This window comes from Beta vulgaris, chromosome 4, assembly GCF_026745355.1.
Source record: "Beta vulgaris subsp. vulgaris cultivar EL10 chromosome 4, EL10.2, whole genome shotgun sequence".
Lineage (NCBI taxonomy): Eukaryota > Viridiplantae > Streptophyta > Magnoliopsida > Caryophyllales > Amaranthaceae > Beta > Beta vulgaris.
In genome coordinates, this window is record NC_079205.1 from 18,302,744 (window position 1) to 18,374,832 (window position 72,089).

A 72,089-nucleotide genomic window follows, 5' to 3' on the forward strand; every position below is an offset into this window, starting at 1 on the left:
TCTGAGGTCGACTAACGGCAGAGAACCTGGTTTCAATCCCAAATCTCGAACAATAGTCGCGAGTAGGGCTGCTATTGAACTGTCTGCGTTGTCCGATATGAGTACTCGAGGACCCAAACCGTGATTAGGTGCTGCCAGATAAACTGTTGAACTTGCTTATCGGTGATGGAGGCCAAAGGTGCTGCCTCGACCCACTTAGTGAAATAATCAACAGCGCCAGCAAGAACCTACGCTGTCCGGAAACTGGAGGGAATGGCCCTAGGATGTCCATGCCCCACATGTCGAAGGGCAATGGGGCTTGGATAGTAGTCAGGGTGCTTGCAGCTTGATGGGGCAAGTTGGCGTGCATTTGAACACTCTTTGCATTTCCGGACATAGTCGAGGCATCCTCCCTCAAGGTGGGCCAGTAATACCCGACTCGAAGTGCCTTGGCGCAATGGTTCGTGCTCCTTGATGGCTCCCACACGACCCTCGATAGTTTCTCGAAGGACATAGTCCTCTTCTTGAGGGGTGAGACAACGGAGGAGGGGTGGGTGAATATTCTTATACAACTGCCCTTCGTGGTAGGCGAACCATCTGCCCGTCTTCAAATCGCTCAGCTTCAAGTTCATTTTCAGGAAGATTACCATCTTGAATTAACGCTATAATTTTGTCCATCCAAGTGGGACTTCTATCGAGTGGTTACTTCTCCGTTAATGCTGGAGCCCTCAGGACTTCCCACATTATAGGTCGAGGCGAGAGGTCTTCTGCTGAGCTAGCTAGCCTTGATAAGGTGTCTGCTTGCTGATTTTCTGATCGGGGATGTAGTTATGGAGAAGAGAGATAAGCTGGTGATTTCTTCCTTCACCTTCCTCGGATACATCCACATGTTGTCCTCCTTAGCCTCGAACTCCCTTGTTACTTGTCCTACGATTAATTGGGAGTCAGGGTTGGCTTTGAGCTCTCGGGCGCCGGCTGCCTTGCATAATTGAATGCCTAGGAGCAGTGCGTCGTACTCGGCTTCATTGTTCGAGACAGTAAAATCGAATTTGACTACATACTCAGTTCTGTTGGCCTGCGGATCGAGGATCAAGAGCCCAGCCCCACATCCTACTTTCGATGATGACCCATCGACGAAGAGGTTCCAGGGTCCCTCTTCGATGGCCTCATGCCGAGAGGTGCACTCTGCTATGAAATCAGCAAGGGCCTGAGCTTTGATGGCGCGCCGGGGTTCGAATTCTATACCAAAATTAGATATCTCGTTGGCCCAGTCCGTAACCCTACTCGACTAATCTTTCCCCTCTATTACCTTTCGTATGGGCTGGCTTGTAAGCACTTTGATATGGTGAGCTTGAAAGTAGGGTTTAAGGTTACGAGTTGCCAGGACTAAGGCGAAAATCATCTTCTCGATTGGGAGGTACTTGGATTCTGCGCCTCGGAAGGCGTGGCTCACAAAGTATACCGGATGCTGATTCTTCTCGCCTTCGGCCACGAGGACCGCACTGATAGCGTGTTCAGATACTGCGAGGTACCCGAAGAGCGTTTCTCCTGGTAAAGGTGAAACTAACTTGGAAAGACTTGCTAAGTGGTTCTTGAGTTGCTGGAATGCTTCTTCTGCTGAAGCATCCCATTCGAATGTTGATTGTTTTAGAGCTCAAAAGAAGTGAAGGCTCTTGTCGGCTGATCGAGAGAAGAAACGCCCCAAGGCCGCCATGTAGCCGGTTAGGCGCTGGACCTCTTTGACAGTCCGAGGGATCTTCATCTCGATGATGGCCTGGATCTTGTCGGGATTAGCCTCGATCCCCTTTTCGTCGACAAGAAAGCTCGGACACTTCCCTCCCCTTACGCCAAAGACAAAATTCTTCGGATTTAGCTTCATGTTGTGGCCGCGGAGAGTGGAAAGCGTCTCCCTTAGGTCGGAGACATGATCTTCTTCTTTCTTGCTCTTTACTATCATATCGTCGACATAAACCTCGATATTTCGCCCGATCTGCTTTTCAAACATCTTCTTTACAAAACGCTGGTAGGTGACCCCCTCCATTCTTGAGGCCAAAAGGCAAAACTTTGTAGCAATATACCCCTTAGCTTGTAGTAAAGGCATTGTGGACTTGATCCTCTTCAGCCATGGGAATTTGATGGTACCCCGCATTTGCATCCATGAAGCTAAAGAATGCGTGGCCGGCTGTCGAGTCGACGAGCCTATTGATCTTAGGAAGGGGGAAGTCATCCTTTGGACAAGCCTTGTTCAGGTCTGTGAAATCGACACACATTCTCCAGGCTCCGGTCGGCTTCCGGACCAATACCACGTTAGCCAACAACTCGGTAAATTGGCACACTCGAATAAATCCTACAGCTAGTAGTTTCCGCACTTTTTCGGAGGCTGTTGCACTCCTTTCGGCTCCTTGGTGCCTGAGCTTTTGCTTGATCGGCCTATACCCTTCTCGAATGTTGAGCCTATGGACCATGAGCTTAGGGTCGATTCCAGGCATCTCATCTACGGTATAAGCGAAGACATCTTGAAATTCTTTTATGACTTCCAAGATTTGGACCTTGGCCTCCTCAGGGACTTGCTTGCCTATCCGAACCGTGCGACCTCGTTCTTTATCAATGCATACCTCTTCATCCCGATCGGCAAGGCGAGGCCGCTCGTATCGTTTTGGGTTATCAGCCATGTAGAGTCCCATGACATGGAGGGATTCCTCTGGCTCGGGGCACTTTCTCTTTCTAGAGGTCTCCTCGGCATTGTTTTTCAGACTGTTGACGTAACATTCCCGAGCAGATTTCTGGTCGCCAAACAACCGAGCGACCTTCCCATCGTCCCCTTCGAACTGCAGAAGCAATTGGTATGTCGAGATAGCAGCTTTCACTTTGTTCAGAGTGGGACGCCCAATGATCACGTTATAAGGAAGGCTGGTGTCGACCACTAGGTAGTCGATGACGACATTTCGACCTGCCTTCTTTTCCCCCCTTCGCGTAGGCAGCTTAACCGAGCCAAGGGGATGAACCGATTGTCCCCCGAACCCTACCAGCGGCTGGTCAATAGGTGTGAGATATTTTTCTTCGTACTTCAGCTTTCTTAAGCAGTCCATAGTTATGATATCCGCAGAACTTCCGCTATCAATCAAGACTCGACCTACCCGAAGGTTGGCAATCTTCATTTCGATGACCAGAGGGTCATCGTGTAGGGTTTGTATTGGTCGATGGTTGTTTTTGAAGGTCATGGTTGGGCATATGGCGGAGGAGGTCGCATCGCTCCCGTGTTTCAGGGCGTAGAGGTGCTTCTTGTGAGAGCGACTGGTTAAGCCTCCCGAGGCGAACCCTCCTACAATGATGTTTACGTACCCTACAGTCTCATCACTTCGAGCCTGTTTTTCCTGGTGGGGCTCGCCTTTCTTTTCTTTCGGATCTTTTAAATATCGATTCAGTTTCCCCTCATTGGCCAGTTTATCTAGAGCCCTTTTCAGCTCTCGACATTCACGTGTGGTATGACCACAGTCGTGATGGAATTCACACCAGAGCCTTTTATCTCGTTAACTATCTGATGTTCCGATGGGGTTGGGCTTTGGTAAGGGATATTTTCCTTTGGTATCTAAGTACATTTCCCTTTGATTCAGGTTGTACCGGGGGTCGTTCCAATGGTTTTCCAACCGAGGTTTCTTGTCTTTTTCTTTTCGAGGGGCATCCCTGGGATTGTCAGCTCGAGGAGTGTATTCGTGTTTTCTCTTTCTGGAGCTAGGCTCCTCATGTGTTTTGTAGATATCGGAGGCCTGTATAAACTTCTAGGCTAGGTTCATAGCTTCCGAGAACGATGAGGCCTCGCTTTCCGCGAGTTTCAGCTTGAACCTACTCGACGGATATAGTCCAGACATGAGCGCGGTAAACGCCACGCTATCTTGTAGATCATAAACTTTGAGAGACTCTTCATTGAACCTCTTGATGTACTCGGCTAGGTCTTCCTCCCTCCGTTGTCTGATCGACATGAGATGGATACTGGTCTTCCAATGCCTCCTTCCTGCTATGAAGTTCTGTTTGAAAGTTTTTTTGAGGGCAGTGAAACTTGATATGCTTTCGAAGGGTAGCTCGGTAAACCAGGTTAAGGCCAAACCCTTTAGAGTGGTAGGGAAGAACTTGGACCATGCTGCCTCGCTGCTAGTTTGTACGCTCATTTGCGCTTTGAAGGCGGCTGGGTGATCGATGGGATCAGTTGTCCCATCGTAGTCGTCAATGGGTGGAACTTTAACCTTTCGCGGGGTAACAACCCTCATAATGTTTTCGTCGAAGGGTGTTTTGAACCCGAGGTTTCCCATCTGAATCCCCGACTCATGGCTGGACTCTGAACTCGATGACCGTTGCTTGTTACCCCACCGATGTCGGGGTTCTTGCTCTCTTCGAGGTTCCCTGTGCCCTTGGGGCTCCTTCTCCCTGCGTCCCCTCTCTCGAGGTTCCTTATCTTGAGGTTCCTTCTCGCGAGGTTCCCTCTCCCGGGGATCCCTCTCTCAAGGTTCCCTCTCTCGAGGGTCCCTCTCTCGAGGTCCCCTTTGTTCCCGGTTAGGGCTGGGAAGGACGTCCTTGGCCTTGGATTGTGCCCATCTTTCATTCAGGACTTCTCGGGCATCACGTTTGTCGTTTCTTAGGTAACGCTTATTGATCACGTGCCGCGCGTCCCCTTTGCCGGGGGCGGCCTGGGCTGCCCGTCGAGACACCCGCGATGAGCCCGGGGGGTCGAGGGCGATAACCTGTGGTTGATCTAGATTCTCCATTCGATCGCGGCCAACGGCCGGTCGAGGTATAGGAGGCAGGGTAGGCCTGTTCGAAGTCCCCTCCCCCCCTACTTGGAAGTTCAGCATCAGGGCTCGAAGGCCGCGTTCGAAATTATCGCTGAGACGGTCAGCAGCTGCTGGAGGTCTTGTTGAGTGACGGGGTTAGGACTAGTCTGCTCGAGGTGCGGAAGACCCCCTGGGGTTGGGGTGGCCCTATCTCGAGGCGCTCCAGGGTTAACCGCACTCGCCGCCTCTCGAGGGTTGATCTCCTCGAGGATGTGCTGGTTGCGGGCTGAGAGTATAAGAGCCTGGCGGGGGTTACCCGCAGTCTCGTCGGCCACCTCGGGGGATGGCGCTCTCGAGTGATTGGAGGGGGCGGGAGCCCTTTATCTCCTTTGGTTTCTCCGAGTGATGGCCATGGCTTTTAGCTCGATATCCCCACAGACGGCGCCAACCTATTTCGGGTAAAAGCTTGTATTTGGTGGGAGTGATCGAGATTAGGGTTGATGAAGGCCTGATGCTCGGAGACTGTCGGGAACCTGCACAGAACGAGAGTTAGACTATCCCGGGGGTGGATCCGGGATCGCCCCTCCGACGATCAAGTCAGTTGGAGTGTATTAATTAGTATTTGCCAAGTGGATTGTCTAGGATTGCTTACCTCAATAAATGGGGATCTGCCCAGTATTAATAGGCATTGAGAAGTGTGAAGGTTGTCCTTGCCATGCTAGCACGGAATTTAAGGCAGGTCGGTCCCACTGGGGACTTCCACGCTGGTAAGAGGACTTAGAGTCTTGGATAATCATGTGGCCCATCAGATAAGATTGGGCCCAAACAAGTTCAGTTCAATTTAGTTCAGTTCAACTCCATTCTTTTATAACCATTTTGTTAAATATTATTGTTATGTTGGTATAATTTATTTTACTAATTACTCTTATTATTATTATTTATTTTTATATCATTACTATTAAGTGTTATTATTATTATTATTATTATTATTATTATTATTATTATCATTATTATTATTATTATATACAAATAATATAAAATAATTATTATTAATTATAATTATTATCATTAATTATTATTATTATTTATATTAATTTATGATTATTAATATTATTTATTTATAAATATCATTTAAAAATATTCAAAATACTATTATTATTATTATTCATTATTATTACTTATCATTATAATTATTATTTAATATTCATATTATTATTGTTTAAGGGTCTGTTCTCTTCGGCATAAAACAACTGAACAGAACTGAACTGAACTGAACTTATTGGAGCTGAACTGAACTGAACTGAATTGAACTGAACTGAACTGAACTAAACTGAATTGAATTGAATTGAATTAACTTAAATTGAATTAAACTGAATGTAATAAATATATAATAAATAATATGAATATTAAATAAGAATTATAATGTTAAGTAATAATGAATAATAATAGTATTTTAGATATTTTTAAATGATAGTTATAAATAAATAATATTAATAATCATAAATTAATAATAATAATAATAATTAATGATAATAATGATAATTAATAATTATTATTTTATATTATTTGTATTAATATATTAATACTTGATGATGATATATAATAACAATAATATCTAAGAAGTAAATTAATATAACTATTTTAATAATTAGATTTAAAAATATAATAATATTTAGTAATAAAAATAATGATTGGGTTGGACCGCGAAAATTACATCATAAACCGTCTTGACGCGATTTGATTGGTTTATGGGCTAAAAAAAGTGGGTTTATTTGTGCTTTGACCTAAACCATGTTCCTGCTAATAATAATAGTAATAATAATGAGTAAAGCTATAATAAACAAAATAATATAGAAACAACAAGAATAATACTTAATAGTAATGATATATATTTAAATAATAATAATAATAATACTCATAATAATAATACTCATAATAATAATAATGATAATAATAATAATAAAATATTAATCATAATAAGAGTAATTAGTAAAATAGATTATACCAACATAATAATAATATTTAACAAAATGGTTATAAAAGAATGGAGCTGAACTGAACTGAACTGAACTGAACTGGACTGATTGGAGTTGAACTGAACTGAACTGAACTGAAAATAAGTTGGGAGAACAGGCCCTAAATATTATTTATATATTTATTACATTCAATTTAATTCAATTCAATTTAATTCAATTCAATTCAGTTCAGTTCAGTTCAGCTCCAATTAGTTCAGTTCAGTTCAGTTCAATTCAATTCAGCTGTTTTATACCGAAGAGAACAGACCATAAGTTTTTATATTGCCACGAGGCGTTAGCTGAAGGCCAATAAGAAAATAAATAATTTCCCAAGTATTTAGAAGAGATTATGTTGACCCACACATTATTTAGATCCATGATCAGGCGCCATAGTAACTTCATTTGTCATCACGTAAACAACCTTTAATCCAAGATCAATGTATAATTCAACTTATTAAATGTCCTACAATTACTTACCCCCTCCGTCCTATAATATAGTGCCTACTTCATTTTTGGTGGGTCAAACTTTAAAATATTTTACCAAATATTCTCATTTGTATATATAAAAAAACGTATTCATGTGGAATCTTGTTAGATTCGTCTCAATGTGTAATTTCATAACTAGTTATTAGTCCCGGGCTATGCCCCGGGTCAGAAAATTTTTATTTATTAATATTATACTTTGATAAGATAGCACTAAATACAACTTGGTCTAGTGGTTAAAATTTTAGTACATGAGCGTGAGGTCATGGGATCAAAACCTATACTATGCAATTTCTAATTTTTCTATTGTACATGGATTACATAAACTAAAACTCCCTAGGGAGAGCGCCACGTGGCACCGCTCCTGGTTTACGCACGCCTTTTAATATATTAGTATAGATATCAACTTTTTATATTTTTTATTAATACGGAATTAAAGATACTTAGGTCAAAGTTACGTCTTAAAGAGACCGTGTAAAAAAGAAACAAGCACTATATTATAGGACAGATCTTTTATAGCGTACTTGTATGAACGAACGAAGTCCTAGAATCACACCTCATGATTCCTCTATCGATATCTACCACACGATCACCTTGAAAGTGTTATGTTCATATTTAGGTCAGGGTTTTGATAAATAGATCTTGAGAAAAGTATGTGTAATAGCCTGATTATTAAGCACCTTTAATTAAAGATTAATGATACTTTAACATTCCAATAATAATCTATTTTCTAAAATCTTTTTTCATATAAATATTAAAGAATTATCAAAGCATTATCCCCGCGTGATAACGTATCCGACTTATTTAGAATTTTGCAGCAGAAATAGTAAAAACTTTGAAATGTAATAACTTAGTCAGCCATAAAGTCAACTCCAAACCAAACCAAACTAAAAGCCAAACCAACTTAAAAGTCAACTATTCAAACCATAACTAAATTCAAATTATAAAAGTATTAAATAACTAAACACAAGCTCTCCACAAACCCAAACTCATGATGCATCATCTTCAGTCATGAAATGGTCGATGCTAATTGATCCTGAGAGACTGCTCACCAATTGGATAATCACAGGATCAATAAGACACGTCCATTATCGACATACAGAAAAGCTCGTAATCAGCAAAGCTGAGTACTACATAATAAATAAAATATAAAACCCAACATGATACTAATAATAGCACGTCTTGCATGTGCCGGTTACACGCGAAATTATAGGGGTATCCGCGTACGAGACACCCTGTCAACCAGTCAGCTTCTTTTCAAATGGTCATACCTCACTCGTTTTCTTATCGGAATCGAGCTTTTGATCAGGCATTGGAAAGACATCGAGCCAATTTTCATCTCCAACTTGAATCTTCCCAAAATATTAACTGTGATGTGGATATGACCATTTGAAGTTGACCCCTATGCATAAACTCTTATGAACAAATGAAGTTACTTTTATGAACAAATGGAGTTACTATTATGACCAAATGGAGTTACGTGTATGAGTATGTGGTTACTTTTAACAATAAAAGGGTGTCACTCCTATAAATAAGTGTGGTTACTCTTATAAGCAAAATGAGATTACTTATGTGAACAAAATAGGCACTCATATGATTAAATGAAATTATTAGTATGAATAAATGAGGTTACTTCTTATGAACGAATAAGGTTACTAGTATTAATAAGTGAAGGTAACTTGTATGAACAATTGAGGTTACTAATACGAATAAAATGGGGTTACTTATTTGAACAAAATGAGGTTACTCATATGATTAGATGAGGTTACTAGTATGAATAAATGGGGTTACTCCTTACGAACGAATGTGGTTACTCATATTAATAAGTGGAGGTTACTTGTAAGAACAATTGGGGTTATTAATGCAAATAAAATGGACTTACTTATGTGAACAAAATGAGGTTACTCATATGATTAAATGGGGATACTCCTTACGAACGAATGAGGTTACTCAGCTCGTATTAATAATTTATGGGGGTTACTTGTATGAACAATTGGGGTTACTGATGCAAATAAAATGGAGTTACTTATGTGAACAAAATGAGGTCACTCGTGATTAAATGAGGTTACTAATATGAATAAATAAGGTTACTCTTTATAAATGAACGAGGTTACTCATATTAATAAATAAGGGATTACTTATGTGAACAATTGGATTACTCGTATGATTAAATGAGGTTACATGTATAAATAAATGTGTTTACTAGTATGATTAAACGAGGTTACTCATAACTTTTATTTCTAAAGTTTATTTATTATGTCTTCCGCTGTAAAATTCTGAATAAGTCGATACGTTATCACACAGGCGATAATACTTTGATAATTCTCTAAGTTTTATATTGAAAAGGTATTTTGAGAAATAGAGAATTGTCGGGGTGTTACATTACTCATATAATAAGGTTACGCGTACCAATAGAAGGGGTTACTTGTATGATCAAATAGTTAAGCGAGGTTGTTTTATGAACGAATGAGCTGGTTACTTGTATGAATAAATGAGAGTTACTCGTACGGTTAAGTATCATCATCGTATGATTAAATGAGTTTACTCTTATGAACGAATGAGATTACTCATATTAATAATTGGGGTTACTCTTACGAAAGAATGGTGTTACTCTTACGAAAGAATGGTGTTACTCATTTGGATAGATGGATAAATGAGGTTACTAATTAATCAGTTTACACTTATGAATGAATGAGGTCACTCATTTGGATAAATGATGGTCGTTTTGTGAACATTTTGAGTTACTCGTATGAATAGATATGGATGCTCTTATTGATAAATGGAGGTTACTTTTGTAAATATTTGGGGTTACTTATATGAATAAATGAGGTTACTAGTATAAATAAATGAGGTTATTTCATATGATTAAACTAGATTATTCGTATGATTAAAATAAGTTACTCATAAAACTAAATAAGATTACTCCAAAAATTAAAGAAGTTACTGTAAAAAATAAATTAGGTTACTTATATAATATTTTAAGGTTACACGTAACAATAGAAGTAGTACTCTTACAAACAAAATGAAATTACTTATGTGAACAAAATGGGGTTACTCATATGATTAAATGGAGTTACTGGTATGAATAAATGGGGTTACTGGTATGAATAAATGAGGTTACTGATATGAAAAAATTAGGCTACTCATATGGTTAAACTAGTTTACTCATATGATTAAAATAGGTTACTCATATGATTAAAATAAGTTACTCATAGAATTAAATACTCCAAAAACTAAACGAGGCAACTGAAAAAAAAAATCGGGTTACTCATATAATAATTTAAAGTGGGTTACTCTCATCGACAAAATCAGGTACTTATGTAAATAAAATGGGTTACTCATATAAATACATAGGGTTACTCATTGTATTCTCAACTCTTCTCCCTTAATAATTAATCAACATTCAAATTTCAAGGCTTAACATACACCACTCACCACACTATCCATTAACCAACACTACTCTTTTACTCCAAGCTACTCTTTTTGAAGACCTATTCAACTCTTGCTCAGAGTTAGTTGCTGCAACAGTTTTACCATTTTCATCAATTTCAAGTATTTCGACATCACCACCACCACCATCATGTTTATCATCATCACCAACACCTAGGAATCTAATAATAGAATTACAGATTAATAAATTGTTCAGCATTTCACATTTCAAAACTCAAATCCCTCAAATATTTTGCAACTTTTCACACTTCACGTATACGGTCAAATTCCTCCATTATTTTTTTTCCTACACCCAACTTCTCTCTCATCAAATTAAATTCTCCCTCATCAAATTCTCTGTCAACAATGACGAAGTGCTCGAAAACATAGCGTTACCAGTAGATCTAGTTTTACAGCCAAAGATAATCTCTCTTATCACCAGAAAAAGCTGCGGCTACTCCTCTATAACGTCATATTAAACCTAAGCTTGCCGATGAGAGAGAAAGAGTGTTAAAAAAACCGAAAATTATATTTATCTGTTGAAGCGTGAACGAAGACCAGATTGTCGTGTCGTGGATAACCACTGTCCTAAAAGACGATTTCGCGCTACCCTGGTGCAGTAGAAACCAAGCGATCATCCTCCGGGATTAGCACGACTCCAAGATATGTGTGCACTCACACACCTCGGATGGAGATCAGAAGTAGCCCAAAACCAGAAGAAAATATTTTGTGGAGAAGTATTTTTTAGAGTAATTTTTTGTATATAGATTGAAAAGAAAACAGCCTTTTTACAAGGCTCCAAAGATAAAAAAAAACGGAAGGCTGGCGATAAGGAAAGGGAATCAATTAGGTTCCGGAAATCTTGCTATCAACGGTTCCAGAATTTGTCAAAGAAGGCAATCCGAGATTCGTGGCTGGGTGCCGGTGACCGCTGATTGGTGCGCGTACGGGGTACGTGAGGCCTCCTCCTGGGCCTTGCCACGTGGGAGGCCATTAGGGGGGAGCAATAAATGCCTTTCTGGGGACTTGTAGCTAGTGCCGCTTATAAGTACGGATAATTAGCCCCTGCAGACTTCATAACTTTACTTTCTCTTCTTCTCTCTCTAAACTTGATTTTCCCTTCTCTTCTAATCTTCGACTCACGATGTCTTCGCCCTTGATAACCGGCGAAGCCCTTCGAGCGGCTAAGCGTCGAAGGCTGGCGAAAGCTGGCCTGGGCTCATCTTCGTCCTCGAGGGCAGCCACGGGATTCCCCGTGGTGAAACTCGAGGCTGACCCTCCCGTCGAAGGGGGGGAAACAGCTCCCAGCTTCCCTGGCTCCTAAAACAAAGCCGAAAGAGATTAAGGGCGAGGAGCCGGCCTTAGTCAAGGTCGAAGACCCTCCTGCCCCTACAGCTCTTGCTACCTCGAGCACTGTCACAATTACGACGGCCTCGAAGAAGAAAATTCTGCTCGAAGAGGCCATGAGATTACCGTTCTCTGCCCTCTCGAGGGCCGAGATGGCTGCGCGCTTCGACAAGGCTTCGGAGCACTTGGTGACGGAGATGGATGAAAAAGTGTGTGTGTCGCCCGATGGCCAGGAGGTCGAAGCCGTTAAGGCGACCATGACTGAGGTATGATAATTTTCCTGGTTCATACATTGTCGTTTTAGCTTTTAATTTTCATTTTTGCTAACATTTTTCCTTTATCAGCTGTCGATCAGGGTGCTGGCCCTGGCTCGAAGATCTACCCCCGGAATAGCCTCCGGGACTGCTTCGGGGGAGATGTCTTGGGACGAGAGGCAGACTCTCGTCTCCCGCCTACGCCTGGCCGAGATGCGACTCTCGGAGACCGAGGATTCGATGGCCAAGTCACTTAAGGCCTTCGAGGAGAAGAAGGTGGAGCTGGAGCAGGCTCGCGATGTTGCCCTTAAGCAGAGGGATTCTGCCATTAAAAGGCACAGGGCTGCAGCTAAGGACTGCAAGAGGGCTGAGGAGAAAATCGAGAAGACTCGAAAGAGTGCTGAGGAGGCCATTGCTAAGTCTCAAGAGTGTCGGGAGGCCGTGGTCCTAGCCTGGAAAGAGTCCGATGAGGGGAGGACCTTCCTTGAGGATGCTTCCCTGCAAGCCTCTAAGATAGAACAGACCGAAGCTCTCCGCAAAGTGCGGTTGGTTCTCGAGAAGCTTGCCCCCAGCCTTCCTTGGAGCGAAGGTGAGGAGGGCGTCAAGGCGCTTTCCCAGGAGGAAGGTCCGAGCGAGGACCAAGCTCCTCCCCCGGCCAATCTCGAGGAGTGAGTCGCGGCTCTTCTTCTTTTCTTCACGGCCTCTGTAGCTCGAGATTTGTCGTGGCTCTTCTTCTTATCTTCCTGTCCTTCCTTTTTCCTTTTTTTCTCCGATCTTTTCCTATGTCTCCTACCAGGGTTAACATTTAGCCTTTAGGTTTTCTTATTTGATCTAAGTTTTTGCTTAAACTTGTATTGTAGCAACTTTGATAGCTTGTACTATGATTAATGGAATAAAACCCCTGTTTATTTGCTTCTCTTTATCAGTTTGTCCTTCAAGCTTTTTGTGCTTTTTGTTTGTCTTTGGAACTCATTGTTATGTCTGAGTAATCTCGAGACCCTTCTTTGTTATTTTTATTGCTCGATGGCTTAGTGAGCTTTGAAGTTTTATATAAACCAAGTATTTCATTAAAAGGCAACTTCGTTATAAAACATGCCTGAAAAGGCAATGCCCGAAAAGGCAATGCCCGAAAAGGCAATTTTATATCGATTGACACGTTTTTCAGTGCCTTACAAAGTAACTACGAGAGGACACGTTTTTCAGTGCCTTACAAAATGATTAGAAGTGCCCATATGGTATGCCCCCAAGCTCGAGGGACAAACCCATTTAGACATAGAATTTGCGAAGGTTGTCCGCGTTCCATGGTCGAGGCAGGGGATGTCCATCCTGGTCCTCGAGGCGATAAGTGCCTGGGCGGACTATCGAGGTCACGCGGTATGGCCCTTCCTAGTTGGGTTGTAACTTTCCCAAGCTAGGTTGTCGCCCCATGGATTCGAATTTTCGGAGTACCCAGTCATTGACCTGTAAAGGTCGCTGCTTGACTCGTCGGTTGAAAAGCGGGGTGAGTTTGAGTTTGTAAGAGATGGCCCTAAGGAGGGCTGTTCCTCGAGTCTTAGGGAGGAGATCGAGGGATAGCTTCTTCTCTTCGTCGTTGATTTCTTGGTCATAAAACGTGATGCGGGGCGATGGTATGCCCAACTCGACCGGTAAGACGGCCTCGCTCCCATATACCAGGTTGAAAGGTGAGTGACCCGTTGCTTCTCGAACAGTGGTTCTGGTAGACCAAAGTATCCCAGGTAGCTCATCGATCCACGAGCCTTTTGCTCCCTCGAGCATTGTTTTGAGCCCCTTCAGGAACACTTTGTTGGCCGCTTCAGCCTGCCCGTTAGTCTGAGGTCGACTAACGGCAGAGAACCTGGTTTCAATCCCAAATCTCGAACAATAGTCGCGAGTAGGGCTGCTATTGAACTGTCTGCCGTTGTCCGATATGAGTACTCGAGGGACTCCAAACCGTGTGATTAGGTGCTGCCAGATAAACTGTTGAACTTGCTTATCGGTGATGGAGGCCAAAGGTGCTGCCTCGACCCACTTAGTGAAATACTCAACAGCGCCAGCAAGAACCTACGCTGTCCGGAAACTGGAGGGAATGGCCCTAGGATGTCCATGCCCCACATGTCGAAGGGCAATGGGGCTTGGATAGTAGTCAGGGTGCTTGCAGCTTGATGGGGCAAGTTGGCGTGCATTTGACACTCTTTGCATTTCCGGACCATAGTCGAGGCATCCTCCCTCAAGGTGGGCCAGTAATACCCTACTCGAAGTGCCTTGGCGGCAATGGTTCGTGCTCCTTGATGGCTCCCACACGACCCTCGATGAGTTTCTCGAAGGACATAGTCCCCTTCTTGAGGGGTGAGACAACGGAGGAGGGGGTGGGTGAATAATTTCTTATACAACTGCCCTTCGTGGTAGGCGAACCATCGTGCCCGTCTTCAAATGCGCTCAGCTTCAAGTTCATTTTCAGGAAGATTACCATCTTGAATGAACGCTATAATTTTGTCCATCCAAGTGGGACTTCTATCGAGAGTGGTTACTTCTCCGTTAATGCTGGGAGCCCTCAGGACTTCCCACATTATAGGTCGAGGCGAGAGGTCTTCTGCTGAGCTAGCTAGCCTTGATAAGGTGTCTGCTTGCTGATTTTCTGATCGGGGGATGTGAGTTATGGAGAAGAGAGATAAGCTGGTGATTTCTTCCTTCACCTTCCTCGGATACATCCACATGTTGTCCTCCTTAGCCTCGAACTCCCTTGTTACTTGTCCTACGATTAATTGGGAGTCAGGGTGGGCTTTGAGCTCTCGGGCGCCGGCTGCCTTGCATAATTGAATGCCTAGGAGCAGTGCGTCGTACTCGGCTTCATTGTTCGAGACAGTAAAATCGAATTTGACTGCATACTCAGTTCTGTTGGCCTGCGGATCGAGGATCAAGAGCCCAGCCCCACATCCTACTTTCGATGATGACCCATCGACGAAGAGGTTCCAGGGTCCCTCTTTGTAACACCCCAAAACTTTGGTTATAAAACTTTATAAAATATTCACTTTTCATTAAAGTATCTGACCAAACCTTTAGGGTGTTACCGCCGCATCTATTGTTCAAAATAAATGCAAGGCTAATTACTAGAAATAAAAATTTTACTCACAAACCAAAGTATCAAAATAAACCAAACTAAGTTGTCTATTTTATACTAAAACAAAACTAAACAATCTCAAATGGCAGTACTGTAGTGTTATTAAACTAGGTGAACTTAAGAACTATAAATTCACTCATTCCTGCAACGTAGTCCCTTTCACCAACCTGCACAATATAAATAGGAAAAGAGCAAAGAAAAAAACAAAAACACAAAAATTAGCGAAAGCTAAGTAATTACAACTCCATCCCGTAAAATAATAATAATAATAATAGTTATATTTTAAAAATAATTTTTATAGCATACTACAGACAAATATAACGTAATACAGACAAGTATAACATAATACAGACAAGTATATAATATGATTAACCATTTCAGTTATCCAAGTTTATATGAGTCATACAAAACAATTTTATTTATTAGAAGGGAATTGAACGTCAGTAGGCCGGGACTAATCCCAGTAACCACCTACTTCAACATGGGTCGTCACCCAGATAATTAAGAGTAATGGCCAATATCGTTTTGCAGAACGTCCCTAGTGTGCACACCCCTCACTAATCTAATGGGTATCCGCAATGCGCACCAATAGTATTAGGAGGAAGACAATAAAGAGTTGTAACAGAATAAAATCAAGTACTGTTCATCACCTATGGAGGATCCAAATCCACAGGATAATTCCCTCAATTTCCACTTTACGTGATTAATAGATTTTTAAAAGTTGTGACACATCAAACATCACATTAACATTAGCAGGAACATTTTCAGTTCAATAAATACTTTTCACAACTTAACCACTTAATATAATTATGATAATAACGTCCATAATTCGTAGTAACCAATACATCCATCCATCATTAGAGCCTCAAAGAGTCACCATATCAACTTATACCGTTCGAAACATCATTAACTCACTAATTTTACCCATTAAGTTACATTACCAACGTTAATATAATTTCTTAAACATGGTGATTACATATGTACGCTACATTCCAAAAGTAATCATAAAACACTTGTAAATACATATGTATTATACGTAGGAATAATAAGTACTATAAATATAATAATAATAATTTTAGTCATAACACATACTAATACTATTTATGCCACATATATACATCTAATATAAACATGAAATCATATAATCACATGTATTACACATAGCACATACAATTCCTAACGGGATTCTAGTTGTTGATGGACATTGTGAATTACCTCAAATAACGCTCCCAAGTATAGCAATATCAACTAAAAGTCGCCTTCTACGAAGTTTCCGTCTACAACAAATAATATTACCTAAAGTTAGTCACTTAATATAATATCCCGAAAAAAGCATAATTAACCAAAATTACAAAATTAATAGTAACTGACGGTTAAATCACCAAAGTTGAAAAGAAGAAGAAAAGAAAAAAAAATAACACCCGTTAGATGGAAAAAAAAAATAAAAAAAAAACGTGACATCTCACTTTTTGAAAGAAATTTGTTTTTATTTTGAGATGTTTCATGTGACAGCAAATCACATATACCACGTGATCTTGCTGCACATCAACATATACCCTTTTCCCCTTTTTTTTTTTTCAAAAAAAATCAAAGGTTAATTCCACAAAACAAGAACTAAGTTCCTTCTACTGGGCACACGAACCAGAAGAAACTAGGAAAAGAAGAAAGAGAAAGAAGAAGAAGAAGAAAGAAGAAAAGAGAAGAAGAAACCGGCGCGGACTCCGGCAAGTCGTCGGAGTCTGTCGGTTTTAAAAATATTTTTTTTTTTTCGTTGAAACCTTCGAAAACAACAATGGTGATTCTAGATCTGAAATTTAGAACTTACCAAAAGATGAAGAAAGTGAATTACGTGAGAATTTTGGGTGTTTGGGGATATATATATGTATGTAAATCTAGGGTTTCACTAAAAGATAAGTATTTAAAAAAATTCAGAATTTTTTCTTCTCTCTATCTTCTTTTGAACGAAAAAAAATCTGATTTTAAAAAAAATTGTATTTCGAATTTTTTTTTTTTTTTAAAACATAAAAATCTGATTTAATAAATAAAAAAGTTTCATAAAAATCTGATTTATTATGATTTTACTTTATTTTTCAGAATATTTATATATAAAAAATCTTATTATAACAAAATAAATTTATAAAATAGTTACAAAAATTTGGGATATTACATCTACTCTCCCTTAAAAGAAAGTTCGTCCTCGAACTTTAACGTTATCGTTCGCTACTAATATGCAAACAAAAAGTTAGTATCACATTCTACCCCCTTAAAGAGTTTCGTCCCCGAAACTCAAGCGTACCTGCTGAAAAAGTTCGGGATATCGATTTTTCATATCATCTTCGGCTTCCCAAGTAGCCTCTTCAGAAGTTTGACTTGACCATAACACCTTGACTAGTTTTACCGCCTTGTTCCGGGTACTTCTCGTTTTGGTATCAAGGATCCTAACTGGGCGTTGCTCAAAGGATAAGGTCTCATCTAGTTCAATGGTTTCAGGTTGAATGATATGGGTAGGATCATGGACATATTTTCGAAGTTGAGACACATGAAAGACGTTATGGACATTAGCTAACTCCATTGGTAAGGCTAATCTATAGGCTACTTCCCCAATTCGCTCCAAGATCTCATATGGTCCAATGTAACGTGGACTCAACTTTCCTTTCCTACCAAATCTCATGACCCCTTTGTTGGTGACACTTTTAGCAAAGCCTTCTCCCCAACCTCAAATTCCATCTCCCTTCTATTCTGATCTGCATAAGCCTTTTGTCGATCTTGAGCTGCCCTCATGTGCTCCTGAATAAGCCTAACTTGTTTCGTTGTTTCTTCAATCATCTCAGGCCCTAAAGTCATCGTCTCACTTATGTCACTCCAACACAAAGGACTCCTACATTTTCGCCCATACAATGCTTCATACGGTGCCATCTTTATGCTTGAGTGATAACTGTTGTTATACGAAAACTCTATAGTTGGCAAATAATCATCCCAAGATCCTCCAAAGTCTATCACACATGCTCTCAACATATCCTCCAATGTTTGAATTGTTCTCTCTGTCTGTCCATCTGTTGCAGGGTGGAAAGCTGTACTAAATTTGAGCAATGTCCCAAAGGCTTGTTGTAACCTCTCCCAAAACTTGGACAAAAATCTCGAGTCTCTATCTGAAACGATATCCTTTGGTACTCCATGCAGTCTAACAACCTCTCGCACATATGCACTAGCCAACTGTTGCATACTCCATGTATCCTTCATTGCTATAAATCTGGCCGACTTTGTCAATCGATCCACTATAACCCATATGGCATTCTTAGCTGACTTAGTAAGTGGTAATCCCATCACAAAATCCATTGAAATAGACTCCCATTTCCAACTCGGCACTTCTAAAGGTTGCATCATTCCACCAGGTCTCATATGCTGAATCTTCACTTTCTGACACGTCAAACACTTTGCAACAAACTCTGCCACTTCACGTTTCATGTTTTTCCACCAAAAATGCTGCTTCAAATCCTTATAGAGTTTATCTCCTCCAGGATGCACAGAATATGGCGTATTATGAGCTTCTTCCAAAATCTTTCTTTTTAACTCCTCATCCTTAGGCACACACCATCTTCCCTTGTACTTCACAACACCATTTTCATCAATGTCAAACTCGATGACAACTCCATCTTCTTTCATTTTCTTTATCTTCACCATCCACTCATCACTACTTTGCTTCTCTCGAATCTCATCGAATAAGGTGGGTTGCACCATAGTGCATTCAATTGAGCTTCCACTTGCCCTTGCTCCATGACTTCTAAACTCATGCTCCTGAAATCTTCACACAATCTCTCAGATAACACCATCATGTTCATCGAATGACTAGTCTTCCTACTCAATGCATCAGCAACTTTATTCGCTTTACCCTCATGATACAATATCTCAAATCATAATCCTTAATAAGTTCAAGCCATCTCCTCTGTCTCATGTTCAACTCCTTCTGAGTAAATATATACTTCAGACTTTTATGATCAGTGAAAATCTTACATGACACACCATACAAATAATGTCTCCAAATCTTCAATGCGAATACTACAGCAGCTAACTCTAAATCATGAGTAGGGTAATTCTGTTCATAAGGCTTAAGTTGTCTCGAAGCATATGCTACCACCTTACCATGTTGCATCAATACACATCCTAACCCATTCTTAGAAGCGTCACTATACACCTCAAAACCTTCTAATCCAGATGGTAACGTCAAAACTGGTGCTGAAGTAAGTCTTTGCTTCAATTCCTGAAAAGCTTTCTCACACCTCTCATCCCACTGAAATCGAGTTGTTTTCTTCATCAAATTTGTCAAAGGTTGAGCTACTTTTGAGAAATCTTGCACAAACCTCCTATAGTAGCCAGCAAGTCCTAAGAAACTTCTAATCTCAGTCACATTACTAGGTCTCACCCATTCTGTTACTGCTTGTATCTTTGATGGATCTACAGCAACACCTTCCTTCGAAATCACATGACCTAAAAATGCAACTTTCTCAAGCCAAAACTCACATTTTGATAACTTAGCATACAACCTTTTCTCTCGAAGTATCTCCAAAACTTTCCTTAAATGACCTTCATGCTCTTCTTTGTCCTTCGAATACACCAATATATCATCTATGAACACCACCACAAATCTATCTAAATACGGCTGAAATGTTCTATTCATAAGATCCATAAATGCTGCAGGTGCATTAGTAAGTCCAAATGGCATCACTGTGAACTCATAATGCCCATACCTCGTACGAAACGCTGTTTTTGGTATATCTTCCTCCGAAATTCTCAATTGGTGATACCCAGACCTCAAATCAATCTTAGAGAAAATTCCAGCACCCTTAAGTTGATCAAATAAATCCTCAATCCTAGGCAATGGGTACTTATTCTTTATTGTGACATTATTCAACTCTCTGTAATCAATACACAACCTCAAGGTTCCATCCTTCTTTCGAACAAATAACACTGGTGCTCCCCAAGGTGAAACACTTGGCCTAATGTACCCTTTCTCCAATAATTCCTCCAATTGCACTTTCAACTCTTGCATCTCTGCAGGTGCCATCCTATATGGTGCCTTAGAAATAGCTCCAGTTCCAGGCACTAGGTCAATTTAAAAGTCCATTTCTCTCACTGGCGGCATCCCTGGAATTTCTTCTGGAAAAACATCTTGGAACTCACTCACCACAGGTATTTGAGATATCTCTCCATCCTCCACACTCACATCCTTCACATGGCACAAATATATGGGGTAGCCCTTCCTAATATAGGTTTTGAATGACATGGCTGACACAATACTGACTCCAGGTTTAGAAACAATTCCTTGATAGGATATTCTATTTCCCTTTGGCCCCCTAAGAGACACCTTTTGAGTATGACACTCTATCCTAGCTCTATACTTAGCAAGCCAATCCATTCCCAATATTACATCAAAGTCGGGTAAGTAACTGATAAGATCAGCAGGCAAATCAGATCCTAATATGGTAATGGGTATGTCTTGGTATAGAGAACTACAAGGAACTACTTCTCCTGAAGGTATTGTATAAAGTTTGACACAAGATTGAGGGTTTTAGACCTAACTTTTCAACAAATGAACTAGCTATGAAAGAATGAGACGCCCCAGAATCAAAAAGCAAGTAAGCAGGGTTAGAGTTTACGAGGAAAGTACCCGTCACAACATTGGCGTTGGTGTCTGCTTCATTTGGTTCATAACATAGATTCTTCCATTGTTGCCTCGAGCACCATTTCCATTGCCGTTCTGATTGTTGTTTCCTCCATTTGCTCGATTGTTATTCTGACCATTATGCTGAGTATTGTTCCCCCTTGAGCATTCGAAGTCTGACCCTGGGAGTTGTTGTTGTTGAGGGACGGTTATTGTTCTGGTTCTGATTAGGCCCATGACCATTCCTATTCCCCCATTGTTTCCATTTTGTCCATTATTCTGACGCTTGGGACACTGATTAGCCTTATGCCTTTCTCTCCACAAGCATAACAAGTTATTGGGTCTCCTTGACAGGTAAATCCTGGGTGGCTTTTGTTACACTTTCTACAAGTAGGGTTCTGGGTACGGGATCCTTGCTGGTTTGATCTCCCCTGACCTTGGTAGTTGCTACGATTCCCTTGATAATTACCACCACCATTAGTGTGATTATTGCCCCCATTATTATTGTTACCCCCATATCGAGGTTTCTTGTCATTTCCATGGTCATTTTGGTTGTTAGGTGGGTCTTTTCTCTTATTCCTCCCCATAACTTCCTCTTCACGCCTCAAAATCCTCTCAATATTAGAAGCCTTAGCATAAGCCTCCTGAAAAGTTGCAGAAGTTGCTCCCCCAAGTCTGGTCTGAATTCTAAATGCTAACCATCCTCAAACTTTTGAGCCTTAGCTCTCTCATCTGGCACAACATTAGGGCAAAATCTAGCTAACTCATTGAACTTTTGGGCATACTCTTGCACAGACATAGTACCTCCCTGGTTAAATCTAGTGAACTCATTGTATTTCTGCCTCCTAATATGTTCAGGGAAAAATCTATCCTTAATAGCAACCTTAAAAGCATTCCAATTAAAGTTTTCCTGAGCTCTAACAATAGGTCCTTGACTCTCCCACCAAGTGTCTGCATCCTCCCTCAAATAAAAGGTAGCTTGGTCTACTTTTTGAGCTTCAGGTGTCCCAGTAGCAGTGAATAACTTATCAAAGTCTCTTAGCCAGTTCTCTAAGAGTAAGGGGTCTTCCTTTCCTACAAAATTGGAGGTTTAAGGGTTGCTAACTTCTTTGCCATAGCAGCTTGTGGGTCCTCTCCACCATTATTCCCTAATTGGTTTTGTAACACTAAACCCATACGTTGCGAAAGTTGTTCAAGAGATCTCATCTCTCAAGAGTTGTTCAGGGGTTTCAGCCATTTGTTCAAAAGTCCTCCTACGAGATCTAGTGTATACTTGATAGGTTTGCATACAATTCCTGCACATTAGCATTGGTATTACTACATCTATTCACCCATACATGGTCTTGCACATCGTTTTATTTACTAATACAACTTTCATCATAAGAAAATTACATGCCTCAACAAATATATTTCATCATAACATTTCAAGACAACCTTTGCATGCTTCCATACATCAATTTGACAAGTAACAATTATAACAAGAACTTAAACTCTATTCAACTCAAATAGTCAAGTAATAAATTCCTAATAAAAACACTATATAGGAACTTAGAGAATTTCCAATACTACTAAAGAACTTAGTAACAGACCTTATTAAAATATAAATTTCTAAATCCTATGGTTAACGGTCAAACATTTTCTTGTAGTTACAACATCTAAACATACAAGAACGAAAAGAAACAATTAATAAGCACTGAAATAAGTGCTTTCACATTAAGGCACATAAACCCTTTTCGATCCACTCTCACAATTTATTTTAATGTTTTATTACTTATATTTAACCTTAGACTCGTAATTATTTAACAAATTTTATTAACTCCTAATTTATATTTATTATAACCTAAGCTCTGAATACCAATTTGTAACACCCCAAAACTTTGGTTCTAAAACTTTATAAAATATTCACTTTTCATTAAAATATCTGACCAAACCTTTAGGGTGTTACCGCCGCATCTATTGTTCAAAATAAATGCAAGGCTAATTATTAGAAATAAAAATTTTACTCACAAACCAAAGTATCAAAATAAACCAAACTAAGTTGTCTATTTATACCAAACAAAACTAAACAATCTCAAATGCAGTACTATGTTTATTAAACTAGGTGAACTTAAAAACTATAAATTCACTCATTCCTGCAACGTAGTCCCTTTCACCAACCTGCACAATATAAATAGGAAAAGAGCAAAGAAAAACAAAAACACAAAAATTAGCGAAAGCTAAGTAATTACAACTCCATCCCGTAAATAATAATAATAATAATAGTTATATTTTAAAAATAATTTTTATAGCATACTACAGACAAATATAACTATATCAGACAAGTATAACATAATACAGACAAGTATATAATATGATTAACCATTTCAATTATTCAAGTTTATATGAGTCATACACAACAATTTTATTTATTAGAAGGGAATTGAACGTCAGTAGGCCGGGACTAATCCCAGTAACCACCTACTTCAACATGGGTCGTCACCCAGATAATTAAGAGTAATGGCCAATATCGTTTTGCAGAACGTCCCTAGTGTGCACACCCCTCACTAATCTAATGGGTATCCGCAATGCGCACCAATAGTATTAGGAGGAAGACAATAAAGAGTTGTAACAGAATAAAATCAAGTACTGTTCATCACCTATGGAGGATCCAAATCCACAGGATAATTCCCTCAATTCCACTTTACGTGATTAATAGATTTTTAAAAGTTGTGACACATCAAACATCACATTAACATTAGCAGGAACATTTTCAGTTCAATAAATACTTTTCACAACTTAACCACTTAATATAATTATGATAATAACGTCCATAATTCGTAGTAACCAATACATCCATCCATCTTGTTGAGTGACGGGGTTAGGACTAGTCTGCTCGAGGTGCGGAAGACCCCCTGGGGTTGGGGTGGCCCTATCTCGAGGCGCTCCAGGGTTAACCGCACTCGCCGCCTCTCGAGGGTTGATCTCCTCGAGGATGTGCTGGTTGCGGGCTGAGAGTATAAGAGCCTGGCGGGGGTTACCCGCAGTCTCGTCGGCCACCTCGGGGGATGGCGCTCTCGAGTGATTGGAGGGGGCGGGAGCCCTTTATCCTTTGGTTTCTCCGAGTGATGGCCATGGCTTTTAGCTCGATATCCCCACAGACGGCGCCAACCTATTTCGGGTAAAAGCTTGTATTAGGTGGGAGTGATCGAGATTAGGGTTGATGAAGGCCTGATGCTCGGAGACTGTCGGGAGACCTGCACAGAACGAGAGTTAGACTATCCCGGGGGTGGATCCGGGATCGCCCCTCCGACGATCAAGTCAGTTGGAGTGTATTAATTAGTATTTGCCAAGTGGATTGTCTAGGATTGCTTACCTCAATAAATGGGGATCTGCCCAGTATTAATAGGCATTGAGAAGTGTGAAGGTTGTCCTTGCCATGCTAGCACGGAATTTAAGGCAGGTCGGTCCCACTGGGGACTTCCACGCTGGTAAGAGGACTTAGAGTCTTGGATAATCATGTGGCCCATCAGATAGATTGGGGCCCAAACAAGTTCAGTTCAATTTAGTTCAGTTCAACTCCATTCTTTTATAACCATTTTGTTAAATATTATTGTTATGTTGGTATAATTTATTTTACTAATTACTCTTATTATTATTATTTATTTTTATATCATTACTATTAAGTGTTATTATTATTATTATTATTATTATTATTATTATTATTATTATTATTATTATTATCATTATTATTATTATTATATACAAATAATATAAAATAATTATTATTAATTATAATTATTATCATTAATTATTATTATTTATATTAATTTATGATTATTAATATTATTTATTTATAAATATCATTTAAAAATATTCAAAATACTATTATTATTATTATTCATTATTATTACTTATCATTATAATTATTATTTAATATTCATATTATTATTGTTTAAGGGTCTGTTCTCTTCGGCATAAAACAACTGAACAGAACTGAACTGAACTGAACTTATTGGAGCTGAACTGAACTGAACTGAATTGAACTGAACTGAACTGAACTAAACTAAACTGAATTGAATTGAATTGAATTAACTTAAATTGAATTAAACTGAATGTAATAAATATATAATAAATAATATGAATATTAAATAAGAATTATAATGTTAAGTAATAATGAATAATAATAGTATTTTAGATATTTTTAAATGATAGTTATAAATAAATAATATTAATAATCATAAATTAATAATAATAATAATAATTAATGATAATAATGATAATTAATAATTATTATTTTATATTATTTGTATTAATATATTAATACTTGATGATGATATATAATAACAATAATATCTAAGAAGTAAATTAATATAACTATTTTAATAATTAGATTTAAAAATATAATAATATTTAGTAATAAAAATAATGATTGGGTTGGACCGCGAAAATTACATCATAAACCGTCTTGACGCGATTTGATTGGTTTATGGGCTAAAAAAAGTGGGTTTATTTGTGCTTTGACCTAAACCATGTTCCTGCTAATAATAATAGTAATAATAATGAGTAAAGCTATAATAAACAAAATAATATATAGAAACAACAAGAATAATACTTAATAGTAATGATATATATTTAAATAATAATAATAATAATACTCATAATAATAATACTCATAATAATAATAATGATGATAATAATAATAATAAAATATTAATCATAATAAGAGTAATTAGTAAAATAGTTTATACCAACATAATAATAATATTTAACAAAATGATTATAAAAGAATGGAGCTGAACTGAACTGAACTGAACTGAACTGGACTGATTGGAGTTGAACTGAACTGAAAATAAGTTGGGAGAACAGGCCCTAAATATTATTTATATATTTATTACATTCAATTTAATTCAATTCAATTTAATTCAATTCAATTCAGTTCAGTTCAGTTCAGCTCCAATTAGTTCAGTTCAGCTCAGTTCAGTTCAGTTCAATTCAATTCAGCTGTTTTATACCGAAGAGAACAGACCATAAGTTTTTATATTGCCACGAGGCGTTAGCTGAAGGCCAATAAGAAAATAAATCTTTTCCCAAGTATTTAGAAGAGATTATGTTGACCCACACATTATTTAGATCCATGATCAGGCGCCATAGTAACTTCATTTGTCATCACGTAAACAACCTTTAATCCAAGATCAATGTATAATTCAACTTATTAAATGTCGTACAATTAATTACCCCCTCCGTCCTATAATATAGTGCCTACTTCATTTTTGGTGGGTCAAACTTTAAAATATTTTACCAAATATTCTCATTTGTATATATAAAAAAACGTATTCATGTGGAATCTTGTTAGATTCGTCTCAATGTGTAATTTCATAACTAGTTATTAGTCCCGGGCTATGCCCCGGGTCAGAAAATTTTTATTTATTAATATTATACTTTGATAAGATAGCACTAAATACAACTTGGTCTAGTGGTTAAAATTTTAGTACATGAGCGTGAGGTCATGGGATCAAAACCTATACTATGCAATTTCTAATTTTTCTATTGTACATGGATTACATAAACTAAAACTCCCTAGGGAGAGCGCCACGTGGCACCGCTCCTGGTTTACGCACGCCATTTAATATATTAGTATAGATATCAGCTTTTTATATTTTTTATTAATACGGAATTGAAGATACTAAAGTCAAAGTTACGTCTTAAAGAGACCGTGTAAAAAAGAAACAAGCACTATATTATAGGACAGATCTTTTATAGCGTACTTGTATGAACGAACGAAGTCCTAGAATCACACCTCATGATTCCTCTATCGATATCTACCACACGATCACCTTGAAAGTGTTATGTTCATATTTAGGTCAGGGTTTTGATAAATAGATCTTGAGAAAAGTATGTGTAATAGCCTGATTATTAAGCACCTTTAATTAAAGATTAATGATACTTTAACATTCCAATAATAATCTATTTTCTAAAATACTTTTTTCATATAAATATTAAAGAATTATCAAAGCATTATCCCCCGCGTGATAACGTATCGACTTATTTAGAATTTTGCAGCAGAAATAGTAAAAAACTTTGAAATGTAATAACTTAGTCAGCCATAAAGTCAACTCCAAACCAAACCAAACTAAAAGCCAAACCAACTTAAAAGTCAACTATTCAAACCATAACTAAATTCAAATTATAAAAGTATTAAATAACTAAACACAAGCTCTCCACAAACCCAAACTCATGATGCATCATCTTCAGTCATGAAATGGTCGATGCTAATTGATCCTGAGAGACTGCTCACCAATTGGATAATCACAGGATCAATAAGACACGTCCATTATCGACATACAGAAAAGCTCGTAATCAGCAAAGCTGAGTACTACATAATAAATAAAATATAAAACCCAACATGATACTAATAATAGCACGTCTTGCATGTGCCGGTTACACGCGAAATTATAGGGGTATCCGCGTACGAGACACCCTGTCAACCAGTCAGCTTCTTTTCAAATGGTCATACCTCACTCGTTTTCTTATCGGAATCGAGCTTTTGATCAGGCACTCATATGATTAAATGAAATTATTAGTATGAATAAATGAGGTTACTTCTTATGAACGAATAAGGTTACTAGTATTAATAAGTGAAGGTAACTTGTATGAACAATTGATGTTACTAATACGAATAAAATGGGGTTACTTATTTGAACAAAATGAGGTTACTCATATGATTAGATGAGGTTACTAGTATGAATAAATGGGGTTACTCCTTGGGAACGAATGAGGTTACTCATATTAATAAGTGGAGGTTACTTGTAAGAACAATTGGGTTATTAATGCAAATAAAATGGACTTACTTATGTGAACAAAATGAGGTTACTCATATGATTAAATGGGGATACTCCTTACGAACGAATGAGGTTACTCAGCTCGTATTAATAATTTATGGGGGTTACTTGTATGAACAATTGGGGTTACTGATGCAAATAAAATGGAGTTACTTATGTGAACAAAATGAGGTCACTCGTGATTAAATGAGGTTACTAATATGAATAAATAAGGTTACTCTTTATAAATGAACGAGGTTACTCATATTAATAAATAAGGGATTACTTATGTGAACAATTGGATTACTCGTATGATTAAATGAGGTTACATGTATAAATAAATGTGTTTACTAGTATGATTAAACGAGGTTACTCATAACTTTTATTTCTAAAGTTTATTTATTATGTCTTCCGCTGTAAAATTCTGAATAAGTCGATACGTTATCACACAGGCGATAATACTTTGATAATTCTCTAAGTTTTATATTGAAAAGGTATTTTGAGAAATAGAGAATTGTCGGGGTGTTACATTACTCATATAATAAGGTTACGCGTACCAATAGAAGGGGTTACTTGTATGATCAAATAGTTAAGCGAGGTTGCTTTTATGAACGAATGAGCTGGTTACTTGTATGAATAAATGAGAGTTACTCGTACGGTTAAGTATCATCATCGTATGATTAAATGAGTTTACTCTTATGAACGAATGAGATTACTCATATTAATAATTGGGGTTACTCTTACGAAAGAATGGTGTTACTCTTACGAAAGAATGGTGTTACTCATTTGGATAGATGGATAAATGAGGTTACTAATTAATCAGTTTACACTTATCAATGAATGAGGTCACTCATTTGGATAAATGATGGTCGTTTTGTGAACATTTTGAGTTACTCGTATGAATAGATATGGATGCTCTTATTGATAAATGGAGGTTACTTTTGTAAATATTTGGGGTTACTTATATGAATAAATGAGGTTACTAGTATAAATAAATGAGGTTATTTCATATGATTAAACTAGATTATTCGTATGATTAAAATAAGTTACTCATAGGACTAAATAAGATTACTCCAAAAATTAAAGAAGTTACTGTAAAAAATAATTAGGTTACTTATATAATATTTTAAGGTTACACGTAACAATAGAAGTAGTACTCTTACAAACAAAATGAAATTACTTATGTGAACAAAATGGGGTTACTCATATGATTAAATGGAGTTACTGGTATGAATAAATGGGGTTACTGGTATGAATAAATGAGGTTACTGATATGAAAAAATTAGGCTACTCATATGGTTAAACTAGTTTACTCATATGATTAAAATAGGTTACTCATATGATTAAAATAAGTTACTCATAGAATTAAATACTCCAAAAACTAAACGAGGCAACTGAAAAAAAAAATCGGGTTACTCATATAATAATTTAAAGTGGGTTACTCTCATCGACAAAATCAGGTACTTATGTAAATAAAATGGGTTACTCATATAAATACATAGGGTTACTCATTGTATTCTCAACTCTTCTCCCTTAATAATTAATCAACATTCAAATTTCAAGGCTTAACATACACCACTCACCACACTATCCATTAACCAACACTACTCTTTTATCTCAAGCTACTTTTTGAAGACCTATTCAACTCTTGCTCAGAGTTAGTTGCTGCAACAGTTTTACCATTTTCATCAATTTCAAGTATTTCGACATCACCACCACCACCATCATGTTTATCATCATCACCAACACCTAGGAATCTAATAATAGAATTACATATTAATAAATTGTTCAGCATTTCACATTTCAAAACTCAAATCCCTCAAATATTTTGCAACTTTTCACACTTCACGTATACGGTCAAATTCCTCCATTATTTTTTTTCCTACACCCAGCTTCTCTCTCATCAAATTAAATTCTCCCTCATCAAATTCTCTGTCAACAATGACGAAGTGCTCGAAAACATAGTGTTACCAGTAGATCTAGTTTTACAGCCAAAGATAATCTCTCTTATCACCAGAAAAAGCTGCGGCTACTCCTCTATAACGTCATATTAAACCTAAGCTTGCCGATGAGAGAGAAAGAGTGTTAGAAATAAAACCGAAAATTATATTTATCTGTTGAAGCGTGAACGAAGACCAGATTGTCGTGTCGTGGATAACCACTGTCCTAAAAGACGATTTCGCGCTACCCTGGTGCAGTAGAAACCAAGCGATCATCCTCCGGGATTAGCACGACTCCAAGATATGTGTGCACTCACACACCTCGGATGGAGATCAGAAGTAGCCGAAAACCAGAAGAAAATATTTTGTGGAGAAGTATTTTTTAGAGTAATTTTTTGTATATAGATTGAAGAGAAAACAGCCTTTTTACAAGGCTCCAAAGATAAAAAAAACGGAAGGCTGGCGATAAGGAAAGGGAATCAATTAGGTTCCGGAAATCTTGCTATCAACGGTTCCAGAATTTGTCAAAGAAGGCAATCCGAGATTCTGGTGATTTACGACAAAATAAAAGAAGGAAATCTAAAACGGACCGCAGACCCACAGCCCACGCTGCGCTCGCTAACACTCTATCTAACAAGTAGTGCTAAGGAACTCCTATTAATAAACAAGGTGGAGCAAAGCTGTTTTTCCAATGTGGGACAAGAGCCTTTTACTTTGTTTTTCCACTCCTCACTTTGAGGTATTAATTGTTGAACTTCCAACAAAGAGTTTAGTTGCAGAAATTATTGAACTTAATTTCCTCTCAATCTGGTAATGTTTCTCCTCTATCTTGCTTTTCTTCCGTTTTGATGTCTTCTTGCTGGCGATTTCATTTGCGAAATTACTCCAGTTTTTGAGCTTGCTGATTTGGTGAGGTTAGAACAAGTGAAGTAGAGGAGAGAGGGAAAAGAAGGAGATTAGAAAAGAGAGGAAAAGAGGAACGCATAACGGTGAAAGGCGCATGCAAAGGGTTATGTTCTCTGCTTGGCCTTATATATGGGCCGGCCACACGAGAAATTATAGATGTAACCGGCCGTGTATAAGAATTTGTGATTAATAGTTATTATTAGTTAAGGAAATCTGTTAAATATATCACATACCATATCATCAGCAAGTCATTACTATTCCTTATCTACAAGAATAATAAAACAAAAAAAAGGAAATTATTCCTAAAAGTCAGTGGAAACAAGAAATTCAAACAAGCAGATTAGAGGATTTTAAAACAATGTCCATTTCTTTCCGATGGAGATGGTTTTGGTGGACGTTGGATTATAATTAGTGAACTGTTCTCTGTAGATAAGACTAACACTAACTAAATACTAGTCGTTACTTCAAGCCAACTATTTCCTGATGTTTTACCTTTACCAAAGAAACTTCTTACATACAGTTGCTCATATTATTCCGACTTTAATCAACATTATCAGGAAGCAGCTTTGATGTTGAGGGTGATTTTACACTGAACTCATCCTTGCTATGCATGGAAATTGAAGAATCTGTCCACGGACCATCTATCGACATGCTCCTCTGTACATGGCTTGACATCGAGCTACCTGAGACATGAGTTTGACTGTCTTGTGACAATCTCTCAAAAGCTCTGAACCTTAACTCATCGTTCATTCCGGTACGTTTGACAATGGGTGCTTGGACCGGGCTTTGGCCTTCAATCATACTCATGACTGAAGACATTGAAGGTCTAAGACTAGGAGATGGATTGGTACATAATAGTGCTATGTTTAGCAACCTCAATGCTTCTTCTTTTGAGTAACTTGAGCCTAGACTTGGATCCACAAGCTCTAGAAGATTTCCTTGTTCTTGTAAGACATAGGCCTTCAAAGTCGCAAACGAAAAACAAGGTGAATCTTAAATATGTATTAGGCCCCTATATTATTATTATTTTTTAAAGAACAATGAAAATAATTTAGTTGTTTAGATGACAAGTGAACAGTGAATTACCCAATCAAGAAGGTACACAAACTCTTCCTTTGGCCTATAACTCGTGTTGCTAGTCCCACTGACAATCTCAAGTACGACAACTCCAAAGCTATATACGTCTGCTTTATCCGTAAGATAACCTCTCATTGCATATTCAGGGGCCATATAACCTCTGGAGAATCAAAGATAAAAGCATTAATTCCTTTGTTAGAAAAGTCGATGTGTAATACTATTTCCTTTTTAACAAGAAGATATGAATGATCAAGCCTTAATACAGAATAATTAAATAATAACAACAAAAATCTATAATACGATAAAAAGGAAAAAAATTGCAAGTGTGCTAGAGGAGGTAAAAGATGATCGAACTTACATTGTTCCAGCAATTCTCGTACTGATATGAGTATTTTCATCTTCATCAAGTTTCGCCAGACCGAAGTCTGAAATTTTAGCGTTTAACTCCTTATCAAGTAGCACATTGGTTGCCTTAATGTCTCTGTGAACAATTTTGAGCCTTGACTCCTCATGTAGATATGCTAATCCTTTCGCAATGCCCAAGCAGATACTCATTCTTGTTTGCCAGTCCAATTGTAACTTCTGATTCTCTCTACCTAAAATGTTTGCATTTAAATACCAAAAACATTCAAGTACAAATAAGCTTGTTTCATGAAGTATGAGGATCTAAAAAAGGGACTTGCCAAACAATGCACGGGCCAGAGAGTTGTTTTCCATGTATTCATAAACAAGCAATAGTTCTTTTCCTTCAATACAACACCCATAAAGCTTCACTAGATTTGGGTGTTGTAAGGCAGAGATCATGCCTATCTCATTGACAAATTCACGATTTCCTTGCTTCGATTTGGAAGAAAGCTGCTTGACAGCAATCACTTTACTATCTGGTAGTACACCCTGAAATCACCAAATATAAATTTGAGAAAAGAAAAAACAAATAAAAGCTTGTCCAAACTCCAAACATGCTTCTGTTCTAAAACTGTAATTTCGATTTGTAAGTGTACTGAAGCGGCTGTCAAATGGCTTTTTTATGAAGAAAATGAAACATGTTTTACCTTGAACACGGGCCCAAAACCTCCTTCACCGATTTTGTTTCTGTGATCAAAGTCATCTGTTGCTGCTTTAATCTGCTTCAAGGTAAAATATCCCGTACCTAACTTTCGGAGTTCTGTCATAAAAATAATAATAAGGAATTTAGTTATACTAAGAGAATAAAATTGATGGTGGTTTTCTTGCTATAGAATGCCTGATGCAGGAAAAAAAAGTTTGATCTTTGAAAACTTACTGTTCGTTTTGACTCTCAAACATCACACCAAAAAAAAAGCATATATTTCATGAGTCAAAGAATCTGTCTTTTGGATGCAAAATAGTCCAATTTGTAGGCTAAAAAATCCCACATTAACATCAGAATGAATTAGATACGAATGATTGAATTTTCACTATATTATATATGCAGAAGTACCGTTATTCAGAACAACATTAAAGCCAACTCGCTCCTTTCTCTCAAAAAAAAAAAAAAAAAAGCCAACTCAAAACAGAACTGTACGCGGAGTTACCTTCATCTTCTTGGTCTTTTCCACATAAGTAACCTGTCAACCACAGAAATACGGGGACTGCTACAACAATGGCACATGAAGCAAGCACAATTCCAGCAATAGCTCCAGCAGACAATACTCCTTTTTTCTTAATTTTGAAGTCTGCAAGATAATAGATATATATCAAACAATGAAAATCATATACTATAAGCAAGAAATAGTGCTTCAAATAGACTATTGACTCACTAGGTGTCACTGAAATCCCAGATATAAGGGGTCCGTATGCTCCCCTATCAGGAGAACCTGTTGTTCCTCTTCCAGCCCAGTATAAGTAGATTTCAAGTGTGCTCCCGTTAACATAGACATCAAACTCCCTAGTTACTGGCTTGCCAGCACCTCCAGCTGCTGCCTCTATGTCGAAATCCTTGAGCTTTACATCCCCCTGTCAGAACCCCAAAAACCAAGCACATAAATAACTAAATTCATAGAAAAAGGAGAAAAAGAAATGGTGAACTCTTGAAGCACCTGAATTGCCACATCAAAGAAGCGCCTGCCATTGTTGTCAAAAGTCCCATCATCGGAAAACATTATCTCAGCAAAGTGAAGCTTCACTTTGTAACTTCCTTGTAGTAAGCAAAGGCCGTAATATTTGAGTGACAAAGGTGCCAAGCGAGCTGTTTGGTAAATGTCCGTCACATTGGGGTTGGATGTTTCCATTGCCAAGAAGTTAGCTTGTTCAGTATAAAGAAAAGCTCCTGTACTACTGTAAGCCCACTTTTCCCCGTTTGCAAAGAAAGTGGAAGGGCCTCCAGGAGAAGAGTCCTCTTCATATTCGTTCCTTTGAAAGTTCATCTTATTGCCACCACAATTGATGAACAAAGAATAATCTGCAGAAACGTGGAAGCATGACAAAGAACCTTAAACTTAGTTTTTTCTTCCTTTTTGCTACTACTAGTAAATAATAAGGTTATGCTTACAGCAAAGTTCTGTGTATCTATGGCCTATTTGGTGGAGCATAGTAAATGGCGGTACTGGTAATATATTTATATGTATATTTGCGAAGTCTAATCAAATATCAATGGTAGTGCTCGCTTATCTACGACCACCTACTTTTCTTCAAAAGATCTCGTTACCACCATATGAGAGGGTCCCTCCATGTGTATGGACTTGAGACTTTCTTTGCAAACTTACGTATATCTTGGTTATATTACCATAGTGGGCCATTAGATCACTAAGTGGTTAAGTGCAACAGTTCACAAATTTTGAAAAAACTCTTGTAACTTCTTACGTTGGGGTTTAGTGGAGCAAGGAAGGTCCCTCCTCAAGCACCAATTTACTCTGGATGATCAAAATTTGGTTCAGTAGAAACAAAGTTATTACACTGATGACTATTATCATTCAGCATATAAAGAAGAAGTAGTAGCAAGGAGAGCTTACACATTGCTCTTTGCAGACGAATAGCTGGCCACAAGGTTCCTGTTGCATAATAGAAAGGGAGAACGAGATTTATGGTGCTGAATAGAAGCTGAAGAGGGAGAGCTGGAAAACATCGCAGAAGATCTTACACATTTGATTGCTGGCAACTAGCTGGCGATGATCCGGTGAAATTGTTATAAGACACGTCGCTGCAGCAAGAAGATTGACATTATAAGATTTGCTTTGTTTGGAGAACTACAGTAATAATACATGACAACTGAAGAGATAAGAAGTCTGACAAGTACTGCTTGCTGTTCAATATCCAACTTGGTAATATTCCAGATAACGAGTTGTTTGTTAAGAACCTGCATCAATAATATGATTCGGCATCTAAAACAAGCATTTGCAAAATAAATAAGGACTGGAGCAATCAAAATGTGAGTATTTTGGCTTACAGGTAATTAAGTGGTAAGGGTTGCATTGATTCTGGTATTTGACCACTCAATCGATTGTAACTCAGGTCTCTATCAAAGAGATAAAATAATGTTACCATTTTTATAGACCAAAGAGATCGACAACACATTTTACAGTTTACTATATAGTGTATGTTAACATATACTTCGTCCATTTTCTTTTAGTTGCAGCACTCTCTATTTTTAGTTGTTTCAAATCAGTTAATGTTACCTATTTTATATAATATTTCTCTATGCCTCTCCTCATCACATGAGTATCCGTTGTATCTCTATCTCTCTCCTCACCTTAATTGATGTACCTATCCCCCATGTTACAACTCAATCTGAACAGAGAAAGTATAAGCTGTGGATCTAATCCATGGCGGATTGTATTAGAACTCACATGAGCTTCAAATTTGCCAAGTTTCCAACAAAGTTGGGAATCGGACCAGTAATTGAGCAGTTTCTGAGTACCCTGAACACATAAACACAAACGTTGAAATTAACTTGCTCAAATTTATGTCAAAATTAAAATCATGTAAATGAATACTCACAAATACGTCAAATTCTTCATATCTGTTAAGTTTGGGAAACTTATACTTCTTGTATTAAGATCTGAAATTCTCCTGAAAATCAAAGTAAATTTATCAAATTACTATTTGCTTGTTAGATTGTATAATTAGTTACTTTATACTTGTATTAGATTATGTGAGATTTAGCGGTTCACAGAAAGCTCCTCAATGTTTTGTTCTATTTCCAACATCTGGCTAATAGTCTTGAGCTATACAAGCAGATGAAGTATAATACTCACAAAATTTGCAAATTCGTCAAATTGGAAAAAGTAGATGGAATAGGCCCCTCCATTGAAGTGCCTTGAATATCACTATAAGGTATAAAAGATATAATCACCAATTAGCAACAATACGAAATAAATCTTAACTGTAGTTTCTAACTCTTAACGTTGTTGAAATCAAGACTAGTACACTCACAAAGATTGAAGGCTGGTCAAAATGGCGAGGAAATCAGGTATCTTTCCAGAAATAGCATTTCCACTGAGTCTTCTGCAAGTAGTACATAGTAATAAAAGTTAAGACTGATTAGGTAACAAAAGTTTAGACTGATTAAGTTTCCAAATTTACACTAGGAACTCACAATTCTGTGAGGTTCTTCAGCTTGACAAATGTATCAGGTATTGTTCCATTAAAAAAGTTTCCAGCGAGCACCCTGCAGAAAAAACACAAAGAGTTTGCAATTAGAACACAACAATATGATGATCAACTAAAAGTTGCAACCCAAAAGTTACGATGAATGTTTTGAAGTATGCATACTACAAAAGTACTAAACTGATTAGTAGCTTGTATCATCTTATGTTCAAGTACAATTAAAACTCAAGTATTATTCATAATATTGAAGTTTCAAGCTTTCAGCATACATAATAAAATCAAGGGGAAATTCTTGGATAATCGCTTAGATATATACAAAATGATGGATAATCGCTAAGTTATAGACTCAATATTCAATTTTTGCAATGCATATAATTTTGGTCTTTATTATAAAAGTGTCACTTGCTTTATTATTTTCGCTTATCCTTGGGATAACCTAAAAAACTTGTTTATGATGAAAAAGTTTCTCAAAAAAGGAAAACTGGACTTACAATCTTCTCAAGTTTTTCAAATTTCCAAGGCTCTTCGGCAAAGGTCCTCCTAGTTGGTTGTCTTCTAAGATCCTGGAAAAAACCATGTTAAGAAAAGAGCAACATCCAAACAAAAGATTACTGATTGCAGATCATATAATATACTATATGTCAAAGTGAAATAACACGACTTACAACTCCTCCAGGGTCGTAATTTGTCCAATATTTTCTGGGATAGGACCAGTATTATGGTTCCCCAGAAGTGATCTGCAACAAATATGGAATCATAATATGACCTTCAGAAACAATCATAAAAATCCTAAAGAATCTACACACTCAATTAAGTTGGAATGTTCAATCGATACTTACAAGGTGACAAGTGGGATCTTCGACAAACTTTTGGGGATGGGTCCACTAACATAGTTTCTGGAGAGGTCACTGCATTACATGCATCAGCATACTCAGTCCATATGTGATGATTGTGATCAGATAGCAAATAACAATGACAAAAATAACAAAAGAACAAGCAGTTAGCTGGTTCTTTTCACTACATTGCTTGAGAATTGGCAACTTACATTTCTTGCAGATGAGTAAGGTCTCCAAATTCTTCTGGAAGCAAACCAGTAAGATTCAGACCCTTCAACTGACTGCAAAAAGAATAAAAACAATCCATAGAAGGAAGAGGGAATGGATAAGAGAAATCAACCTCACAAGACAGATATTTTCAGTCCCACATTCATAGCAATAACATATAACCCTTGAGATTGAGTTTGAGCATATAAAATAGCCAGCAACCTATCATAGAAGTTCTGTCAGAATGCTATCAGAACTCACAGTTCCTGATATGTTACTAGACAACCATGTCACTTGGACTTGAATACCCATGTAGGACTCAGGTATGTGACTGTGTCTAGCTAGTTTATTTTATGAAAACTTCCATAATTTTGGACGAAAATAAATTGTTTAAGTAACCACACCCATGTTGATGTGTGAAAATTTTGACAACGGGTAGCTAAGGTAAATTGAAGAGTATAAATAACATATATGGAGAAGTAGAGCAAGCTCAGTGCCTTGTTTGATCATATAACAAAGTAATTCTAATTATATATCCAGCAATTTCAGCTGAATTCCAAATACTTAATATGCCTGTTTTGTTTATCTTGATGATAAAACTTAGACTTCTGTCTCACCACCTTTTAAGTCTCTTTTCTAAAAAAATTCCTAACACATTAGTACAAGCTGACGGTATGCTTGGAATTATAGTAAATTAATGAAGATAAATTCAGGTGGTGATAGGAGACATGATTTAGATCAAGGAAGGATAGATAATTCCCTGCTCTTACAGAATCACTTCCACATCCCATCTAGTATCTACCACCCCTTCATTCTCCATTAAGTTTTTTCTTTTGTTACCCCCTTAGGCCTTGTTTGGTTGAGCTTTTTTGGGGCTTGAAAACAGATTCAATAATATGAATCCATTACTACTTGTTTGGTTTGGATACTGGGTTAACCATTACCACTTGAGGGTAACCCAAACCCCCAAAATGTTACTTCCAAATTAGAGTAACAAAATTCTTTCCATTCCATCACAAGTGATTCCTTTCCATTCCCTTACAAGTAATTCCTTTCCATTATTGAACCAAACACCAAATAAAAGTATTCTTTCCAAAAAAAAACACCAAATAAAAGTAACAATTATCATTACCATTCCTCTCCTCTATTTGATTCCCTTCCCTTTCCATTCCTCTATTTGAATCAAACGCCCCCTTTCAGCATGTTTGGTTCATGATTTTTGGGCTCCAGGAAATGAAATCAATTACCGATTTCCTTTCTTTTTGTTTGGTACAAGCCCTCATCAAGCTATTACCATTACTTGGTGATAATGGACTCCCCAAATTGTTACCTTTCCCTCCCCCCTAAAGTAACAAAATGCATTATATGGTGGTAATGAATACCATTCCATTTCCATTTCATGACTTGAACCACATCTAATAAAGGTAACAATTATTATTACCATTCATCTCCTCTATTCGTTTCCATTTTCTTTCAATTCCATACTTTGAACCAAACGACCCTTTAATGTGTTATCCAACTCCAAACATATCCTAAACGGAGTTAGATTTAGTATTTATAACACATTGTTTGGTTGCAATTATGGAAGGAAAGGTAGGGGGAAGGAGAGGGGGGGTGGGTAGAAGAAGGTAAGGGAAAACTACATGAGGGAAAGCGAAGGAAGAGGAAGGAAAGGAAGGAGAAAGAAGAGCGAGCTGACAATTTTATGAGAAAATATTTCTAACATTGGACAGATTAGCTCAATTACTAGTATGAATAATACATACGAGAGCATTTAACAAATATGCCATGCATGCATTGTAGAGCAAGGGACTTGAGATCAAAAAGTATGAAAATTGAGATAAGTGAAGAACATACATATGTGTGACATGGCAAAGAGTACTGCTATTAAATGAACAATCACATGTGACGTTGCTAAGAATATTACGAGCGTAGGTTTTATTGAAGCTTCGACCCCCATCAGAGCAGGATTTTTGAGTGATCACCTTCCAATATGTATTCTCCAACTTCTCAGAAATTACTTTCAGGGTTGTCACTGTCAATCCAAAAGTGAGATAGTCAATCAAAATATTATATATACAAATGTCCAACTCCAACAAAAAGAGTATTTCTTTCGAATTTTTATTAATTGTATAATAATTTCTAAACAAATGTATTACTTTTATCTAGACGTGACAAAAAAACTAGCCAACCCAAAACGATCCAACAAAATCGCGTATTAAACACCAAACTAGTGGTGAATGTGCCGGGTGATGCCCTAGGTTGTTACTTTTTATAAAAAAAAATTCTAATGAGAAAAAATTGATATTGTGACAAGCAGGGCCGTCTTGAAGATTTTGAGGCCCCGGTTCTAATATGAAAATTGGGCCCCTAAATTTATACAAAATAAAGATGAAAGGTTAGAGTTCTAAAGATAGAAAGTTGAAAAGCTAAAGATAAATAGACAAATTTATTAAGGACGGAAAACAAGGGTGATTTCTTCAAATGTGAAGTAAAATTTTCAAAATAATATATTTTGGGCCTATATAATTTTGGGGGCCCTGTGCTGTTGGGCTCTTTGCACACCCTCATCTACCCCTCTGGTGACAAGATAAATAATTGCAGTGATATTTAAAAATAAACCTTAAAAGTTTAGGATGAAAGCAATAGCTTGAAATTCTACAACGAATTAAGGTAAGAGAATATGTCTTTAGTAATCTCTTGTTGTTACCATAAAAAGTGTTCATAGTTAGTTCTAAGTTAATAATTCTACCTACTTTCTAACACTTTTACAACTATTTTTTTACAGAAAAAAGATGTGTGGATTTTTTTTCCTACACTTATATGATATTCGTGTCTATAAAACTGGTCAGAAACTCTTTTGACCGTATCCCCATATCGGCCATACTTTTAGAGTAGAGTGTTGGATCCTCCGATCCCTACTTGGATACGACACCCATATTCGTGTCGAAGTAACATAGGTTCCAAACTTCCAACTACTTATGTAAATCTTTTAACGAGACACACACATATATATACACACATGTATATATATATTTTTTTTGGGTAAGAAGTGGCTCGGACCCCGCCATTCATGAGTTGCGGGACCGGTGCGGCTTGCCGGTGCCTAAACCAGCAGGCCAAGCCCGTGAACAGGCGCGACCCAACCTTGTGTCCAGGTCTATGTAAAAGCAACTGTCTTTTGAAAAACAAATGGAGGTAGTACAAGCTAAATGAGCCAAAAGTTTATCAATAAAACAAGTTTATGATTTTCAAAAGTTAGTTAAATTATGCAATTGTACAAAATTTATAGTTAGCTTAATTAATTTTCGTTAGGCTAAGTTATTTTCAACTTACTAAACTAAGTTTAATTTAATTGAGCAAAAATAAGTTTAACAAAATAAATTTAGCAAAGTTCAATTCAGAAAAAATAAGTTAAGTTTAGGTCAAGTGAATTGTGAAAAATATAGCCATAGAGATGAAAGAAAAAAAAAATACTTGAAATAATTGAAATTAGTAGTCCCAAATATGACAGGTTTACTATAAAAGGTCTAAACTTTTAGTTATCTTAAAATGGTCTGAACATTTGGGATTCCCTTTCCAATATAGTCCTTTAGCTCAATTAAATTGCTAAATAAGTTAATTGACACACATGACACTCCTCCAATAACCATTTTTTTGTTAATTGAAATCAATGATGAGTTTGATGTGACATATAATTAACCAATTTAGCATATTAATTGTGTTGAATAATCGTTTTAGGACCTTCAAAATTTGAGACCACTTTGAAATAAACAAAAGTTGGAACCTTTGACATTGAACCATCCATAATTAAAACTTGTAGCATCAATTATTCCATAATATTTTTCAAAGAGATATCTCGACAAAGAAGGGATAAAATTGACCCGAATACAAAATTGACCCCGTAATGACGGGACCTGACCTGTATGACCCATTTTCGCTCTTTGTCACCTCTAGATAAAAACAAAATGAAAAATAGCCTGCCGGTAGACAAATGGGGATACATTCATACATCTATAGACGAAAATGATGTGAATTTGGTACACATTTACATAGTAAAACGTTACTTGGTGCCATTATTGATCCACAGAGACAGGGATGGTCCACACTCCACACCCAAAAAAAACCAAAAACAAATATCAAGAGAACCTAAATTAAAATCTAAAACAAAGAGGAAACATACATATCAAAGGATATAAAATGACCAACACATGCTTAGATCAACTGGTAAGGGAGTTGTTCTAGCTTAATTAGAGGTCTCGAGTTCGAGCCTGGGAACGCAGCAGAGTGTGTTGGGAGAGCTTTCCCCCCAATTGGGGTCTGACCCGGCTCGAATCCGGATTAATCGGGATCCAAAATAGATTTCGGAAACCGGGTATGGTTCACCAAAAAAAAAAAAAGGATATAAAATGATTAATTTTTCCACCTATGCTCTATTTTTCAGAGGATATTATATGATAAATAAGTTTTTCTAACTATATAAGGTTTAGCTATTTATTTTTGGCTTTATTAAACAAAATTGATAGATATGACATACTCCCTCCGTTTCTTAAAGATCTTCCCTCTTTCCGTTTAAGTGCGTTTTCAAAAGATCTTCCCTCATTTACTTTATTTCTTATTTGGAATTTTTTTTCCCCTTTTTATCCTCTCATGTCCCTATCATATGGTCCACCATTACATTATTAATTCATTTTTACGTCCTTTCTCTCTCCTACTTTAATCCCTTTTTATTTGTTTATTTATCTTAACCTCTTTCTCTCTCCTACTTTATCCACCCCACACAAGTGGATCTTCCTTGGTATCTATAGAAATAGTAATAAGGACGATCTTTAGGAAACGGAGATAGTAGTTAATTAAAGATATTATTTCCAAATAGAAATTAGATATCAATAATATTATTAACTAACTATACTATATATCAATTTTACTAAAGAACTGTAGAAACAAATAGCTAAATCTATGCCTTTCAAAGGTTAGTAAAACTGATGATAAATTTGTACTTTTTTCCAATGTTTTAAATCATTAAAATGTGAGTTTCCCCACTAATTATATGCCACCTTGACCGGTTATTTAAAGCAAACAAAAATTGGCATGTATGTAAGATATTGTTTAATTTTGGGATTCATTTTGTTGTATGCTTTTATAACACAAACTTTAACATATACACCATCCATTTTTATATACTTGTAAGTTGTAACTCTCTACCTATTTTGGGTTGTTTTAATTTATTCTAACACTTATCATTTTGGATTTATTTTTGGGTTGTTTCTTTTTCTCTATTTCTATAGCACTCATCACACGGGTCATTTTTTTCTCTCTCCTCGCTTAAATTATTGTACCTTCCATTGTTGCAAGTAAATCACAATGGAGAAAGTATATACTAGTTGAAAATTATACCAGATAAAACTGAAAATTGAGTATTAACAAGTATAAAAATCAAACTGTAGCGATTAAAAGAACGAAGCACTTACTTCATTATTGACAAAGTTCCTAGATATTAATAAGATAGAGTGAAAATAATGCGAGTGTTGATAAATTTGTGATTTGCATAATAATATACAGTAAAGATGAGTAAGAGGGTAAATTTATTTACCTTCATCTTGAGGAATAAGTTGAGCGTTGGATCTAAGTTTTATAAAGAAAGTGATAGAAAGGCATGCTATTTGGAACAATAGCATAGATTTGGAGAGTGAAGCCGCCATTTTAGATGCTTCGACTTGATTTTAGTTTGCCATTCATTCAACAGACAACAGGGTGGAAGTTAAAGAGAGAGAAAGAAAGAAAGAGAGAGAGAGAGAGAGAGAAGAGAATTTGTAATGAAAGAGTGACAGACAAAAAGGAAGAGAAAAAAGGAGCAGTTTTTTGTAAAATTGTATTTAAGAAAAATGGATGAAAGGAGGTTGGGAAATGACGAATCTATTCAACGGGAGATAATTACATACCACTGTAGTTAGTTTGTTAATTTACTTTGGAGTATAATTTGACTCCATATATTATAGTAGTATTTATGATGATATTCAATTATTCATATACTGGGGGCGGCTGTCGTATTCGTGTTGCTGCCTAGAATTTTACGTTTGACTATTTTGATTTTTGAGTTGCAAACTTGCTATACGAGAGTTGAGAGTTTATGTTCGTGTATTTTCAGTGCAACATGTTCATCACAAAATTTTAGGTATACCTATTAGATCATAACTATTTTTAGGACTCGTGCATAATGCACGAGTGTATTTATTGCTTTATAACATAACTAGTTTTTGGACCCGTGCAAAAATGCACGGGAATTTTTTTATTTAATAAGCGTGTTTATATACCAATTATAGTAAAAGCATATAAAAGATTCTCTACGTCTACTCGATTTAATATACGCTTATGTACTACTCAAAACTCAAATGAGTTTAACCTCTATACTATATTTAATTAATAAACTTTGAACGACGTATTGAAATACAAAATTATCCTATACATATTTAACCAAAAACAAAGCATCAATGATGCACTTTACACAGAAAGACAAAAAATGCTCCTTTATTGTAATTATGAAGTTGTTTTGCAAATACATTACACTTAGGTTGTAGAAGACTTATTTATATATGTCATTAGCTGTAATATTAGACATATCATGTTCTTTCTCACAAATCAGTATTATTATACACTTTCTACCCGTGACTTTAGAAATGACCACATGAAATTGGCTATGGCTGAAAACCGAACTTGGAGATACAAACCCATATGTGATAGGGATATCTTTGACTTTTATGTATAGTCATTGCAAAACACAATTCAAGTGAAATTTTATTCCATTTGACAGAATGAATGTCATACGGGGTATACCATATTACTCCCCTTTTCTTGACATACTCAGGTCCCCTTTAAATGATTCTCTAGGAAATACCAAATATATGTTTTCTATTATATATAGTTGATACATGATCATTTCCCTTTCCCCGAGCTAAAAAAAGTAATGTGATTGATTTTCTTGTTGCTGGCTCCTTGAGCCACCCGTGTCTTGCCACCGCCTGATTGGTTGTTTTTCCATCTTTTTTTATTCTCATTTTAGTAGTATAGTCTCCTTTTATTTGGAGCCCCTTAGCTTGAACATGTCTATGACCTCGAAGATGAATGTTCGATTATCCATGTACCACAATTAACCAAATTTAGTAGAAGAAATACGCTACCCATTGGTAGAAAATATGATTTGTTTTTGTAGAAAATTAAACAATTCATAATTTACGTTTAATAAAAATGCACGGGATGAGATAGCCCGTGCAATAAAAAAAAAACTCAAACGGCATGAGATAAATACATCATTGATGTCATTATGTATAATCCATGTTATTTTAAAGTTTTAATTTTACTCAAAAAAAATTATGGTTTTGTTTGATAGAATTATAAGCGAATAACATAAAGAATTATGATTACCATAACTACCATAACTTACTAATAGAAAGTGGTCCTACTCGACCAAAATGCACACTAAATAACCACACCTCTATTATGCAACTTAGTAAAATCGGAATTTAGCATATATTATTTTTCATATTGTTTTGCCCTACTCAATGTAAACCAACCTTAAATATAAACCACCCTCATCCCTTTAATTTTATTCCCATAGCCACCCACTAATCATACAATTAACTTCAAATTGAACAAAAATATTGACTTCAATTTATACTTGACATTCACCTATCGCCGATCTCTAGAACAAAGGGGTATTATAGACATTCATTTAGTTCCACTATAAAATCATGATCTGAATATATAGGTGTTAAAGTAATTTAACACGCCAAGTTTGAATTTGTCAATATTTAAACTTATACTAGTATGATTAATACGATTCGATAAGTGTTTCAATAAAATAACCAACCCATTTCTTTACATTTGAAAATTTCATGTGATGAATAGATCTAGTTCGATCTTGGTTATGCATTAGTTCTAGGTGATTATGCTCCACTTATGATGAAACTAATTTTAATTATGTTATAATCTTACATATATTTATTGAGATATAAAGAGTTTCTAACTTTCTTCCTTCTTTAATATATCATAATTGCATAAATGAAATCTCCTAATCATCTACAAACTTTATTTAAGTTATCAAATAGTTACCTATTTTTCTTCTCATTGAGATCTAAAGAATTCCTTAAATCTGAACCATAATGTTATGATGTTATCAACTGAACTTTCCTTTGATCTTTTTTTTTTTTTGACTAAAATTATCTTCATAATCTTTTTTGTTCCTTCACCAAGTGATATCTACCATTTTGTTTGATGACTCAATTTTTTTAGCTTCATTGAAAAATTTTCTAACTTCATACCATGTGGCTTCAAGGATTTTGTTTTAGATATAGAGATATTATAATTAAAAAAAAAATTAAATATATACTTTATTTAATGGTTGCGTACAAATTTAATAAATTTCAATAGTCATTATTAACATCCATTTCAACCAAAAATCATGATTTTCAAAATTATGAGTAGATAAAGAAAATGTTAACACAATAATCTATTATAATTATAAATGTGATCAATTACAATGAAATTGAAAATAAGTTATCTATTTTCCACAGTTCCCCCCTCCCTATACAATCCAGATCTTCAATTTTTATTCAACAAAAAGTAACTCAGATTTCCACCTTAATTTTATTGAATCGCAAAATAGGAAACAATAAATTTAGAAAATTTAGTCCAAAAAAACACTCTTTTATGTTTTCTTTCGTCTTTTTAATATCCTTTAAGTTTCTAAGCTATTATGAATGTCGAGATTGTTCAAGGAATATTCAAGATTGTTGATGTCTCAATGAAGAAATTTTCACCTTAATTTTATTGAAATGTGTACAATGTTTACACCAAAAAAGGGTTTTGTCCTTAAAGAAGTAAATGCATAGACAAAATTTATATCATTCTTTCATAACAATGGTATGCAATTTTTTTAAGATTATTTTCATATACAAAGTTTGGAGTTGTTCTACCGTATGCTTGTATATGTTGAAAAATTTGGAGACATGAAGAATGTATTCACTAATACTTATGAATTATAAGATATTATTGAGTTCAAGATTATTTAGGATGTACATGAATCTCATTTGTGCTTGATAATCACATTAGATTTATTGGCTATTATGAAATTGCACTTTTTAATGTTTGTATTATCAACACAGTTGTTCTTTGGTGGTCTAATCAATATGATGATTCTAATAGAATATGGCTTTAATAACTTGTATTGTTTCTACCGAAATGTTATTCATAACTTTCTACTATGATATATTAAAATCAATTATCTTTTCATGATGTACAATTGTCATGAAATGAAACCACGCATTCATTCATAATACAAACTGCGCAATCCATGTTTTAAGAAAAATATAACGTAACAAAACTCTTTTAAAAGGAAAATTTTTAGTTAAAAGGCTAATAGTTTTCAATAAATGATTCAAAGGAAATATAAGGTATACTTTTATAGTATAGACTTTCGCTTTTCGTTTGCATACTATTGTGTATATCATCTCCCATCGTTTTATAGTTTTATTGTTTCACTTTAAAAAAATCTTTATATTTGAAAATAATTACACGAAAAACAGAAGAAATCAACATTTTCAAAATTTTGAAAAACTTGCAAAATTTCATACTTTCAATTGTGTATTTAAAATGAACATCAATAATATGTTGATAGCTTGATATGAACGAAAAAATGATTTTATACAACCAATTTCAATAACATTCCCTCAACGAAAAGATCATTATTGCCCACTAACAAATTCTATTGCACATATAAAAAAAATTCTTACGAATCATGGTTGTACTTTTCATTAAGGAGTAAGTAAGTAGCATATATTTAGGCACGCATAGAACATAAAATTTAAAACCAACCAATTAGTTATGTATACATCAAAAAATAAAAACTACATAAATGTGTTCAAAAATTGTATTTGTTTTTATATAACCTTAATATAAACTTATACAATAAGACAACAGACTTTATAAGCATGTTTATATATACCAATTATAGTAAAAGCATAAAGATTCTCTATATCTACTCGATTTAATATACGCTTATGTACTACTCGAAACTCAAATGAGTTTAACCTCTATACCATATTAAATTAATAAATTTTGAACGATGTATTGAAATACAGCATAATCCTATACATATTTAACCAAAAATAAAAGCATCAATGATGCACTTTTCACAGAAAGACAAAAAATGCTCCTTTATGTTAATTATGAAGTTGTTTTGCATATACATGACACTCTTAGGTTGTAGAAGACTTATTTATATATGTCATTAGCTGTAATATTAGACATATCATGTTCTTTCCACAAATCAGTATTATTATACACTTTCTACATGTGACTTTAGAAATGACCACATGAAATTGGCTATGGCTAAAAATCGAACTTGGGAGATACAAACCCATATGTGATAGGGATATCTTTGACTTTTATTTATAGTCATTGCAAAACACAATTCAAGGAAAATTTTGTTCCATTTGACAGAATGAGTGTCATACGGGGTATGAATACCATATTACTCCCCTTTCCTTGACATACTCAGGCCCCCTTTAAATGATTCTCTAGGAAATACCAAATATATATTTTCTACTATATATAGTTGATATAGGATCATTTCCTTTTCCCCAGCTAAAAAATTAACATGATTGATTTTCTCGTTGCTGGCTCCTTGAACCACCCCGTGTCCTTGCCACCGTCTGATTGGTTGTTTTTCCATCTTTTTTTTATTCTCATTTTAGTAGTGTAGTCTCCTTTTATTTGGAGCCCCTTAGCTTGAACATGTTTATGACCTTGAAGATGAATGTTCGATTATCCATGTACCACAATTAACCAAATTTAGTAGAAGAAATACGCTACCCATTGGTAGAAAATATGATTTGTTTTTGTAGAAAATTAAATAATTCATAATTTACGTTTAATAAAAATGCACGGGATGAGATAGCCCGTGCAATAAAAAAACTCAAACGCCATGAGATAAATACATTATGTTGATGTCATTATTTGTATAATCCATGTTATTTTAAAGTCATTAATTTTACTCAAACAAAATTATGATTTTTCTTTAAAGAATTATAAGCGAATAACATAAAGAAATATGATTACCATAATTATCATAACTTACTATTAAAAAGTGGTTCTACTCGACCAAAATGCACGCTAAACCACGCCTCTATTATGCAACTTAGTAAAATCAGAATTTAGCATATACTATTTTTCACATTGTTTTGCCCTGCTCAATGTAAACCAACCTTAAATATTTGTTCATAAATTTAAAATTTTATGATGTTTTTCGTAAATTATTGTATTAATAGTATCTTTGTTCTGATTTGAAGTTTTATAATCATGTATTAAAATACTTTGAAAGGCTTATGACGTGTGTGTTTATCAGTTGATGTAGTTAATATCATTGTGGATCACATGATATAATATTCTTCTTTTTTTTAAAAAAAAAAAAAGTTGATTGATATTTTTTTGCTTTGCCTACTACTTCATTTAGAGGATTATATATGAGATCACAATTTGACCACCTCTCATATTTAGCCATTGAGCCACTTTTGTTCCTGCTACCTACAGTCCGTCTCACCTCCCTATCTTGCTGCCTTGCACCACCATTACACTGGACACCATTGTTTGCAATAATCTTCATGTATGTACCTTTATTTCCATTCACTTTGCATACATTTTTCTATTGATTTTGTAATTTCTTGATGTATTTTTCCTATTGAGTTTTGATTGATAAAATTAGTAAAGTTTAGATGGGTGTGGTGAAAAACTTAAAGTTGTGTACCAAGGTGCCCAATGGCTCAAAATTAGCTAATCTTTAGTTTTATATTTGAAAACTCGTGTTTCGAGTATCTTGTATTAGTTCGTCTTTAATTTAGTTTTGATTTTAAATGAAAACACATTTTTTATGAATATGGTTTAAATATCGAAAAATATGATTGGAGTATTACTTCCAGAGTGAAACTTTTTATGAAGTTTTGAATTCATGCATTGATTATTGAGTGACATTTTGTTGTGGACGGTGGTGACTCACAACTGCAAAATTCTGGATCTGCCACTAAATGTGTTACTATTTTGACTTATGACTTATTTCAAATAATAAGTATAATACTCTCTCCATATTATTTTGTTGTTTATGTATTCCCCGTCGGGAACTTTCAATTTCCTATTCTAAATCTTTTCATACATAGTGTAATTGTGACTTAAATCTCCATTGATTTTAAACTCCAACAAATTTGTTCACACTAATGATAAATACTTAATCTTTTACCTCTCAAACTTTTGTGTTATTGGTTGCCTATCAGATTAACTCAAAGGCTTATATTCTTCATTTTAGTTCATTTTATTTTATTTAAAATAATGAAATCTTTCCCATTTTTAAAGTTATATTGGCTTTTTTCGATTACAAAATAGGAACGACAAAAGAAAATAGAGGGAGTAGTATTTTCACCAATATTATTTTTAAAGTTTGTTACTACTTTGTTGAAAAAATATATTCATTTTGAACATATTGCTATACGTACTCCCGTGTAGGTTGCACACAAAACTTTAATATTCTGATATGCTTGAGTATTATATTTATAGTATTTTACTATATACTTAATTACATCTAGTGTCTTTTTGTAGTTGGTGTTATATTCTACAAAGTTGTAGATATTATTTATATCACAATTTAAATTATTCTACTAAAAATCACACCCAAAGAAATCGCGTTTATTGTTACTTTCTATTAGAATTTGATTCTCCCTTCTACATTATGGCAAGCAATTACACTATATACACTAATATGTTTATCCTTAATATATATGATAGAAACGATTTAACAACTATATAAAATAAATAAATTAACAAAACAAAGCTATAGATCTTACATTAAGATTAATAAGAACCTTCGTCAAAATTTTATGATTGGCATGTACTTGTTGAACTTGAAATACCACTATGTAATTTTCTTGTCAAGATTCTCATCTAGTTATATATACCTTTTGCTTAACTGGATTATATCTTGTATATATATAACATTTACTTGCATCTATTTTTGTCCCAAATCAATAGAAAAGAATTCAATAAATTTACTTGCGATAGAGTTGACTCACATTATGCTTAACCCAAATTTAAAAACGATCGTTATTTAATAACTGTTACAATATGAGTAAACGCAAATACTGAGTTTTTTTTTTTTTTGATCGTTTCGTTCCATCCTTCAAAAGTTACAGGCCACTGGCCTTTGTACATTCTGCTTCAAATTACATTTATCAGACTTTTGAAAAATAATAACTAAGGCTATTGCCATATAACTACATCTGAACCCTTTGAGATATTTTTAAGAGAGAGAATTGCTCTGACTTTCTGTGAGCACTCTTGTCGATGGTGGAGAGTGAGAGGGATACCTTTGCTGGGCACAGATTGGATGAAATTCAATATAAAGCTCAAATGAGGTGGGCCAGTTGAAGGGGTGTCGCACCATTAAAGAGCCAAAACTGAATCAGAAGAAACTGAATCAGCAAATATTGAGCTTTAATAACTGTTCATGATGTAAGCATTTAGATGACGAATAAAGAGCTTAAGCTGATAAGGGCGTATTCACACATACTTATTATACAAGAGGAGATTCATATCAACTTGTTACAATCCTCCATTAGATTCTTGCTTTTAAATAAAAATTCACACTGCATAGTGCATATAACAGTACATCAGCTCAGTAACATACAATCCTCCAAAATTTTCCACTGGCCTAAGTAAACATAAAAAAATTACACTATCACATAACAGAAGGTTCTTCAACTTATCAGGTCTAACATATTAATATCATGCTATCCACCTGTAAAAGAGAGGGATTGTATCCTAAAAAGCAAATCTTGGAATCATCTTTCGTCTTTTCACCTAAAGAAGTAAGAAGAGTCACTTTGATGAGACAAATAGTATACGAAAATTTGACACCAATAGTCCCAACACTCTTTTAAACAGAACCAACAATTGATTAACTCATGATAGTTCCAACTTTGAGGCTATCCTTCCATATCAGTCCCACATGACTTTGTTACCAAGTCAAGAAAGAGCTTATTTATGATTCCCCTGCTTGCTTTCACCGATAGCCGACTGCGTATTGCCCTCAATCTTCCTCAACTGAAAAAATGGAGTATTTTCTGATAATTTGTGTTATGGTGTGGTGTGGTGAGACAAAGGCCAAAGCACCATTCATATTTATACTACTTATGACCGTGTATAATTTAGGTTTTATATTTAATTTATTTATATGTGTAATTTACTCATAGTAAGGAAAAATTGTTTCCTTAATATTAGCGTGGTTGGTTGATTTGGTAACTAATTAATTATTGCCTTAATTATTTCGATTACGTATCAATTACAACCGTGATTGATATTCAATTTTTTTTTATTTTAACGTGCAATTTGAGTGTATCAATTACATAGATTACGTGATTGAAATAACTGTTTCCTTAATTATATAGATTACGTATCAATTAAAATCCGTAATTGACGTCAATTATATAGAATATTGAATCAATTATATGCGTGATTAAGGAAAGGGATATCCGTGATTATGGGAATTTCACACTCTTTGATTGCCTCGCCACGTGGACACTCTCATTGAGCTTCAAGAAAATACTGATCAACGGAGCATGCCACATCATGCCACGTGGGATTGAAATCGCTAACTGAACGACACGTGGCCTCAAGGATTTTACTTTAGATATATATATAGATTAAATTAAGTCACATAATGAAGACGAAACGAATTATACAATTTCATGAATTCTACATGTAATTGTGGTAATGAGCAGAAAGTACAAATGAAAAGAAAACGTTTAACTCAAATTATATATTTGCAAACACTTCTTTGTAAACTACATTTGTTGTACTTGAACGCACACCGTGTTCTTTATCAAAGGGGAGGATCTTGAGACCTTTTTTGCTCGTAACTCTGGACACGGCAACATAAAATTGACCATGGCTGAAAACAGGTCTCGGAAGATACAAACCTACATGGGACAATGATTGTCCTTGACTTTTATTTATAGTCATAGCAAAACAAACCATTAAAGGAAACTGACGTCTCTGAAATCTGATAGGAAATTTAGTCGAGTCAGATGGGGTGAGTGTCATTCTTGGGATAAATACCTTTTCTCCGACATTACTTCCAGAAATAATAGTTGCTTCAATAACACAATTGCCTAAATGTTTAACGACTAACCTCGTGTCATTATATAACCCAGATGTTTGATCAATATTCCTTAGCAGCATAACTGGCGCACCAACCTTTAATCGTATGCTATGATTCGGGAGACCAAAGCATATTATCGTATTGAGGAATTCAGTGGAGTACATTTCATGTACTCCGAAGTTACCCTCTTCTTTGCTTATAGCATCCGAACTCAAATACACTTTCTCTTCTCCGTGAATGGAAGATAGAACATGATCATTGACTATCTCCACTATCTCATTCGTAGGCGACAAAATTGCTCTTTATTGGAAATATTTAGCTTCCCAATTATGGTCATGTAGGTTTGGATAAGTGCTATCAACAATAATTGCTGAAATTGGATCTAGGCCTGGATCTATAAGAATATCTTTTGCAACCTCAATTACGGCTTTACCGTCTCCTACACTTAGTATCCACTCCGAAAATGCTCGCAGTTCATCAGCAGAAGATTTAGAAGAACCTGATTGAAGTCTCATATTGCGAGTAAGTGTTAGGACCCACAAAGACAAAATTAGGCTTTGTGATTGCGCCAAATCCAAAATATCTCCTGAAGATATAATTGAATTTTTTTATAGCCATAATTTTGAACTTAAATATAAAATAGAGACATATCTTTTAATTATATATATATATATTATATATATATATTATATTATAATATATAATATTATATATATATATATATATATATATACCTCGAGTTCTTTTGTCAAGCAATATGAGCTTTCTTTTATTTCTAGCAATTTGTGATGCATTTTGTTTTTCTAAGACAAAATTTGTACAAAATGTTAGCATCAAATAATAAAACTTTATATGACAAAAATATAAAATCACGTAGCTTAAAATATTCAATGTTTAACGTTCTTTGAAACAAATTAAACCACAATCAAAGGTGAAATGTATATTGAAAATTTATATCGTTAATAACAACACTTGTAGGGGTATCATTTGAACTATTTGTATTGTGTGTTGCTTCATCAACAGACGATGGTGAACGCAAAGCTATAAAAAACAATTTACAAAGTAATTAATGTTAGTGTGAAAACGTTATTCATTTTACCAAATATATGTATTATTTATTTCTTTACCTCTATCCATCGTTGGAGTAGTACACATAGTACTTGAATCATTACTTATAGTGCTTATTGAAGGTGAATTACAAATGGATTGCTCTGAAGATAATATAAATAATTAAAACAAAGTCTATATGAGGTTAACAATAATATTAGAGGTAATATAAGTAAAAACAAAACCGTATACTACAAAAGTATACCATTAGTTGAGTGACAAATAATGTTTTGGCTAAATATAGGTTGTTTATTTCCTATATTACGCCGACACGTTTCACGTTTCTGTGATAATATTATTTTCCTTTTTGCATTGCAGCGCGTTGTTCAATTCCTTTAGACACGCATTCATGTAGAGATAGCGAAGACTCTGCAAAATTGAACAGAAACATGAGTTATTAAATGTGCATGTCACTGTAATTTACATTACATCTGATAAATATAGGTCATTTGACTTTAAAATTACACAATGCTCCACTTTAATAGACAATATTATATAGAGCTATATATAGTTTATGTTAGAATATACATAACCTTACCATTTCCTATAGCTCATTATATATTATAATATTAATTTATCAACTTCATAATAAACTTTTGTTTTTTTTTTGCGGCCTAAAATGAAAGTCCATTAAGATAACCTACTTATATTACAATTGTCACTATTTGATCCAAATTAAAGAAGGCCAAATACTTAACCATATGATATAAGTTGGAAATTTCGTCCAACTTCCTTTACATTATACTTGCTTCAATTGATTCATTTGCATGCATATTTCTCTCTCTTCATTTCCTCCCATTATCTCTTTCATTTCTCATCTCCTCACTAACATAATCTTTCCTCCGACAAAATCATATTCACTTAATTCCTAAATCTATATCTTCGTATTCTTCATCAACTTCTCATTTATCTATGAATCTCTCACTCAAAAATTCAATTCAAAGAAACAAAATCTTACAAAAAATATTGTGAATAAGGAGAAAACATATTGAGATATATATATTCGGTTGCTAAGATACAATTTGTATTCGTGGAAATTCTACAGCTTTCCATTTTATTCAATTTGGGCTTCAAAAAAGTATTTGCATGTTATCTACAATACATGATTTGGACTTGAAAAATGTAAGTTCCTCTAATTATTGTTGTGTCTTTCATAATTAAGAAGGAAAAATGAAAAATAGTATAAGCATCAACTCTCTTTTTTTGTGTAAATTATGCGATTTTTCTACGTTTTTGCATTGTGTGATTTTTTTTTAAAAATATTTTCATTTACTTTGTGAACAGATCTACACATTTTTTGGCTTGCATGCAAACAATTAAGCCAAAAAAAAACTTTAATCACTTCAAAACTATCTGAAGTATACATGGTAAAATTTGTTATATTTCCCTTTTATAAATTCATGCATACTAAATTTTATATTTACAATAAATGTTATATATGTTATAATCGAATAATGTTATTTTACAATAAATAAATTTGTTCGAAATTTATATATATAATAAACATGTCCATTTCTTCATTTGCATGTAATAAATAACAAATAAAAAAATCTGTATAATTTTTTTTAATAATTCCTTTCGTAAATTCCTGCATATTATGTTTTAAATTATAATAATTTATATAAATGTTATATTTACAATAAATAAATATGTTCGAAATTTATATATATAATAAACATATCCATTTCTTCAATTGCATGTAATAAATAACAAATAAAATAATTGTATATACAAATACATGATATAGTTTTAAAAAAATTATTTGCATGTTAAGAATATGATTAAAATCTCACCTTTTGTTCGTTGCATGAAACAACTAACAACATAAATTAAAAAACTTCGTTTGATTTGTAACGATTGTTAACATAATAAAATTAATCTACTTTTGTTGCCTAAATAATGAAATTGTCCATTATAAAATTTCACTGATTTTTTTTTGCAATTTCATATTCAAATATATTAATTTATAATTGTCCGAAATACATGATATACTCTATGCCAATTTATTTGCATGTTACAAAAATGATAAAAATATCACCTTTTGTTAGTTGCATGAAAAAAGTAACAACATAAATTTAAAGGATTGGTTTGATTTTTAACGATTAAGTTACTTTTTTTTAAGTTTTTTATCTTTTTTTCCTTATAAATGATTATATTGTAAAGTTTCAACAATTCCCTTACTATGCAATAAGTCAATAGATAATAATTTTATTTTATGAATTATTAATTATTTTACATAATTTGCAAAACGATTTACAATAATATAATGGAAATTTCATGTATATATATAAAATAAAACTATTTTTTTTCTTATAAATTATAAAATCAAACTATTTGAATGCAATAAAAAATATAATTGATTTCGGTATCATACGATTTGTAATTAGCTGTTTTTCCTTGTATTACATTTGTTATAACAAAAAAACTATCAAATTCTACTATCATATACATGTCTAATTCTTTTTTTTTTTGTGTGTTTTTATATTGATAATTGAACAGATTTACACAATTTTCGATTGCGTTAAAAAACGTTAAGCTAACAAATAAAATCTTTCCTTCCTTCAATGGCATTCGAGTTAAGTTACGTTGTTTATTCTTTTTTTATTGTTAAATATTTTCTATTGAATTTGTAAAAACTTACATAAAATTATGATAAATTTTATTCTATTTTGTTGATCTTTATATTATATCTGATATGAACTTAATAAAATGTATGTAAATTGTTGTACATGATATGACTTTATGTTTTGGTTAATAATATTTAAATAGACATATATAATATGTAGTGTGTAAAATGAAGCAACTAATAAAACATGATAAGTTGTGTTCCTTTTTCTTTTTGTCAATATAACTGATGCTTAGAATAACTTGAAACTCATCTATATTTAAAATTAACTGTAAATGGCTAATCATATTCCTAAAATACATCTTGTATATCATACATTGCTATACAAATATAATAAGGAAATTCTTGTTATTATATTATCCACAAAAATACAAAATATGAGCTAAAATGTGTATGAAATGAAATACCATTAGATATGTCGACTAAAGCACTTATTTGAGAAATACCACTTAGGAATGTTTGAGAATGAATATATTCTTCTTCTTGAGTTTGGACATTACCTAAAAAAAAAATATCACGTTAGATGTAAACTATTGTCATCTACATAACACTAGCAGAATAAATGCTTATTGCTGCGGTCAAAAAGTGGCCTATTGATGCGGTTTTGGGCGCGCAACAATTAAGGGGGCAGTAATAGGTAATAATTATATTGCTACGGTTTTAAACCGCGGCAATATCTACAAATATTGCTGCGGTTTTTAGGCCAAACCGCAGCAATATTATTATGTATTATCTAGTTAACAGGGAATATTGTTGTGGTTTTGGGCCAAAAACCGCAGCAATATTTCTATTAAAAAAATATTAAAAGGCATATTGCTACGGTTTTGGGCCAAAACCGCAGCAATATGTCCTGGTATAGTAAATTTTTTTTTTTTTTTTGCATTTTCCAATTAAATTTGAAATATTAAAACCAAATAACTAACCCATTCACTATCCATTACATTCATAGACAAACCGAAGATAAAATGACATGAATCTCATTAATATATAAAAATGAAAAATTTAATTACATCAATATTACAAAAGAATAAAATGACATGAATCTCATTAATATATAAACATGAAAAATCTAATTACATCATTATTAGAAAAGAATAAAATGAAAAAGCAACTGAAAAAATAATAAAACAGATCTAAAAAAAAAGAAAAAAAAATGAAAAAATGAAACAGAAATCTACAACGAAATAAATGAAAAAAAACGAAAAAGATACCCAACAAAAAAATGAAACGAAATCTACAACAAAAAAATGAAAAAAATCGAAATAAAAAACGAAAAAAAAAACCAACTAAAAAATGAAACGAAATGTACAACAAAAAATGAAAAAAAAAACGAAAAGAAAAATAGTGGTGCGGACAGTGGTGGGCGAACAAACGTCCTGTGCGGACGGTGGTGGTTGAACAAACTCGAGACGGTGGTGGTTGAACGAAATCGAGACGGTGGTGGAGACGAAGACGGCGAACGACTTTGGTGGAGACGAAGACGGCAAACGACTTTGGTGGAGACGAACATGACGGCGACTGACTGGAAGCGAAACACGAGACGGACGAATGGTGGTGGAGACGGGCGAACAAAATTATTTGAACGAACGAACGTCGTTCTTTGGTGGAGAAGAAGGGGCGAAGGACTTTGGTGAAGAAGAACGAATGCCGGCGAAACGAGGAGGGAAGAGAGAGAGGAGATGAAGAGATGGTGAGCAAATGTCTTCGAACGCCGTCCGGAAATGAGAAAGGAGAGAGGAGAGAGAAGAGAGAGAAGAGAGAGAAAAATAGTTTTTAGCCTAAACGGCTGATGAGGAGGAAATGACAGAGAGAACGAAATCTTTTTTTACTTAAATGATGAGGAGGAACAAAACCCTAATTGGGCTTTACACATTTTTTTATTTTAAAAAAAGCCTATTGCTGCGGTTTTTTGTAGGAACCGCAGCAATAGGTTGCAGTAATAATTTTTTATATTATTTTATTATATTGTTGCGGTTTTGGTTAGAAACCGGAGCAATATATTTGGTCAAATAGTCAAAAAATTTCAAAAAAATTTCGTTCAAACCATATTACTGCCGTTTTCGGTCGAAACAGTAGCAATATGGTTATTTTATATTTTTTTGTTTTCTTTTTACGTGATATATTGCTGCGTATGGGTAAAACCGCAACAATATCACTGCAGCAATTAGCAATTATTCTACTAGTGTAAAAGTTTAAAAAATATGCAACTCCGAAGTATAATAAGAAAAAACAAAATAGACTTACCATGTACAGTTCTTTCATTTTTTGTACGCTTTTGATGTAATATGTACTTCCTGTTTGCTCTAGCTAATTTGTAATTGCCCTTTTCAGTAGTTACTGTGTTCTTTATGATTGATATATCTATATTTTGATTTTCTTCCACTTGTTTTCCAAATCTTGAAACAACTGTAAAATTAATTAGTTATATAATGTCAAATTATTATTAGAAAAGTCATTAAATTATATATATTACCATTTGAAATATCACTCGTAGGATGCCTTTGGCTTTTTAATTGATCTCGACTCCTTGTCAACAAAGTGGTGCATTGTGTTTTACTTGAACCTGTTAAGAAATTGAATTTTTAAAACTAATATTAGCATATATATAATTCCATATAATGTATGATATAGATTAGCATAACATTATTAACATGCGTATAGTATTTATTATATGTGCAATGTATTATTTATTGAATTTCTTATGGTTTTACAATATTTTGAATTTTATTTTAAGACCTTTATATTATACATTTTACATTTCAAACTGCACTAAGGATTACAAATCAACAAACTCTCAAGTTATTCAGACATTAAAATATTTTGCCAATATTTGAGGTGAGCATCTACATTCTTATATATTATACTCATTTATTATAATGTTTTATTGATTTAGAAAATGTCCATCTAAATCGTTTAAAATAAACTTTAAATGTTCAAATTTGATATTCCACCTAAAGCTTATATTTTTATTGTAATAAGTAGTTATTGTAATTTGTTTTATATTAGTTGGAATGTAATAATTTTAGTCATTGTATTTATTCGAAATTAGGTGGAATGTGAAACTTGAATATGTAGAAAGTTTATAAAACGATTTGAGGACAACATACCTATATACTTTCCACTTTGATTTGAATAATCCCCTGCCCTTTTCATATATTTCATTTTTGCTACGTTTGGATTCTCATTTTCCTTAGTCATCTCTTTTTTCAAGTAATTCGAATAATTTAATCAAAAAAAAATACTCTTAAATATATTCATATGTTTTTAACAGAATATTAGCAACCATTTGGTGTTGGTAGCAATAGATAGTTATTTATATGATTGGACAATAATATATCTATTTTTGAATAGAAAATATCGACAACCTGATTTTAGGCTAATTTAAGTTGTTACATATTATATAGCAACAATTAGGGTAAATTGTGATTTATGCCTTTACAAAATAGATTTTATAAAACTTCTTTCAAAAAAGTGTATCAAATCATAAATTGAATCCATAATATGGAAACAAATATATTACATTATATATTCCATAATACCTGTGTAACTTACGTATTACAGTTGTTATTGTAAAATGGAAATAATAGCATTTTCAAATTAACGATATATATAATAATTATAATATAGACATGACGTATGTTTTTTTTTTTACATATATATAATTTGATTACTCTTACAAATAGCATAAAAATCGAGATTTATTAGAGTAGTAATATACACAAATAGTTAATTTATAAATAATAGAACGTCTCTCTTTTAAAAAAAAAATCGAGTAATAGAATTTTCTAAGACAGAAAATAAATCCTTTATTAACGAACTATATAAAAATATGAACATCAAAGCAAACTTAACACATAACTTTTAGGAATAACATAAGTTCTCGATTACAATTGCAAGCATCACACACTCTTCTTGGTTCATCCGAAACTTCGTAGTAGAAATTATCACCTTGGCAACTATTCCTATAACATTACATGATTGCTTATTTTCGCATACTAAAAATCCTGATTCAATAAAAAGCTTATTATCTACCCATATTCTAGAGAAATTAGAACGAACTTTTTTTCGACATTCTACAATTCCTTTTAAATTCATCTTCCTTAGTGTCTTCGGTATAATTTCGAATCCAAGCTTCCTGTAACTCGCATCTTTACTACATAGATGTATGAGGCCTAATAAATAACTTGCCACTAAATATCCTTCATTTGATGCTTTCTCAAAAATATGCAATACCATCTTCTATTTTCGATTGAGTAAAAAATTGTACCTAAAAAAACATTAAATTAACATGTTAAGTTTCACCAAATTTAATATATGTAATTTATTATAAAGATTTAAATCGTTTAATTAATTGATATTTAAAGTCCAATCGAATTAATAACATATTATAAGGAAATTATTGTAGAAAAATTACCATTCCAACTCGAACAATAGCCTCAAGATTGTTGCACTCTAAACATCGAATAAACAAACAATCCATCTTCTCAACATAATCCCATGATACGTTTAGCAAGCTTTCTATTGATATCTTTTGTAGAACTTTGTCATCCTCTGATAAGTGTGTTTCAAACGTACTTTATGGACTCCTTTTAGCTCATTTTGATCCTCTTTCTCCCCTCGTTATTCTCCCTTTTTCCTTCTATTTCATTCACTTGATCATACTTGATCATAGTGATATTTTGCTAGATTTTTAGTCATTTTTGACCGAATTTCTAGTACATTTGCTTTCACCTTGTTTTGCCATGTTCTTGATATAGGTGAAACTACTAAGATGGCTACGATTTGTAAAGTTGGAAAAGGTAGCAATGAAAATAAAGCACACATTGATAAATGGTACGCTTGCACCATTCCCCATGTCCGCTCGCACAAAGGAGCACATTGCACAATGAAATCTTGAACAGAGAACTTCAAATGGACATAACTTTCAAACCACAAATCGGATGAAGGTAATTCCAGTTGGAGGTGAAAGCTCGTTTCGAAATCTTTCCAACGACTGGTCATAAGCTTGAGTTGGATATAAAACGAAGAAGTTATGCTCGTTTTAAGTTGAACTGTCCGGTTTGAGGCAGAATGGTGAGGTGCGCCCGCACCTGATTTTGGTGCGCCCGCACCTCTGTTTGGTGCGCCCGCACCAGTCGTTTCCGGAAAAGGGAGCTCGTGGCTTCATTAAACGAGATTTTGTTTTATTTCGAGGACTTACGCTTTATTCTATCTTTCACACAACTTTGTAGGGTTTTGTATTAGAGAGAAAACACTGGAGTTTTCATTGGTAATTGAGATTAGAGATCATAGTTTTGTGATTCCATTTACATTCAAGGTACTTTTTATTCAATTCAATTCAAAGTTTTAGTTTTTATTTCATTCTCTTGGTGTTTGTTTATGTTCTCATATTATTTAAGATCTTCATTCTCTTAGTTTAATAATTGCGATTTCTATTAGTTTAACAATTTCTTAATCATGTTTAACCTTAGATTAGTCATAGATTCATTGTTTAATTGCTTTAACTCCATGATTAGCGAGTAGTTTCATAATCTAGGGTTAGGGTGAAAGTATGAATTAGGGTTTAAATATGATGTTGATGTGATTGTGATTATTCAGAGAAAATTATGCATTGATCTTGGTGTTTTGAGACCTTAGGATAGATATTGATCACACCTATACTTTGGTATTTTGATTTCAAACGTTCTTAAACCGGATTTTGAACTCTTTTATCATCCCCAAGAATCAACTTAATTTCCATACCAAGATATTGGGTGGAAATTAAGGGGATCCTTCATTAGGGGTTAAACCTTGCATAATCGTCTTTGTGGCTTCACAATCGCATTAACGATCATCATCCGTTATTATTCATACTAGTAGCCTTAACTCTAGTGTCTTTATTTGATATTTAAACTCGTGATTTTTGCTTGTTCTAGCTGATAGATAGTCTTAATTGTTACCAAACATATTTCAAACCCCAAATTACCTTTCAATTAGGTAGTCTAGACTGGATAGACTCTAATCAATCCCATTTTCCCTGTGGATCGACCCTTAACTTGCCCTTACTATTCCTTAGTAGTTGCTTGTTAGGATTATAAATATTGTTTGGGAAGCGGTTCTTAGTGCCTGAACGACACACTAAAAACCTCTTATCATCCTCACATATATTATTGAGTACCTTACAACTATATTAAGATAATTAATTAAATATAGAGGTAAAAAAACTATAAAACATATGAATATTGAGTTGAACATGTATCGTACCTTATTTTGCACCTAAACAAATCGGCAATAGAAAAAGCCCCAACACGTGAAATAATGTCGATAACAATTTCTTTATGTAGGTGTTCAAGTAGACATATATTTCGAGTTCTAGGCTCCATAATAACAATTATATTTGAATGTTTTCCTTTGTAAAATTTCAAGTGATTTAAGGTGTACAAATAACTAATTTATAAGTACACAAAATTTATGCCTAAACAATACATGCTATTTATGCCTAATTTATATAAAAGAACTTCAGTCGAAATCAAGTGATACGATTTAATATACATCATTTGATCTTCATAAGATTTGATTCTGGTAATATATAATTTTCTTAATCTATACAATCACAATATATTATATTGTATAAACAATTTTACTTATATATGTTTTAACCACAAATAACTGATTCATATTATTGGCCGAAATCAATGGAATTGTATTGTGTAAATATTCTGTTATTTGTGGTTTATTATATTTTAACCACAAATTACGGAATATTATAGAAGCAATTATTATTGGCATTTGACCTAAAATATACTTGGGGAAGGAAATCAAAATATATGTAATATATTTGCAAGATATATTATACCATGATTAAATAAAATTCATGATTAACTTATACACTTATATATAGTTTCTATAAATAAAGAGTAGTGAGATATAAACTATATATAATTCCCATACATGACACCTATAATTTCGAATTATTTATTACGTGCATATGTATATAATTTTTAAAATGTAAAATAACATTTATTGCAATAAACTATTTTTTTAAGCGATTAATTTTCCTATTTGCACGTCATTTAAATAAAAACTTGTTATGAAAAGTATGAATGTATCTTACTATATTACACTACAAATATTCACAACTAGCTACATTTGTTCTTATAAAAAATTACTTTTATATCAAATTCCGGGTGTGGTATTACTATGTTTGTATTTGAAATAAAAATGTATATATAAGAATATAAGATCAATATGCAAAAATCTAAAAATAAATATATAAGAAAAAAATATAACAAACTATTATAAAATAAAATTATTCGAACATTCAATGACATGGTCGAAGTAAATAGATAAAATATTCTTTTAATTGTAAAATAAATGTCCTCAAACAAAATGAGGCACTTTATTCTTTATATACTAAAAAAGTTCATATAGCACCCCCATATGTGTCATCTACTCCTCCATTATACCCTTTAGCTTTTTGGTAGTTGATTACTGCATATCAATTGGAGACTTATCAATCTCTAAATGTCCATTCTCTTCCAACTTAATAAGTCGCTTTTGAGGAGTAATTTGAGATGCTGATGATTCATTTTCAGAATTTAACATGTCCTATAGGTAAAAAAAATAAAAACCGGTTAGTACGAAGTAAACATTAACAAAATGGAAACTTAACTAATTGATAAAAACTCAATCATAAAAAAACAATATACATAAAATAATTAAGAAATTTAAATTAATTTATTTACAATATAGAAAAACAAATGTCAAACAATATATTTCGTACAACATTTAAGCATACCTTATCACCTCCACCATCCTTGACACTTTTAGCTTCATTTATCTTCTTCATATATAAGTCATGCTATGAACACAAACATATGAATTTCTAAATTAAATATATATTTGAAATGTAAACATAACACATTGAATTAATTCCAAGTAAAAAATGAAGTTGTAATTACCTCAATCTTTATATACAGTCCCATCCATTTGTCGATAACACTAATATCATCAGTTGTACTTACAACGGTGTATGCGAATTTTCATCTACTGCATTGTTATCTGGAACCTTCACTTTGAACAAATATCTTTTGCCAAGGAAAAACTTGAATTCTTCTGGAAATGTAGTTTCAATAGCATCCTTATAAAGAATAAGAAAGCAAATATATAATACCTTAGCATAAAAAAAAATTACTTCTCAATAATATAAAAACCGTGAAGTTAAACAAAAAAAAACTAAGTGTAACAACCTTGTCTTGCAAGTCAAGTATTTCTTTGGCTGTCTTACCAACCAATTTAGATACTTCTTTATAAACATTAAGAAAGAAGCATCTACAGTCTTGTCCGATACGATGAATTTGATCTTGAACCTATTATATTAGTATTATGTGAAACAAAAACAAACCCAAAAAATACACGTGCTTATTATTCAATAATTACTTTAAAACTAACATAAAATATGTAACATATTATTAAATTGTATAATACCTCGGGATGGTAGATTTCACAACATGATTGTCCTTCCTACATCGAGTTACATCCCCTTCCTTAACCAATCCACTATTACATCTTTCGCAAGCATCATAATACCAACTGTATTGAATATCAATATCTTATATAGTTGCTAAGAATATTCCAGCCTTAAATTCAAATAATAATATTTTCATTTAGTAAAAAAAATATATCAATTAATTGTTATTCTTATACAATTAGTATAACAAAATAATAAAGTCATTAACCTTATTCATCTCAAGCAAATCGGATACATCCTTGATCGATTCCTCCTTTAAAAAGTCGTTCGTGTCATTAGACAATTGGGTCAACTGTCCACTATTTTGTTGACTACTTTCTGGGAAGCTACACATTTCCAAAAAAAAAATATAAATTAAATTATAATAATCAAGTCATATAACAAATATTATATTACTAATTTAATAGTACAAAAAAGAAATGTAAAAGGAAATACAACCTATCCTTAAAGGTGATAATTTCAGGAATATCTTGATTAATGAACAATCGCGACGCATATCGTGAAGTGGACACTCGGATCTCTCCTAAAAAATGCAATGTTCGAGTGAAAGCTTTAGCATGATCCAAGGAATAAAATAATAGATCACATATTATACAAATGGAATTCAAGATATTTTTAGAACTTTTCCTTTGTAGCATATGATGAATACGTTCTAAATCACCTATCATTTTTAGAAGATAACTAATATGAAACATGATTATATTCTTGAAGATATTGTTAATATCCTTTCCAAACTGAGATAAAATTTTTATATGAAATAATTAATAAATGTATACAATGGTAAAATAATAATTATTTATTCATAAATTCGTGAAATACATATTTATAAATAAAGTCGTTTATTATGTAATAGTTTAAAATTTCATGTCATAAAATGAACTAAATTATCATTCAATAAATAACAATATTTGTTAATAAATAGTAAACAGTATATTGTAGTAAAATGTAATTGTAAAGTAGTATAAGAACAATAAAATAAAACTTCGAAATATATTTTAGATTGATGATAAGAAAGATACAATAAGGTAGTTCATAATACAACTAAATGACTAATAACAAAATGCATAATCAGATAAAACATAAGACACAACTAAAATAAAGACCAACTACAAATGATTAAAATTACTACATTAGAGATTTCAAACTCTTCATTAGTCATAGATTGTGAAACACCATCTTCAATCATCACCTCTCTCCAATTCATCACGATAATATTCAACAATATTCCTTGCTTCTTGAGAAGCAAGTTCAATTTGGTTGCGAAAATAGATAATTTGACCAATGTAACCCATGGTTACCATTCCTTCATCTTCTTCTAATTTACGTAATTTGTAACATGCATTAGAAAGTTTATGATCAATTGTCGACCAAAACTCTAAAAATTCGAATGTAGCCTCGTTAACTTCTACTATATGCTTAACTATTTTAGGATCCATTAAGATGATGTGCTTAAAGTGGAAAAATTTGAGAATAATAGATGAAGTGGTTATTTATAGAAGATTTTTATGTAACACAAAGAGGAAACTTGCCTTATTTATAGAGGGGATGGCCGAATTTTAATGGCTTAGGGTAAATTTAATACATGTTGGTGGAAGTAGATATAACATTCAAAGGGATTGACCAAGTGTGGTCAAAATTGAAAATGACATTGTTGCATGAAATACACATTAGGTAGATTTTTCTAAAACCTTTTTTTTTTGCATTGAATAAGTTGGAAGGCACATTAATTATTAAGGAAATATTAAGTAATTTTGTTGGGATGTTGATATTTATTTTCTTTTAAAAAAATAGCCTCATTTGTATATATCATAGCCGAATTTATTAAGGGTCATTTATATTGATTGATCAATTAGAGTCAAAGTTGAAAATGACAACTAATATATAATTGGTAGTACAACATAAATGGAAACATAATTTTTTTTTATTGAATTGACATTTAGATGAGCATTATTTAGTAATTAAAGCTAATACAATGTAAAAAACACAATTCATTAATAACTTTCATTTGATAAATAATCCAACAAAATGCTTTTTGTAGTTGGTATTACACCTCCATCGTTCATGTTGATTTCTTCAATTGGACATCGACATACGTAATGAGCTCGTGCAGCATTGCAATGAAGAAAATGTAGTACCATATATTCTAAGTCAATAAAAATCCTAGAATCTTTGATTGTAGAGAATATATACTCCGTCATATATCAATCATCCAAATAAAAATCTTCAAGATTCGCAACATTGTTGAGAACTTTATAAAACTTAATATGACCAGAACGAAACATTGTTAGTACCATACCTTGATGATCAAAAAATTAGAATGTTCCACTTTTGGATGCCAACTCTTTATATCTTTTGGTGAAGTAGGTGAGTCAAATGAAAAATAGTCATTCCTCATACCAATAGAACATTAATGTACACGTTTTTTTTAAGAATCATACAAAGCACGAATCAGCAAAGCTGAGTACTACATAGTAAATTGATAAGTCATATTTATATATAGTTTTTAGGTGCATTTAGGTTGCATTTTAGAGCATTTAGTTTCATATTTAGGTTCATTATTGCATTGTATTCTTAAGTTATGATTTTCTACTCCTATTCGGTATGTTTTCTTGTTTTTGATGAATTTCAGGCATTGATAACGTATTTGGAGTATGATTAGCTAAGCTTGAGGATTAGGAGCACTTGGAGGGAAGCTACAATGCATAAGGATCGTCATAGATATTTTATAGTACGAGTTTGAGCAAAAACGAAGCGGAAAATCATTAGAAGAAATGTGAAAAAGAGTCACGTCTACTCTTCTCATCATAACTTTTGATGTGCTTCTTAAAATTGAGTAATTCCAGCATATTTGGAAACTAGAGTTGAAGATCTTTCCAACGATAGGTGGCACGCCCCGAGGAGACTTCTGGTCAAGGAGTTATGCCTTTTGGAAGATTGCACTGTTTCTGCTGGAATCTGCCACGCGTACACGCGGATCACTAAAATCCGCCTATTAATGATTTAATTAAGACTTTCCTTATCTTGTAAAATTACTTTCCTAGTCATATTAGGTTAAAGAATATTATTTAGATTAGTTTTCAATCTTTTTCTCTCTCCTGCTCCCCTTTCACGTTATTTTCTATTTTTCGAGGTTTTAGTTTTCTCTCTCTTTCTCTCTAGTTTTTAGTTGTAAACCCTAGTTTTCATCTCCTTCATTTAATTCATGATTTCTTTTAGTTTCTTTCTTTGATTTCTTTGATTATGCTTTTCCTTGTAGATTTATATTTCGTTATTTATTTCATGATAGAGTAGTTTTTTATTTCTAGGGTTTGGGAATCCATGTTTATATGCTATGATTATTGATTGATATTTATTCGTGGTTTGATTAGTTATTGATTTTTCTAATTGATTAGTGATTTATTGTTAATCTTGCAACCTGATCAATTGTTTGATTAAATATTGTTAATATTGAGTCATAGATCGAGAGATAGTACTCTTTAGAGGCTTACCTACAATTAGCAAATCTGATTATGTTGAGCGACCGTACTAGCATATGTTGATTTGAGAGCGTTAATGCCTGACCAAGGATTAACCTGTGCTCTAGACATCTGATTGATTGAACCATTGATGATATTTTGATAGATTATAGTTATAAACATGGTGGACCAATACCCTAGATCCTTTTTAGTTTGATTTTCTTTATTTATTAGTTTAGAACCTTAATTCACATATTTCTGATCTTGTTTAGTTTCTCCATATATTAGAAGTTAGATTAAAACGACCATCTCTCGTGGATTCGACCCTACTTACCCTACTACATTGTTAGAAGGTTTTGCAGGAATTATTTTTGACGGGTGTACGACAACCTATCAAATTTTGGCGCCGTTGCCGGGGAGACGGTATAGTTTTATTTAGTTTTTATTGTTGGTGACATTAAACTGTGTATATATTTATTTATATTTTTCTATATTTTTTTTTCTTTCTTTTTGTGATTTTTTTTGTTCTTTTCCTCTCTGTTTTAGCGTGTTGTTATGGAGTCGTATAATTATAGTTCAGATGGGGATGTTTTTTCTAATTATCAAGGGCAATATGATTATTCTGGGTACTATAATGCTAATGATTATGTTTATGATGCATCATATGATTGTCAAAATTTACAAAATCTGTGCATGAATTCTTATGAATATTCTCATTACCCTAATGAGTCTTATGTGTCTGATTATACCCAATGTTATCAACCTGAAGAGAATAATTATTTTCAACCTGAAACATCAGAGCGTCAGGAACTTTTTAATATGATGAAAGAGTATATTGTTAAACAACATGAAGATTTAAATGAATTAGCTCATGATTACCAAAACATAGCGAAATCTATTGAATTTCTTGTTGTGCAGCAATCTACTAACCAACAAGTGATACTTGATGATACTGATATTAGTGATGTTGAGAATTATAATTCGGAAGAGAAAGACATTGATTTGACTCGCGATAATTTGGTAGAAGGTAAGGGTGTAATTGGTGGAGTTGGTAGTTTGTGTCTCTATGTTGACGAATCCATAGTTGAGAGTGAAGTGTCTGACACTTTTTCGATAAACTTTTCATCTGCATATGAGTCTAAAGTTGAGAGTGAAATAGTGCAAGAGTCTTTGTCGGTTCCATCTACTGTTTTTGAGTCTCATGTTCCATTCTCTCAAAAACTTGACATTATTCCTTCATCCCTTATATTATATCCCCCATTGTTCCTTCTTTCTCCCCTTTTGAATGACTCACGTGATAACGTAAATAATGTACATTTAGTTTCTTTTTCTTCTTTTGAGTCATGTAAAAAGATTAACAATTTTTCTTTTACTTTTTCTTGTAAATATAATTTTTCCTTTGATTTTTCTTTTTGTAGTTTTAGTAATTCTTTAGTACTAACTTATTTCATTTTTCCTTTTCACTCTTATATAATATGCTCTGAGATGTCTGCAGGAATATACGATAAGCGTCTTAGAGCATTAAACTATTATGAGTGGTCTACTAATCTTAAACGGTCATGCAAGACCTTAAATTTGCGCTTTTCGGGAGGCAATCCGAGTTTTAACTTAGTTTATTTCTTCTTTTCTTTCCTTTTTATTTTTTTTTTCATTCTTTGTGTGTGACTTTTGGTGTGTTGTTGGTTCTTGTGATTGTAGGTGGAAGTTGAAATTGAAAATAATATTTAAAAAAAAAAAAAAAGAAACAACACTGCACGGAGGAGAACCACTGCACAACCCCTTCCTCTCCGACAAACTGCACCAGCGTTGACACCTTCGCAGACCACCACTGTTACCTTTTCCGTTCACCGGCGCCTTCCGTCACCGACGACCACCAAGAACCGACAACACCGTCACCTTTCTTTTCACAGAACCATCAAGAACCGGCACCACCACCGTAAACCACGACCCTACTTACCCTACTACATTGTTAGAAGGTTTTGCAGGAATTATTTTTGACGGGTGTACGCCGCCCACCAATTCTCATCCCATCTGCTCTCCGCCTAGCGACCACACCGCCAACCACGCGACTCTCATTGCCTTCGCACCAAAAGCCCCTGTTTTTCGTCCCCCAATCCCCTGCTCTCTTCACGGCCCTATAACCCACCACCATAGCCTGCCGCCCTCGCGTCTCCCTCCCACCCTTGCGACGCACATCCCGCCTTCTGCCACCGGAATTCTTGCCGGCCTCCTGATCTCCGCCCAACCATTGCACCACCAGACCCCATCACCTCCTTCGACACACCAGCCGCCACCCCCCAGCCCTCATCTCCTGTTTCACGCACCTTTTTCCCTTCTGTTCTTTCGTTTCTTTCTTCGTGTCTACATGTTCTTTTATTTCTTTTTTATTTCTTTTTATTTTTTGTATTAATCTGATTTTTTTTTTCTTTTTTGATTTTCATTTTGTTGTTACTTTTTTTTTTTTTTCCAATGAACTTTTAGTTTTTTTTTTCATTGTTGTTTTAGGATTCTCTCAAGGCGACATCAATCCAAATTGGTCCAAGTTCACCTTCGTGAAGCATTATGACATGATTTTTGCGCATATTTGATTCTTCTCCCCAATTAATTGGGCAGTAAGCATTTATTCGCACATGTATCTGTTGTTTATGTTCATTCTGAATTTTTGCTTGGATTTTTGTTTGGATATCTTCTTGTTGCGAATTCTTTTTGAACACATTGATTGACATATTGGATTGTCGAGATTCGTGTGTGGTTTTTGTGGTGTGTTGTGGCTTCTTGTGGGCAACTTTGGTGATTTGGTGATCCAGTGGTTTGGTTCTGGTTCCTTCTCTAATCTGGTTTTCGCAGTGAGGACACTGCAAATTCTTGCTTGGGGGAGGAATATTCTATCTTTTATTGTTTCTTAGTGTAGATTTCATTGCTTTCGTAGAATGTTGCACGGTTTGTACTGCTTATTAGGAGTGGGAGTTTACGTGTAACCAAAAAAATTGTACTGCTTTTTTAGTTGCATTAGCATATTTCATCTCATATTAGATTTCATCTCATTTTAGTTGCATCTATGGGACTAGTGCTAAAACTTTTTGAGAACCTTATTGATATTTTACTATATTTGTTAAGTGTCACTCATCTTGTTCATGATACTTCATAGCACGATTGTTTCGCAACTGATTGTTTGTGGTAAGATTCATTGATCTCTCTGACTTGATTTATCATTACTACGCAGACACCTAACCTAAGTGAGCTTCTGTGCCTATAAACTGACTTATGTGTGTCAGTTCTATTCTTTCATGTGTGATTAGTTCCTCGTTGTTGCATTGATCTTGACTTTGACTTGGTACTCCTTGATATTTGATAGTGCATACATTTTGATATGATTGAGGCGTTTCATTTGATGATCTTAGCTCCAGAGTTATTCTTGTTTTCATATTATCTTTCCTCTAGCCCCGCTGAGCCTTTTCTGATTTTGTTTGATTGATACCTACATTACAAGCCATTGGCCTTATTTGATTCTTGTCCCAAGCCTAGCTTGGGGGAGCGAGTATTAGTTTTGGTTTGATTTGTATTGAATTGAAGTGCTCTATTTGTGGTTAGAAGAATGAAAAATATGTTTAGTCAGCTTGGAAATTGAAATGAAAGTTTGTAAAAAAGAAACACAAAAAAAGGTGAAAAATGAAATGAAAAAGAAGTGAAAAAGAGTTGTGAATAAAGTGAAATAAAAAGGGTTATGATTGAATTTCTTGAGTGAAAAAGGTTGTTAATTATATTTGGAGATTGTTGGTTGTTGCACGGAGTTGTGATATATCTTGGTCATGTTTTC

General features: G+C 34.2%; 2 protein-coding genes across 4 annotated transcripts; both read right to left on the reverse strand.

Moving 5' to 3' along the window:
* Positions 1–3,758: 3,758 nt before the first annotated feature.
* On the reverse strand, positions 3,759–4,286 carry LOC104903309 (uncharacterized). Its single transcript, XM_010691323.2, has one exon. The coding sequence runs from the start codon at positions 4,284–4,286 to the stop codon at positions 3,759–3,761; it is 528 nt and encodes a 175-aa protein (XP_010689625.2).
* A 26,644-nt stretch (positions 4,287–30,930) lies between these two features.
* Positions 30,931–43,321, reverse strand: LOC104891310 (probable LRR receptor-like serine/threonine-protein kinase At1g53430). 3 transcript variants are annotated; one of them, XM_057394226.1, is made up of 24 exons: positions 42,970–43,321; positions 39,234–39,411; positions 37,379–37,450; positions 37,173–37,241; positions 36,999–37,070; positions 36,825–36,896; positions 36,323–36,394; positions 36,160–36,231; positions 35,982–36,053; positions 35,725–35,796; positions 35,574–35,645; positions 35,174–35,242; positions 35,018–35,083; positions 34,868–34,927; positions 34,740–34,778; positions 34,591–34,640; positions 33,828–34,189; positions 33,549–33,744; positions 33,324–33,464; positions 32,823–32,935; positions 32,450–32,664; positions 32,129–32,362; positions 31,780–31,930; positions 30,931–31,653 (listed from the first exon to the last, which is right to left on the reverse strand). In XM_057394226.1, the coding sequence occupies exons 1-24, from the start codon at positions 43,076–43,078 to the stop codon at positions 31,234–31,236; spliced, it is 3,048 nt and encodes a 1,015-aa protein (XP_057250209.1). In that variant the 5' UTR covers positions 43,079–43,321; the 3' UTR covers positions 30,931–31,233. The 3 variants fall into 3 exon arrangements, with proteins under 3 accessions (XP_057250209.1, XP_010675288.2, XP_057250211.1); XM_010676986.4 differs by having other exon boundaries at positions 32,129–32,366; positions 32,454–32,664; positions 42,970–43,319; XM_057394228.1 differs by lacking the exon at positions 35,174–35,242 and having other exon boundaries at positions 32,129–32,366; positions 32,454–32,664; positions 42,970–43,319.
* Positions 43,322–72,089: the final 28,768 nt, after the last annotated feature.

Excerpts from the sequence above, each read along its gene's own strand:
- LOC104891310 (XM_057394226.1), bottom strand. The coding sequence starts at position 43,078 with ATGGCGGCTTCACTCTCCAAATCTATGCTATTGTTCCAAATAGCATGC. Across the intron at positions 37,071-37,172 it reads AAGATCCCACTTGTCACCTT|ATCACTTCTGGGGAACCATA; the intron begins GTAAGTATCGAT and ends TATTTGTTGCAG. Across the intron at positions 36,054-36,159 it reads TTGACCAGCCTTCAATCTTT|TGATATTCAAGGCACTTCAA; the intron begins GTGAGTGTACTA and ends TATACCTTATAG.
- LOC104903309 (XM_010691323.2), bottom strand. The coding sequence starts at position 4,286 with ATGGGAAACCTCGGGTTCAAAACACCCTTCGACGAAAACATTATGAGG.